Source organism: Podarcis raffonei, chromosome 13 (genome assembly GCF_027172205.1).
Source record: "Podarcis raffonei isolate rPodRaf1 chromosome 13, rPodRaf1.pri, whole genome shotgun sequence".
Taxonomy (NCBI): Eukaryota; Metazoa; Chordata; class Lepidosauria; order Squamata; family Lacertidae; genus Podarcis; species Podarcis raffonei.
This window is the reverse complement of record NC_070614.1, coordinates 47345480-47416123: the sequence shown is the minus strand read 5'-3', so window position 1 is coordinate 47416123 and position 70644 is coordinate 47345480. Positions and strand designations below refer to the sequence as shown.

At 45.3% G+C, this 70644-nt stretch overlaps 1 protein-coding gene and 9 gene segments (V, D, J or C); all 10 read right to left on the bottom strand.

Moving 5' to 3' along the window:
- Positions 1-10947: 10947 nt before the first annotated feature.
- LOC128399843 (igW heavy chain V region W26-like) lies at positions 10948-11853 on the bottom strand. The segment is given in 2 exon segments: positions 10948-11707; positions 11802-11853. Coding segments are annotated over 2 exon segments (411 nt in total).
- Positions 11854-14664: 2811 nt separating this feature from the next.
- LOC128399842 (immunoglobulin heavy variable 3-21-like) lies at positions 14665-16038 on the bottom strand. The segment is given in 2 exon segments: positions 14665-15860; positions 15944-16038. Coding segments are annotated over 2 exon segments (411 nt in total).
- A 2289-nt stretch (positions 16039-18327) lies between these two features.
- Positions 18328-23934, bottom strand: LOC128399161 (uncharacterized). Its single transcript, XM_053360410.1, has 5 exons — positions 23889-23934; positions 23497-23801; positions 22308-22352; positions 18776-18830; positions 18328-18686 (listed from the first exon to the last, which is right to left on the bottom strand). The coding sequence occupies exons 1-5, from the start codon at positions 23932-23934 to the stop codon at positions 18328-18330; spliced, it is 810 nt and encodes a 269-aa protein (XP_053216385.1).
- A 3239-nt stretch (positions 23935-27173) lies between these two features.
- Positions 27174-27700, bottom strand: LOC128399160 (immunoglobulin heavy variable 4-61-like). The segment is given in 2 exon segments: positions 27174-27556; positions 27655-27700. Coding segments are annotated over 2 exon segments (429 nt in total).
- Positions 27701-41479: 13779 nt separating this feature from the next.
- LOC128399159 (Ig heavy chain V region 3-like) lies at positions 41480-41975 on the bottom strand. The segment is given in 2 exon segments: positions 41480-41847; positions 41930-41975. Coding segments are annotated over 2 exon segments (414 nt in total).
- Positions 41976-52917: 10942 nt separating this feature from the next.
- On the bottom strand, positions 52918-53474 carry LOC128399158 (Ig heavy chain V region 914-like). The segment is given in 2 exon segments: positions 52918-53300; positions 53386-53474. Coding segments are annotated over 2 exon segments (444 nt in total).
- Positions 53475-54932: 1458 nt separating this feature from the next.
- On the bottom strand, positions 54933-55949 carry LOC128399157 (immunoglobulin heavy variable 4-61-like). The segment is given in 3 exon segments: positions 54933-54993; positions 55418-55766; positions 55880-55949. Coding segments are annotated over 3 exon segments (456 nt in total).
- A 4949-nt stretch (positions 55950-60898) lies between these two features.
- LOC128399156 (immunoglobulin heavy variable 3-21-like) lies at positions 60899-61398 on the bottom strand. The segment is given in 2 exon segments: positions 60899-61263; positions 61353-61398. Coding segments are annotated over 2 exon segments (411 nt in total).
- A 2087-nt stretch (positions 61399-63485) lies between these two features.
- On the bottom strand, positions 63486-64126 carry LOC128399959 (igW heavy chain V region W26-like). The segment is given in 2 exon segments: positions 63486-63887; positions 63982-64126. Coding segments are annotated over 2 exon segments (411 nt in total).
- Positions 64127-66866: 2740 nt separating this feature from the next.
- LOC128399960 (immunoglobulin heavy variable 3-21-like) lies at positions 66867-68240 on the bottom strand. The segment is given in 2 exon segments: positions 66867-68062; positions 68146-68240. Coding segments are annotated over 2 exon segments (411 nt in total).
- Between the last annotated feature and the right edge of the window lie 2404 nt (positions 68241-70644).

The following is a 70644-nucleotide window of genomic DNA, read 5'->3' as shown; positions in this document are numbered from 1 at the left end:
TTTAATGTGGTGAGTTTCCTTTTGAAGAGGAATTCTGCCCGCCCCCATATCTGCATGAGCCCCTCCTCCAATGACAGATGGCATATAAAGTGGCTCTTACAAGCAGAATGGTGCGGGCTTTTCCAGGTCTTCCTTATTTGTCATTGAGAATGCCTGGACAGAAAGATGGTTTCCCCTCCCCAGCACTTGCTCTTTGGTACATCACTGCTCTGGCATGTCTGCAAAGGTTCTGTCCTACAAACTTGACTCAGCAGACAGAGGGGTGGCTCTAAATCCCTCCTCTTTATCCTGCCTGCTGGGACTGCATAAATAGAGAGAGAGGGTGAAGCTCCTGAAAGATATGATTGCATAACCTCCAAGATTCCTCAGATGAAAATAAGGACATTCATCACTCCCCACCCCCCACAACTGACCCTCCTTGACCCACTTTTTATTCTCTCCTATGCCATGCATTTCCTATCAGAAGAACAGCCAGGGCCACCACACAGAAGACCCATCCTCCACTTTCCTGAGAACGCCCCTTAATCCCATTTTTTTTTATTGTTTTCTTTGATAGATTTACAAAAAGAAAAACACAACCAATAAATAAATTTTAAAAAGTGGCAAGATTAGATGTGGACACACAAAATATTTTTTTAAAATTAAAAAAGATCAAGCCTTTTTTTATTATTTAAAAAGATCAACTCTTCCCCTCCCCAGTGCAGTTCAAATTGAAAGCTAGGAAAAGGTGTCAATTGACTATTCAGATTTTTGTTTGAACTATCCAGTTCATTCCGTACAAACATTAAGAAATGCTAATAAGATTTCAGATGGAAGTTTTTTCTGAGCCTACATTCAATTCCTTTCACTATGTCTCTCTTGCACAGTACAGTGGTACCTTTGGATGCAAACGGGATCAGTGGTACCTTTGGATGCAAACGGGATCCATGCATCTGCGCATGTGCGGGTTGCGATTCACCACTTCTGCGCATGCGCGTGACATCATTTTGACCATCTGCGCATGCACCAGCTGTGAAACCCGGAAATAACACGCTCCATTACTTCTGGGTCGCCGCACCACACAACCCAAAAATACTTATCCCGAAGCTACTTCAACCTGAGGTATGGCTGTAATACACAGCTGTGTCCTCAGGTTTAAGGTTGAGCATAGCATTTCCAGATTACTTTATTCCCAGTCCAGGAGGACCACAACATGCTGGTGGCAGAAGCTGCTCCTGAATATCTTCCACTGTAAATAGAATTTTTGAAAGAACAGAAATCTTGAGGGAATAATGAAGCCCTATGAGAGAAAGAAAGGAATGGGCAGGATGAATTTGCTTTGAATGGGTTTACTGGGTTGGAACAAGATAATAGAATCATAGAGTTGGAAGAGATCACAAGGGCCATCGAGTCCAACCCCCTGCCAAGCAGGAAACACCATCAGAGCACTCCTGACATATGGTTGTCAAGCCTCTGCTTAAAGACCTCCAAAGAAGGAGACTCCACCACACTCCTTGGCAGCAAATTCCACTGTCAAACAGCTCTTACTGTCAGGAAGTTCTTCCTAATGTTTAGGTGGAATCTTCTTTCTTGTAGTTTGGAACCATTGCTCCGTGTCCGCTTCTCTGGAGCAGCAGAAAACAACCTTTCTCCCTCCTCTATGTGACATCCTTTTATATATTTGAACATGGCTATCATATCACCCTTTAGCCTCCTCTTCTCCAGGCTAAACATGCCCAGCTCCCTTAGCCGTTCCTCATAAGGCATCGTTTCCAGGCCTTTGACCATTTTGGTTGCCCTCCTCTGGACACGTTCCAGTTTGTCAGTGTCCTTCTTGAACTGTGGTGCCCAGAACTGGACACAGTACTCCAGGTGAAGATGATCATGGGACAACTCTCAACAGGCTAGAGATGGGCCAAAGAAGAACAGATGTTCCCTGTACTAGCAGCTATTGTTATTCGCTTGTTTTTTTCTGCTCTGCTCTGAAAGATTCTGGTTTGTGGTGCTTTGGTGCCCCCTCTGGAAACTTCACTAATGGAATGCAATGAAGAGTTTTTGTCTAAGGTCTAATGGGAAGTCTCTCACTGTGTCTCTTGCACAGTAATACACGCCTGTGTCCTCAGGTTTAAGGTTGTTCATTTGCAAATACAGCTGGCTGTTTGAATCATCTCGGGAAATGGTAAATCTTCCTTTGACGGAATCCAAGTAGTGAATGGGAGTTGAAGCTGTACTTATATAGGCCACCCATTCCAGGCCCTTTCCTGGAGCTTGTCTCACCCAGTTCATGCGATAGCTGCTAAAGGTGAACCCGGAGGCTCGACAGGTAAGGCGAAGGGACTCTCCAGGTTTTTTTATGTCTCCTTCAGACTCTACCAGTTGGACCTCCGATTGGATGCCTAGAAAAAAAGAGATATCAATTAGCTCTTCTGTATATTATTAGCAGTCAGGCTGTCCAATTCTTGTTTATTTGAAAGGAGGGATTTACCTCTAAAAACTGCTGAAAAGAAAACAAGCTGAAGGAAAGCTTTCATTTTTGCCATCTAATGACTGGAGAGGGTTGAGCAAATTGTGGCCCCATGTATTCAGGGTCCTGTGGCTGAGGAAGGGAGGGTGTCTGGTGGATTTAAAGAGGAAGCAATCTTTAATAATTTGCATATGTAGTAAGGTAAAAGTACCACTACAGCTGTTGGGCAAACTATGGTTCTGAAGGCAAGCCTAGTCTATATAGCAAGCTATTATTTTCCAATGTACAGTTTAGTAGTTCTTACCACATTACGTTTGCATATCACTCTCAGGGAAAAAAAGAGCAAAATGGGGCTGGGTGAAGTAGGCAGCCGTCTTCCATTCTTTTTTCTGTCTTTCTAAATGATGGGGAGATAAATTTGTCTGTAATGTGTGAAATGGCAAATATCAATGCCATTTTTACACAAACCAGTCTCTCTCTTAACTTATATGTATGCAGAAGAATGCTATTCTGTGCAGAGATGCAGGAGAAATTTGTGTTGTCCACTTTTCAGAATAATTCAACCAAACAGAATCTCTGGGACTTGCTTGTGGATCAGAAGCCAACTCCCTATGGCTTGTTCACACTTCCGCCCTGTCCTGTGCCTTGAATTCATGGGTCAGAATGGTTTGCCTTGCTTTCTAGCCATGAGTCTCAGCGGTTTTGCCTTTGTCCCACCACTTTCCCTGGAAAACCTGCTTTTAACATTAAATTAGATGAAACAGCAATTTGCTTACAATACGATTGTCGTTTCTTTCAATTCAGCACTAATCCATGGGTTTTCCTGGGGGGAAACAATGGGGAAAATGGATGTTTGAATGAGCTCCCAGTCAGATAACAAACATCTCCAGGTCTTGTCCTGCAGTCTAAAATTCAAAACTGTCTCAAAAATGCACTAAAAGTAATTGTCAGTGCTGCCCTAGGTCCCAGCTCACAAAGGACCAACGCTGCTTCGTTGTTAAGTATAAAAGTCTTTATTGAAGTTCAGTTTCACTTCCAGAGCCGCAGCGCGCAGCCCCACGTCTAAAGTGTCAGACCACTGATGCTCCGTCTGAGTCTCCTCCCCCCTGACACCAATTTAAGATCCTAGCCTTGCTCCACCTTCTCCGCTGCTCCTTCCTCCTCTGGGTCCGCCTGCCCGCCGGGGTTCCGCCCTTTCTAGCCTCTTCTCCCGCTGATTCCCCTGAGCCTTCTCCCTCCCTCCGGCGGGCTTTAGGAGCTGGTTCCCCATCCGGGTCTCCTGCTGTTCCGCGCGCCTGCACATTTGAACTTGGCGCGCGCGCCCAGCCAGCAGCTTTCCTCCTGACCGTTTCACTGCTGCTGCCACTGCTTCCCCCTTCGGGGGGGCTAGCTGCAACTGACCTCCCTTCCGTTCCCCCACTCTCCGATGGAGGCGTGGTCAGCCCTGACTCCCTCTCTGGAGGAGACGCTGGCCCTGACACATGTGACTCCTCCCCCCCACTATGCTCTGGTGGGGAAACTGGTCCCGATCCTCCACTGCTGCTTTGGGGTTCCCCTCTGGCTCCTTGTTTCTGGTGCGTCCCCCCTGGGACCCCCCTTGCCCTGACCATCGGCGCCCCCTTCTGGGAATCTTCTGATTCGCTGGAGAAGCTCATGGAATCTCTCGGGCCACTGTCATACTCCCCTACGCTGCCCTCAGATTCTTCCCCTTCGCTCTCCCAATCCTCTCTCCCCAGTGCTCCTGCTCCTGATTCCCTGACATCCATCCCCCCCTCGAAGCCCCCCTTCCCCCCTCCCCCTCTTCGGGTGTGGGTTCCGGGTGCTACAGTCCTGTGGGTGTGAGTGCGGGATACCATTCTTCCCCCCTGGTGTGTAGCCGGTCCACTGGATCCGGCCCAACCGCAACGGGCTCGTCGACGTCGATTTCCTCTGCTTCCATCTCTCTGCTGATGTGCCCGAATCCAGGATCCTCCCCCAACACGTTCATGTCCTCCCCTCCCCCGGGTACCTCTGGTGAGACTGCTTGCAAAGGTCCCCGCAGCAGCTCCCTGTGCCACCCCACCTCCGGTTGAGTGTCCCACCAATAGGAGCGGTCTGTGGCAAACCCCGAGAGAGACCCCTCCGAGGAGCTAGTGTCCGGCGTCATCTCTTCAGCTGATGAAAAACCCTGGAACGTACTGGCTGACAGTGTGGGTGTGAAGAGCCAGTCGTCGAAAAACTCTGCCGGCATAGGTCTGTGTGGGAAGAGTGCATGGAACTCGTCTTTAAGATAGTGCTCCTCCACGGCATAGCACGGTACCCACCTGTTGGCACTGGCTGGGGTACCTTCCCTGGCGAGGAGGTATTCCACCCCCTCTTCCCCCCACCTCGAGTCCAAAATCTCCGTGACCTCGTTGAGTGGCGTCGCCCTCCGTGACCCCTCCCTCTTCGGAGATTCACTAAGTGTGTCTGGCGCGTTCCCTGTCGCCTGAAACCTGTGGGGTTCCCTGTAGGGTGTGAGCACTGACCTATGAAAGACTGGGTGCATTCTGGAGCCCTCCGGGAGTGTCAACCGGAAGGCCACTGGATTGATTTGTGCCGCGACCTGGTAAGGTCCCAGCTGCTTGTGCTTGAGCTTCCTCTTAGCTAGCGTCCTGGCCGGCACTGCCTGGGCTGCTAACCAGACCCAGTCCCCCACCTGGATGTCCTCCCCGACCCTCCTGTGCTTGTCTGCCTGCATTTTGTAGGCGTGTTTTGCCAGTTCCAATTGCCTTCGGAGTTGCTCGTGGACCTCCTGTAACTCTGCTGCTAAGTGCTCTGCTCCCCTTGGCTCCCCCTCCCCCTTCGTCTCTAACCCCGGGAAAGTTCTGGGATGCCGCCCATTATTGGCGAAGAACGGTGTCACTCCCGTAGACCCGTGCTTCGTGTTGTTGTAGGCAAACTCGGCCAGCGGTAGGTAGTCCACCCAGGTCGAGGGTTGTTGATTGGCGTAGCATCGCAGGTACTGCTGCATGACGGCGTTGACCCTCTCCGCTTGTCCGTTGGTCTGCGGGTGTCGTGCTGACGCTAAGTTGATCTTGACGTTCAGGATGCCCAGCAGCTTCTGCCAGAAGCTCGAGACGAATTGGCGACCCCGGTCGGACAGGATGGACCGCGGCAAGCCGTGAGCTTTGAACACGTGGTCTATGAACAGCTTGGCGGTCTGTTCCGCTGTGGCCACCTTCGCGCACGGAATAAAGTGCGCCATCTTGGTGAACATGTCTACGACCACGAGCACCGCTGTTTTGCCTCGCGAGCTGGGCAGATCTGTGACAAAGTCCAGGGCCACTCTCTCCCACGGTTCGAGCGGCGTCTGTAGGGGTTCTAGTAGACCCGCCGGCTTCCTGTGTACTGGCTTGGCCCTTTGGCAGGTGTCACACCTGGAGACGTAATCCGCGACTTCTCCCCTCACCTTGGGCCACCAAAAGTCTCTGGTTACTAATTCCGCCGTTTTGTCCTTGCCGAAGTGCCCAGCGCTGGGCGCGTCGTGTAGCTGCTGCAAGACTTTCGCGCGGAGGTCGTCTCCGGGCACGTAGAGAGCCCCTTTGCGGATGAGCAGTCCGTCTCGTATCTGGAACTCATCGTCCTTCGCTGTGCCTTTTCGCACCTCCTCCATCTTGGATTGTGCGAACGAATCCGTCTGCAGCGCTCGACGCACCGCGTCCAGGTCCACGGCAGCTGAAGCGCACGCCCACGCTTTCGGTGCGAAAATGTGCTTGGCCGCCACCGGCGCCGCTTCCTCGAGATACTGCGGCTTCCTGGATAGTGCATCCGCCATGACGTTGTTGTCTCCCGGGATGTATTCTATCCGGAAATCGAAATCCGCAAAGAACTCCGCCCAGCGGATGTGTCTATGGTTCAGGAACCGCGCCGTGCGCCAGTACTCCAGGTTCTTATGGTCCGTGCGGACTTGCACTGTGTGTCTGGCTCCAACGAGGAAGTGCCGCCACGCCTTGAAAGCTGCATGAATGGCCAGCAACTCCCTGTCCCAGATGGTGTAGTTCTGTTCCGCCTTGCTGAGTTTCCTGGAGTAGAATGCGCACGGCCTCCATTCCCCTTGCGGATCTTGCTGCAACAGGACGGCCCCCACCGCTCTGTCCGAGGCGTCCGTCTCAACCCTCATTGGTCTGCTGGGGTTTACATGTAGCAGCTGTTCTTCGGACGCGAAGAGACGCTTGAGTCTCCGAAAGGACTGCTCCGCCTGGTCCGTCCAGGTGAACTTCTTCTTCTTGGAGCTGAGGGTGTCCGTGATGGCCGCCGTCTCCTTCGCGAACCCTTTGATGAACTTGCGATAAAAGTTGGCGAAGCCGACGAACTTCTGGACCTCCTTCCGATTGCGCGGGCTCTTCCAGTCCAACACCGCGCGGACCTTGGCGCTGTCCATGGCGAGTCCCTTGTCGGACAGCTTGTAGCCCAGAAAATCCACCTCCGTCATGTCGAACTGGCACTTCTCTAATTTGGCGTAAAGTCTGTGCTCCCGTAGCCTCTGCAGGACCTCCTTGACGTCCCTCTCGTGAGCCTCCTGCGATTCCGAGAAGATCAGGATGTCGTCCAGGAAGCAGACGCACTTCTTGTAGAGGAGTCCCGCTAACACATGATGCATGAAAGCTTGGAAGGTATGGGAGCCATTTTGCAGACCAAAAGGCATTACGCGATATTCATAGGTGCCTAAAGGTGTAAACATGGCTGTCTTCCACTCATCGCCCTCCCGCAAGCGTATAAGGTTGTACGCCCCTCGTAGATCCAACTTGGTGAAGATCCGTCCCTTCCTCACCGTCGCGAGCAGGTCGTCGATCTTGGGCATGGGGAATGCTGCGGGCTTTGTTTTGGAATTTATGATCCTATAATCAACTATGAGTCTCCGTTGGGGCGTGTCCTTCTTCTTCACGAAAAACACGGGACTGCCCCCCACTGCTTTAGATTCTTGGATGAACCCCCGCTTCAAGTTGTGATCTATGAACTCCCTGAGTTCTTGCAGTTCATCTTCAGACATGGAATACAGTTTCCCAGTCGGCAGCGTCGCTCCCGGCAGGAGGTCAATCTTGCAGTCGTAAGGCCTGTGGGGAGGCAGCTTATCCGCTTCCCTCTCGCAGAAGACCTCCAAAAACTCCTTGTACTTGTTGGGTACCGCTTGCACCATGCCTAGGTGTAGCTGCGGTTCATCCTCTTGCCCCTCCTCCTCCTGGCGGGTCTGGATGCAGTGTTCTGCGCAGTAGGAGGAGCAGAAGGTCAACTGCCGCTGGTACCATGCTAATGCCGGGCTGTGCCTATCCAGCCAACTCATACCCAACACTATGGGCGTGTCCGACAGGTGGGTGACGTTGAAGCTGATGACTCCGCGGTGGTTTCCAATTTGCATCACCATCGGTGGTGTTTGCTGTACCACCTCTCCTCCCAGTAGCTTCCTGCCATCGACCGTGACGACGTTTAGGGGCATCGTGGCTGGCATGAGTGCTATGCGATGTTGCTTGATAAAGTCCACTCCAATAAAGTCTGTGTTGCTCCCAGAGTCAATGGTTATTGGTACTTGCATGGTGTGCCCATTGGGCAACTGGAGCGATGCGGTGAGTTGCACCACTGGTTTGGGTGGGAGGGGGTCTGTGGGCTGTAAAATCTCTGGGGACTGCTTCACTGACTTGCCTGGTTGGGCCCCAGTGGCTCTGTTTCCAACCAGGCTTCTTCTTCCCCCTGCAGCTGTTTCGGCTGCTCACCTGTTCCCTTTACTGTTGCCGAGGCTGCAGTGTGCTTCTGGAGCCTCTGGGGACACTCTTTGGCCATGTGCTGTGCACTGTCGCAGATGTAACACTTCCTGGTCCCTCTAGGAGCCTTCCCCTTGACTGCTCCCGGTGTTTGGGCTCTGCTGGCAGTCTGAGCCCTGGCACCACCAATCTCCATCGGCTCTTCTCCCCTTCCTAAAGGAGGCATGGACAGCGCCCGCCCCGCCTCTCTGGGAAAGAAAGGGGTTGTCCTGGCTGGGGTGCTTGCCTTACGTCCTTCCTCCCTGCTCCAAGGGCGTCCTTCCAGGCGCACACCAATTGCCAACGCTCTTTGGGCAACTTCTTGGGTACTTTGGGGTCGTTCCCCTCTTGCCAGCTCATCTTTCACCTCTCCACTTAGCCCCTCCCAGAACAGGTCTCTGACAGCAATAGAGTCCTTCTCCCAGCCCAGCACGTTCAGTAAGGCAAAAAAGCGCGAGTGATATTGCCTCACCGTCGCTTTCCCTTGCTGTAGTCCATGCATTTCCCTCCGAGCAATATCTACATCTACCGTAGATTTAAAGCAAGCGTCCATAGCTTTGATAAATGCATCGGAATCTTTGAGGGCGGGGTCTTTTTCGCGCCACAAATTCCGCAGCCACGCTTTTGCTTCCCCATGCAAATGAGTGATTATGAAGCCCACCTTCTCTTCCTCATCTCTAAAGTCTTTCCGAAGCAAATTGAGCGCGTAAACCACGTCAGCTCTGAAGTTAGGGTATTGCTGCAGGTTCCCATCAAAGTGGGCTACTAGGCTGCCCCCCCTCTTCCCGAGGCCAACTCCCTCCGGTTTGGGTCCTGGCAGCCCCTCTTTCCCCCAACGGTCCCACCTGGCCTGCAGATCCCGGCAGAGCGCTACTGCTTCTTCTTCTCTTTTCCTGGATGCTGCTACTTCTGCGTAAAGCGTTGTGACTGCTTCTTGCAGTTCTTTCACCTGGCTCTCTGTAGTCATCTTTGCCTCTCTTCGTGAGCTCGCAAAACACCAAGTCTTGCCCCTCGCTGCACCAACTCACGCTGCGAGGTTTTTATCTGAGACGGAGCATACTGTCAGGGCTGCCCTAGGTCCCAGCTCACAAAGGACCAACGCTGCTTCGTTGTTAAGTATAAAAGTCTTTATTGAAGTTCAGTTTCACTTCCAGAGCTGCAGCGCGCAGCCCCACGTCTAAAGTGTCAGACCACTGATGCTCCGTCTGAGTCTCCTCCCCCCTGACACCAATTTAAGATCCTAGCCTTGCTCCACCTTCTCCGCTGCTCCTTCCTCCTCTGGGTCCGCCTGCCCGCCGGGGTTCCGCCCTTTCTAGCCTCTTCTCCCGCTGATTCCCCTGAGCCTTCTCCCTCCCTCCGGCGGGCTTTAGGAGCTGGTTCCCCATCCGGGTCTCCTGCTGTTCCGCGCGCCTGCACATTTGAACTTGGCGCGCGCGCCCAGCCAGCAGCTTTCCTCCTGACCGTTTCACTGCTGCTGCCACTGCTTCCCCCTTCGGGGGGGCTAGCTGCAACTGACCTCCCTTCCGTTCCCCCACTCTCCGATGGAGGCGTGGTCAGCCCTGACTCCCTCTCTGGAGGAGACGCTGGCCCTGACACATGTGACTCCTCCCCCCCACTATGCTCTGGTGGGGAAACTGGTCCCGATCCTCCACTGCTGCTTTGGGGTTCCCCTCTGGCTCCTTGTTTCTGGTGCGTCCCCCCTGGGACCCCCCTTGCCCTGACCATCGGCGCCCCCTTCTGGGAATCTTCTGATTCGCTGGAGAAGCTCATGGAATCTCTCGGGCCACTGTCATACTCCCCTACGCTGCCCTCAGATTCTTCCCCTTCGCTCTCCCAATCCTCTCTCCCCAGTGCTCCTGCTCCTGATTCCCTGACAGTAATGCATATGAAACAGTTATGTTGTGAAGAAATATATTGAAAAACATTGAAATGCACTCGAGAACATGATGGTACATTGAATGCAACATCTGTATAGTTTAAATGTGTACTTTTTGTGCATTTATTCACAAAATATGGATTAAAAAAGAGAGCACAAATGAGCACCAGCAAAAACAGAAATAGGAAATAATTAGCCACTCCGTCCATTCCTGGTCAGAGATAATAACAAGGAATACTGCATGTGGCTTCTTCACACATGAAAGAGAAAGAAAAATCATGTGCTCCTGGTCCAATTTTAATATTCTAGATTTATGCCATTTTTATTTATTGCCATCAAACTATTAGCCACATTGGGTTTGTACTAGTTACATTTCCCCCAGCTATGAATTGTGATCAAGATATAAAGAGAACTGTGAGAAAATGCCTTTGGGAGTCAAAGTGCTTTAAATTTACATTTCTTCTTCTTCTTCTTCTTCTTCTTCTTCTTCTTCTTCTTCTACTTCTACTTCTACTTCTACTTCTACTTCTACTTCTTTCTCCTCTTCTTCTCCTTCTTCTTTGCCCTGGCGTTTCCGCCCAAAGCACAATAAACAGCAATTCAGACATGGACCTTTAAAGCACAGACCTGTGCCTGGAAAGTACAGAGAAAGCTTAAGTGTGGAGAAGTGCAAAGTCTCAAGGGGCCCATGCGATGATGGTCTGCAAGGAAACATCTGAAGAAATTGTCAGTTTTACAGATGAAGCCACTAACGGTACTTGCAACACCATTTCAGACATGGGCTGATGACACTGGGTGTTTTTTACACCCTGCTTGCCCTCTTGTGGGAAACAGGAGGGAGAAGAAGAAGGTTCTGCAGCCTGGTTTTATGAGAATATGCTAATCACATGAAATTAAATTTAGTAGAGGTTTATGAATTTCCCTTCCATTGAGTTTGGGGAGAGTGGGCAGCACCAGGCATCTAGCTATGCACCTGAAACAATTGTTGAGCACTAATCCTTGATTTGTTTATGATTTGATTCAACTTTGACCCTATTCCCTCTTTCAAATGCTTGTTGTCGAAGCACAGTGATACAGTTGAATGAAGCTGCTGACCTGTGGTGGAGAAGAGACAAGGTCTTTTCAGGACATTGCTTTGCTTGGGGGTAAGAACAAAGAACCAGGGGCCCTGCAGATGTTGTTGGACCCCTGTCTAACCTGGGCCATGGTCTTGTTTTTTCTGCTCTGAGAGTTTCTTGTTTGTGGTGCTTTAGTGCCCCCTCTGGAAACTCTACTGAAGGAATGCAATGAAGGGTTTTTGTCTAAGGTCTAATGGGAAGCCTCTCACTGTGTCTCTTGCACAGTAATACACAGCTGTATCCTCAGGTTTAAGGTTGTTCATTTGCAGATAGAAGTTTGATCCACTCTTCGAGGCTGTAAATCGCCCTTGGATTGCAGAGGAATAATGACTGTTCCCACTATTGTAATAGTGAACAAGCCATTCCAGCCCTTTGCCAGGTTTCTGTCTGATCCAGTCCATCCAGTAGCTGTTAATATCAAATCCAGCAGTGGTGCAGCTCAGTTTATGGGATTCCCCAGGTTTTTTCAAGACTGGATCTGATGTCTGGGTCAGAACCACCTGTGAGAACACACCTGGTAGGGAAGGAAAAAAGGAGAAACCATCAGCCAAATATTATCTTAGAAATCCAAAATTAAGTGATGAACTACAATGCAAGACTTAACACACTTGAAGAGGAGGCAGCCAGTGCCAGGAGCATCATCAAGAAAGAAGGCATAGTGGTGGGATGGTCTGAATGGAACTCTGAGTGCCGTGCCAGGAAGTCTGTGTGAAGTGAGAGACTTGCGGCTTTAAGTAGGAAGAGAAAACAAACTCGGCTTTGCATAAATCTGCCAGTGTAAGAGGGGGCAGTATTAATATGGGATGAAAAACCTTCAGACATGTGGAATCTTGGGTAGAAGGTTGGTTGGAAAGGGAATGAACTGCCAATTGCTCACTGATCCAAGTCTTCTGGGCCAATTTCTTCTGTAGGTTTTCTTTTTCTCTCAGGTGAGAGTGAGAGATGTGGGTAACATGTCTCATTTGAGTTTGTGTGTTATGAGGTGAACTAAAGGACTTTTCTACACAATACAGTGTCAGAGTGTCCCAAGGGAGCTTAAACTGAGTTGCCCATTCCTGCATCGCACTGTACCAAGTCTGCATTAGTCACTGAAACAGTTTTGGCATGTGTGGTTCTGTAATGACTGCAGCAGGATTGTTGCTCATGGGGATAGAACAGCTGGGCGGCAGCAAGAGCATGAAAAGCCCTGGTTGCAAAGAGGCTTCTAGGCTGACCCACCCATGAGGCAAGGTGAAGAAACTGCCTCAGGTGGCAGGATCCACAGAGCCAGAATTGTTCACATTGACATAGCCACAGGGGTGGTTGACTGTCATCTCCTGGGTGACACAGACACTGTTAGGTAGTTAATGTATAAGTGCACTCCATTTCCCTCCCTCCCACCCACCCCTCCACGTAGCCCCTGGAGCATAGCTGTCAACATTTCCCCCTTTTTTAAGGGAATTTCCCTTATTCCGAATAGGATTCCTTGCAAGAAAAGGAAAAAGTTGACAGCAACTGGAGCTGGGAACCCATGCTACACCACTGAATTTTTGCAAACCATCCTTATCCTGCAGAATTTAAGCCAAGTGAAAGAAGCTTCCAGTGCGTGTGTGAGCCCCATGCATCACTCCTGCATTGTGAGGATTGTGAAGATTGCTAAACAGGTCTTGGTTGGTTATTGAGTAAAGCTTAGTTTAAAATCACCCCACGGGACTGCGTCATACTCAGAGTAGACCCATTGAAAGTGTATACTCCATTCTGACCAAACTCATCCCCCTAGGTATATTTTTCTCTAGAAGGCTTAGTTTGGTCACTATACACTTCCAGAGATAATGCTAAATACATTATTTCTGGTAAATGAGCCACCATAGCCGCTGCAGGGCCACGAAAATTTATGTCCCAAGCTTTTTAGACTTGTCTGCCCATGTACTATATGAAACCAAAGGGACACCTTGGTTTCCAGCTGTGAAATATATTGGCATTATTTTCAGCTCTCGTACCCCACCAGAATACAAACAGAAGAGAAAATGACACCCTACTCCTAGAGAATGCCTCATAACTTTTAAAGTATTTAATTGAATTGTCCTTTCTCTTTGTGTTTGCAAGCTTAGTGATTGATTTATTGTAACTGAATGCAGCTAGATTTTTGCAGGGAGAATTGTTTCCCGCCCTTTTTTTAACAGCTTGTCTCATTGTGGTCGTCTCTGTGGTACAGAAATACTCAGAGGCATCTGCTGCTGCCAGGGAGTTCAGCTGGAGGGAGAACTCATTCCCAGAGGCATCTGAAGAAATGGTTGCACATCTCTTGAAAGAAGGTGCATACCAAGTCATCCCGTTACAAGGGTGTATCTTTGCAATCCATTCCAGGCCTTTCCGAGGTACCAGGTAGATCCAGTGCCAGGCATAAGTATTAATATAGAGTGGTACCTCGGGTTACATATGCTTCAGGTTACAGACTCCGCTGACCCAGAAATATTACCTTGGGTTAAGAACTTTGCTTCAGGATGAGAACAGAAATTGTGCAGCGGCAGCGCAGTGGCAGCAGGACACTAAAGTAGTGTTTCAGGTTAAGAACAGTTTCAGGTTAAGAACAGACCTCCAGAACAAATTAAGTTCTTAACCTGAGGTACCACTGTATATGGAGAAACCTGTCACTTTACAGAGCAGGCTGAGGTTTCCTCCTTGTTTCACTGCCTCTGGCCCAGATGATACAACCTGAATGTCTGAGAAGACCCCTTGGAAACACTGAAGATTTCAGTGAATGTTTGAAAATCATCAAATGACCACATGAAACAACTCATCACAAAAATTTACTTACATTTTGGAAAGGCCACCAAAGAAAGAAGGAGCAGCAATTTCATAATGTTAGTGAACAAATGTCCTAGACTCTAGAGAGATAGAGAAGAGGAGCCTTTCCAATAGGAAACATGTTAAAATTTTATATTGAGGAGATTTCATTCCAAACCACCCACAGCCTCCTGAAGGTATTTGCACGAGACCCTCCCCAGTAATATATAGCAGGCGAAGAGGCTGTTGCAAGCGGTTTTGGGGCTCTGGTTTGCTGCTGGCGCTGTCAGTCTCCAACCACCAGCATCCTCACTCACATAGAGAAAAGTTGCAATGGGTGGAATGTAACACTGACTCCAATTTGGCCATGTACTTCAGCCAGATTGGGTACGCACCATCCATTCAACGTGCATTGAAAGCAGATGGCATCTCTGATGGAATGCTGATAATTTTAAACTGCTAAAGATGCTGGGAAGTGTAATACTATGAGGGGTACATCACTGATCGTGGATTCTTCGGAAAAAGCCATGTGCTTTAAATGGCAGCTCTGGTGACCTTGGGCTAGTCCCTATCTCTCAGCTACCCTACATCGCAGGTGTGTGGTGAGGATAAGAGCATCCCACTTTCCTCCCAATCTGAACATTCTTCCAGTCCAGTAATGCTGCAAGATCATGTTGAAAAGAGCAGCTATTGAAGAACTTCTGCCTTCTTATAAACTCTGGAAAAAAGCAAAAGATATTGATGGAATCTTGAAAGAAACATATATGAGCTCCAGGAATGGTCATATGTGCTGGGCCAAATAATTGCACATGTTATTAATATCTCTTGTATAATTATTTTCCTTGTTGTATATGCTTGACTCATTGGTGATTCTCTTCTGACCCCTTTGAGAATTCAAGCCCCACCCATTATCACCAGCTTTTATTGCAGTTGAGGCAGGCTGGGAGGCTGTTAATTTGGGTGCTGGGTGGTGAGGCATGTGCAGCACCACACTTCAAAAGAAAGAACTTTGCACGGGGAAAGGATCTGGGATGGGAGGAGGTCTGCGTTCTAATTTATGTGGGTCAAGCTGGAAGTAACAATGTAGCAGTAAATGGCATTGTGCTGTGATGGGGAAAGACTGTAAATTACTGTTGTTTTACTTATCTAGGCCAGAACATCATTTTCTCTGAGTCTCAAGAAATGAGCATAGTATTTCCAGATTACTTTATTCTCAGTCCAGGAGGACCACAACATGGTGGTGGCACAAACTGCTCCTGAATATCTTCCACTGTAATCAGAAATTTTGAAAGAACAGAAATCTTGAGGGAAGTAGCCCTATGTGAGAAAGAAAGGACTGGGCAGGATGAATTTGTTTTGAATGGGCCCACTGCGTTGGAACAAGATGATCATGGGACAACTCCCAGTAGGTTAGAGACAGGACAAAGAAGAACTGATGTTCCCTATAATAACAGCTATTGTTGTTCCCTTGTTTTGTCTTCTCTGCTCTGTGAGTTTCTGGTTTGTGGTGCTTTAGTGCCCCCTCTGGAAACATCACTAAAGGAATGTAGTGAAGGGTTTTTGTCTAAGATCTAAATGGAAGTCAATCATTGTGTCTCTTGCACAGTAATACACGGCTGTGTCCTCAGGTTTAAGGTTGTTCATTTGCAAAAACAGCTGGCTGTTTGAATCATCCCTGGAAATGGTGAATCTTCCTTTGATGGAATCCAAGTAGTTAATGGGAGATGAAGCTGTACCTATTCTGGCCACCCATTCCAGGCCCTTTCCAGGAGCTTGTCTCCCCCATGACATGTAATAGCTGCTGAAGGTGAACCCGGAGGCTCTGCAGGAGAGGCGGAGAGACTCTCCTGGTCTTTTAATGTCTCCTCCTGATTCTGTGAGCTGGATTTCTGACTGGACACCTGAAAAGATAGATTTATGATTAGACTTCAAGCTCATTTACAACTACAATGTAACAGAGGTCTTTATCTGAAAGAAGGATTACCTTCAAGTATTACAAAAAGGAAAGCACATTGAAGTAAAGTTGTCATTTCCCCTTATTTTTAATTGGAAAGTGAGTAAGTAAAAAATAGCAACCAAGCAGTGTCACACTGAGGTTGTGTACATGGGTTTGAGTCAGGGCAGGGATAATATATGGATGCTGTTTAAGTATTTGCATATCTGTGAGGATAAAAGAGCAGTATGGCCCTTTGACTATCCAATCTCATTAGGCATACATGTGACTATGGACTGTCAAATTTTTTGGCAACACCCATGGTGTAAGGGACGCAGGTGGCGCTGTGGGTTAAACCACAGAGCCTAGGACTTGCTGATCAGAAGGTCAGAGGTTCGAATCCCTGTGACGGGGTGAGCTCCCATTGTTCGGTCCCAGCTCCTGCCAACCTAGCAGTTTGAAAGCACGTCAAAGTGCAAGTAGATAAATAGGTACTGCTCTGGTGGGAAGGTAAACAGCGTTTCCGTCTGCTGCTCTTGTTTGCCAGAAGTGGCTTACTCATGCTGGCCACATGACCCGGAAGCTGTACGCTGGCTCCCTCGGCCAATAAAGCAAGATGAGTGCCACAACCCCAGAGTCGGCCACAACTGGACCTAATGGTCAGGAGTCCCTTTACCTTTATTATGGTGAGGAACAGGGCAGTTGCCTCAAGATATTGAAGTTAAAACTGAACTGAAGGAAGCTAGGGATTAATGTGGTAGCAGAATATCCACTCATGGTGCTTTTAACCAAAGAATGGATAGAGATTGGATCCCTATTATGGATAATTTAAATATCAGCCTTGGGTATAATGTTACAAACTGTAGACCTAGATCAACATTCATCAACCTTTTCCCCACTGGTCTTTGGGAACGATAATGCTCATCATCCCCAGCCATCTCAGCTTCTGTTTCAACCTCCCTCAAAACTGAGGGAAGTTTTTCTCTTGTAAAATGTAAGTCAGCAAGTAGGAAAATCTTGTCTACTTGAGCAATGGACATATCAATATGAAGAAGTCATTGGCTCTGGCCAGGCCCGTATAAATGACCCTCAAGCTAAGAAGTTCTTGTTTCCACATGGGTTTCTCTTTTCATAACAAATAGACAACTTACATCCACAGACATTCCATTTAACTCCCTTTTGCAGAATTCTGGGCTTTCTCCATGTTCATTTCAATTTTTCAAGAGCTACAGCAACACCAAATGCTCCCAATTTATTACCTTCCACTGGAAGATGCACTGTGCTTTAGGCTGGGTGTGTTAGTTCCTTTCTATGACAAGCAATCCATAGATCAGAGACAGAAAGAAAGAGAAATGAATTGAGGCAGCTCAATAAAATAAATCAAAGCACCTCTAACAATTTCACACACTACATGTAATAAATGGAGAGAGAGAGAGAGAATTGGGGTAGGGAAGTCAAAAGCATCCTCAACTTTTAATAAAGAACTGTTGGAGTCTCCAGAGGAATGAAATTCTCAAAAGACATGTTAGCTGTTCCAAATAGCTGTACCAAACTGTTCCAACCATACTTAGCTGCCCATTTGTGTCGTCGTCCCGCCCCCCCTCCCCGCCGCCGCCCTTATACCTTTCAATGGTTCCAGCTTGTTGGAACCTGAAAGAGGAAAGTATTATGAAGAGACAAGTTGGTGCTAGCATTTTGGAGGTGTTGATGGTTCTTCACTTGTTGACAGGCCTTGCTATTCAAGCCCACAGTCTTCATCCCTAGGCCCCTGCCCTTGGGACTGTGCCTTTGTGGAAGCCCCACTCACTAAAACCAGCTTTTATTGCAGGTGAGGCAGGCAGGGAGGCTGCTGATTTGGGTACTCAGTTGTGCGGCACCACACTTGATAAGGAAGAACCTTGGCTGCATGGGGAAAGTAGCTGAGATGTGAAGAGGTTTACCTGCCTAAGCTATGTGGGTCAAGCTGGAAGGAACAATGTAGCAGTCCAGGGCATTGTGCTGTGATGGGGAAAGAATTGTAAATTACTGTTGTTTTGCTTATCTAGGCCAGAACGTCAGTTTCTCTGAGTCTCAAGAAATGAGCATAGTATTTCCAGATTACTTTATTCAGTGTCCAGGAGGACCACAACATGCTGGTGGCAGAAGCTGCTCCTGAATATCTTCCACTGTAATCAGAATTTGTGAAAGAGCAGAAATCTTGAGGGAATAATGAAGCTCTATGAGAGAAAGAAAGGACTGGGCAGGATGAATTTGCTTTGAATGGCTTTACTGGGTTGGAACAAGATGATCATGGGACAACTCCCAACAGGCTAGAGGTGGGCCAAAGAAGAACAGATGTTCCCTGTAATAAAAGCTATTGTTATTCCCTTGGTTTTTGTGCTCTGCTCTGAGAGTTTCTGGTTTGTGGTGCTTTGGTGCCCCCTCTGGAAACTTCACTAAAGGAATGCAATGAAGAGTTTTTGTCTAAGGTCTAATGGGAAGTCTCTCACTGTGTCTCTTGCACAGTAATACAAAGCTGTGTCCTCAGGTTTAAGGCTGTTCATTTGCAGATAGAGCAGGCTGTTTGAATTGTCCCTGGAAATGGTGAATCTTCCTTTGACGGAATCCAAGTAGTAAATGTAAGATGAACCAGTAGATATATAGGCCACCCATTCCAGTCCCTTTCCAGGAGCCTGCCGCACCCAGTTCATGCTGCTAAAGGTGATCCCGGAGGCTCGACAGGTAAGGCGGAGGGACTCCCCAGGCTTTTTTGCATCCCCTCCAGATTCTACCAGATGGACCTCTGATTGGATGCCTAGAAAGAAAGAGGTATTAATGAGCTCTTCTGCGTATTATTAGCAGTCAGGTTGCCCAATTCTTCTTTATTTGAAAGGATGGATTTACCTCTAAAAACAGCTGAAAAGAAAACAAGATGAAGCAATGCTATCATTTTTGCCATCTAATGCCAGGAGAGGGTTGAGCAAATTGTGGTCCCGGGTATTCAGGGTCCTGTGGCTGAGGAAGGGAGGTTGTCTGACGGATTTAAAGATGAAGCAGTCTCTAATAATTTGCATATGTAGTAAGGTAAAAGCACCACTACAGCTGTTGGGCGAGCTATGGCTCTGAATGCAAGCCTCATCTATACTACAAGCTATTATTTTCCAATGTACAGTTTAGTAGTTGTTACCACAGTATGTTTGTATATCGCTCTCACGAAAAAAAGAGCAAAATGGGGCTGGGCGAAGTAGGTAGCCATCTTCCTTTCTTTTTTCTGTCTTTCTAAAAGATGGAGAGATAAATTTGTCTGTAATAATAATAATAATAATAATAATAATAATAATAATAATAATAAAATTTATTTATATCCTGCCCTCCCCAGCCGAAGCCGGGCTCAGGGCGGCTAACAACAATAAAACAATACAAAAGTACAACACAAACAACACTCTAAAATCATTCATTATAAAATTAATTAAATTCAAGCCACTGGCCACCATTGGGCCAGAGCTCCGCGAAGATTGCCGAGGGAGGGAGTCAGGCTGTGCCCTGGCCAAAGGCCTGGCGGAACAGCTCTGTCTTGCAGGCCCTGCGGAAAGATGTCAAGTCCCGCAGGGCCCGAGTCTCTTGTGACAGAGTGTTCCACCAGGTCAGAGCCACAGCCGAAAAAGCCCTGGCTCTAGTTGAGGCCAGCCTAACTTCTCTGTGGCCTGGGACCTTCAAGATGTTTTTATCTGAAGACCGTAAGTTTCTCTGTGGGGCATACCAGGAGAGGCGGTCCCGTAGGTACGAGGGTCCTAGGCCGTATAGGGCTTTAAAGGTTAAAACCAGCACCTTAAACCTGATCCTGTACTCCACCGGGAGCCAGTGCAGTTGATATAGCACCGGATGAATGTGATCTCGCAGCGAAGACCCCGTAAGGAGTCTCGCCGCAGCATTCTGCACCCGTTGGAGTTTCTGGGTCAGTCTTAAGGGCAGCCCCACGTAGAGCGAGTTACAATAATCCAGTCTGGAGGTGACCGTCGTGTGGATCACAGTGGCTAGGTCAGGGCGAGAGAGGTAAGGAGCCAACTGCTTAGCTTGGCGGAGATGGAAAAATGCCGCCTTTGTTATAGCTGCAATCTGCGCCTCCATGGAAAGGGAGGTGTCGAAGATTACACCCAAACTCTTAACGGACGGTGCTGGCACTAACTGTGCCCCCGCAAGAGATGGGAGTTGCCCCCCCAATCCCATATCGCCCCGTCCCAGCCACAGGACCTCTGTCTTCGAAGGATTTAGCTTCAACCGGCTCCCACGTAACCATCCAGCCACAGCTTCCAGACATCTGGTCAGTGTGTCTGGGGCCGAGTCAGGATGGCCATCCATCAACAGATAGAGTTGGGTGTCATCGGCATATTGATGGCAACCCAGCCCAAAACTCCGGACAAGCTGGGCGAGGGGGCGCATAAAGATGTTGAAAAGCATTGGGGAGAGTATCGCACCCTGAGGTACTCCACACACCAAGGAGTGGCGCGATGACAATTCCCCCCCAAGCGCCACTCTCTGTCCCCGACCAGAGAGAAACGAGTGCAGCCATTGAAGGACTGCGCCCTGGATCCCCACGTCGGCAAGGCGGTGGTCCAGAAGTTCGTGATCGACCATGTCGAAAGCTGCTGACAGATCTAGAAGAATCAGCAGCCCCGACCCGCCTCGATCCAGCTGTCTACGAAGATCATCTGTTAGGGCAACCAGAGCTGTCTCAGTCCCATGACCAGCGCGGAAGCCAGACTGGAATGGATCCAGAGCCGATGTTTCATCCAGAAACCCACCAAGCTGTTCAGCAACCGCTCTCTCAATCACCTTACCCAGGAACGGAAGATTCGAAACCGGGCGGTAATTGGATAGATCTAAAGGATCTAATGATGTTTTCTTTAAGAGCGGGCGCACCACTGCCTCCTTCAGTTCCCCTGGGAATGTCCCCATGCCAAGGGACAAATTGATGATATCCCCCAGGAGGGCCCGCACCTCGTCTGGACACGCTCTAATCAGCCAAGACGGGCACGGGTCGAGAGGACAGGTGGTGGGCTTTCCAGCTCGGAGAAGTCTGTCCACATCGGCTGGGGATATCCGGTCAAAGTGGTCCAATACTGGACCCGAGGACAGTCAAGGGGCCTCCAGTTCCTTTATTGTATCCAAATTGGCAGGGAGGTCATGGCGGAGCAACAAGACCTTCTCCGCAAAAAAGCTCGCAAATGCCTCACAGCCGTGTGTCAAATTGTTATTTAAATTTGGCTGTCCTTCAAGGGACGTTAAAGACCTGATTATACTAAATAATTGCGCCGGGCGAGAGCTAGCGGATGCAATGGAGGCCGAGAAGTAAGACTTCTTAGCAGCCTTCACCGCCATCTCATAGGTTTTCATAAAAGCCCTATAAGATGTTCTTGAGGCTTCGTCACGGGCACCCCGCCAAACTTGCTCTAGCCGTCTGAGGTCCCGCTTCATTTTCGGAGCTCCTCGGTAAACCAGGGAGCCCGGTTTCTGCGGGGTCACAGAGGGCGCTTCGGTGCAATCTCATCGATGGCTGCCAGGAGCTGGATATTCCAGCCCTCAACAAGCTCAGTCAATGAGTCGCCAGGGGGAGCAAGGTCCCGCAAGGCTTGGCGGAATCTATCAGGGTCCATCAGCCTCTGCGGGCGAGCCCAAATTGGCTCGGCACCTAAGCAGGGTGGGGGTGGAAAGTCAATCCTGGCTTTCAGAGCGTAGTGATCAGACCATGGCACCTTCATCGAAGGAGACATGATCACATCTATACCTACACCAAAGATCAAATCCAGCGTGTGGCCTGCTTGATGTGTGGGGCCCGAAACAAACTGGGAGAGCCCTAGTGTCGCCATGGAAGACACCAGGTCCAGAGCCTGTGAGGAGGGAGTGGCATCAGCATGGATGTTGAAGTCCCCCAATACCAATAGGTTAGGGAACTCCAAGGCCCAGCCGGCCACCGCCTCCAATAGGCCTGACAGGGTGGCTGCTGGTGCGCTAGGTGACCGGTACACCAGCCAGACAGCCAAGCTCTCCTCGGAGCCCCACACTAGGCCAACACATTCAATGCCGGGGATCGATGGTGATGGTAGAGCCCTGAAAGGACAATCTTCCCGGATTAATAATGCCACCCCTCCCCCCCGGCCCACAGTCCGTGACTGGTGGAGGACGGAGAAACCCGGGGGCGCCATCTCTCGTAAGGTAACTGTTGCCCCTACGCGCACCCAGGTCTCCGTCACACAAGCCAGGTCGACCCCCTGCGAGATAAAGAAATCTCGCAGGGTGGCGGTTTTGTTGCCTATAGACCTGGCATTGCACAGCACCAGTGACGGAGGTGAGTAATCCTTGCTCACCCTACCCTCGTCCCTCGGGATGAGGCGCAGATTGGAAGGGGTACGAGCATATCCATATCTCGAACCCCTTCGCCTATAACATCTGCCCCCACCGCCATACCTCCCGTAATGTGTGAAATAGCAAATATCAATGCCATTTTTACACAAACCAGTCTCTCTGTTAACTTATGTGTATGCAGAAGAATCCTATTCTGTGCAGAGATGCAGGAGAAATTTGTGTTGTCCACTTTTCAGAATAATTCAACCAAACAGAATCTCTGGGACTTGCTTGTGGATTAGAAGGCAACTCCCTATGGCTTGTCCACACTTCCACTTGTCCTGTTCCTTGAAATCATGGGTCAGAATGGTTTGCCTTGCTTTCTAGCCATGAGTCTGAGCGGTTTTGCCTTTGTCCCACCACTTTCCCTGGAAAACCTGTTCTTAACATTAAATTAGAACAAACAGCTATCTGCTTACAAAACAATTGTTATAATATCTATCAGTCTGGGAAAGTATCTCCCAGAAAAATGGGGAGTTTGAGAATGAACATGCCTTTGAAGTCTGGCTTCAGATCCACATCATCTCATTCTTTGTCCTGAACATTAATGCGGGAGTCAGATTCTTCATTTGCAGAGGCAGCAAGCTGTTTGGTTTATCCCCGGAGAAGGCACAGTGTCCGTCACTCTATCTGAGTATTAAATGTAAGATGCATATATATTGTCATAAGTTGGGATAGACTTCCCTGAAATACCTGAATGCAGTAAAGTGTTAGGAATTTCAGTAAAGTGTTAAATTCTGGGTCTAGAGAGGCAAGCCTGGGCAGTGTGCATGGAGGTCCTAGGCTGCTTGAAAAGGGTCAGAGAGGGTCAGACATGATATTTGGGGTCTCTTGGCAAAATTACAGCAAGCACAAAAATCAAGGACAATGGAATTGAAATTGGTTGTTTTACATTATCATGGAAATGAGTGCTAAAATTCCACAGGATTACACTAGATTTACAGAAGTAGCTGTTGTGTCATGTGAAAGATCTCATCAGAGACAGAAATCATGAGGTCAGGAAACATTGGGAGAATGGAATGAAACACTGTCTGAATGCAGCCTTAGAGAAGAACAGCGATGTATTGTGTATTTCACATTGGAGTTGCCTCACAGGGTTTTCTGCTTTCTTTCTTTCCTGTCTTGTTGACAATGCATCCTGCTCTAGCACCTGCATTCCAGCTGCAAAGGCTGCAAAGCAGGGCTTTTTGTACAAGCAGGAAGGCAGAAGTTGTCACTGTGAATCTTGAACAGTAATACAAGGCAGAGTCCTCAGGCTTCAAGCTGTTCATTTGTAGAAAGGCTGAAGTTTGAGAATTGTCTCTGGAGATGGTGAAGCGTCCCTGAACTTTGGAATTATACCATTGGCTACTTCCTGAACCACTTACTCCAGCCACCCAGTCCAGTCCTTTCCCGGGAGCCTGACGAATCCAGTGGATTTCATAACTAGTAAAGGTGAATCCTGAAGCCTTGCAGGAGAGGCGGAGGGAGCCACCAGGAGCTACAGCACCTCCTCCAGTCTCCACCAACTGAACCTCTGAGTGACAGCCTAAAAAAAATGGAGGAAAGAACATCAGCGGAAACCTGTGTAGAAAAGTGTGCAAGTCTTCAGAGTTTCCAGTGAGAGAAATATTACCTGGGAGAGCTGTCAAGAAGAGAAGGAAGTTTAACCAAAGAATCATGTCTCTTCTGTGTTGCAGATTGTTTAGATCACCTTCTTGACTGGCTCAGTCTTAGCTGGCTGGAGGTGGCAAGACTGAATTGGAAAGGGCAGCTTTTAAGGCCATGATGTAGTTCAACTGATTTGCATGTGCTTCGTATAATAACCTCCTTTCCTCTGAACTCTTAATTCACAATTCTTTCCCAGCTAAAGGGCCACAGAGAAGAAGAGGAGCAATTTGCATGCAGAGGTGCTGTGTCCCCATAGCCCTGCAGGTCACAGCTGACCAAAAGACCACTCAAGACTACAGTGTATGGTTCAAATTAGGTGACAACCTTACTGAATGCAACTGTAAGAGGGCTGACTGCTAGTTGATCAATGCAGGGGTTGGTGGTTCTTGAGTTGGTGGATCTTCACAAGAACCACCAACTCAAGAAGTGCTATGGTCCTACCCCCCCCCATATATCCAGAAATTGCATCATAATGGTAAAAAAGACATATAGAAAGACATTATTTTAAGAGGGAACACTTTGTATATTGGTGAAATTGCTTACATAAAAGTATATAGGGGAGAAAAATTGCACCAAGATGCTGACAAGCTTTCATGAGGACAAATAAAATATTGCAAAACCAGTAGAGAAGCAGCACCAGCACTGGTGACTCCTTCTGATGAGATCTCACAAGATCTCGCCGGAACTGGCCACTAAACATAGGTAAGCATCTTCAGCCGAGGGCAGGCAGAAGATGGCACAGCAGTAACCCTTCCCATTTCTCCAAAGGAGGTGAAATGGGATGCTCTGCCCCTGTTGCAGCTGACCTAGCTGTGTTTATTATGGCTTGGCCAGAGCTCCTCATATGTATAGCTGGATCTGCGGGTGATTTGCGCTCTTTCCCTCCTTCCTCCACCAACTCTTTCGGAACACTGAAAATGAAGACCATCATTATCCAATGTTGAAAAACATTATCTTACAGCAGGCTCAACCCAGAAAGATTTGAGCAAAAGAGGGCCTTGCCGCTCTTTAGATTCACTTCCTCTCACTGTGGCTCTCTTGGACAGTAACACACAGCTGTGTCCTCAGGTTTCAAGTTGTTCATTTGTGAAGAGAGCTGACTGTTTGAACCATCCCTGGAGATGGTGAATCTTCCTTTAATAGAAGTAAACATGAGGTGAAGATGTGCTTAATTTGGCCACCCATTTGTGGCCTTGTCCAGGAGCCTTTCACACCCAGTCCAGTGGATGAGAGACTCCATGGGGCTTTTAATGTCCCCTCCAGATTCCTTGTGCTGGATTTCTGAATTGGCATCGGGGAGGGAACCTGGGTGGTGTCAGTAGGGGGCATCCTAGATGTGGGTTGGGAAATGTTGGATGGTATGGTATTGATGAAGGTGGAGTGAACTTTGCTGTGTTCTGGCTTAGTGGGTAGGAACAGGATGATCCAATGGCAACTCACAACGAGGCTGGATCTGGACCAAAGAATAAAAGTTTTTCAGTATTATTAATAGCTATTGTGAAACTATTAACAGTAATAATATTAATAGTATTAATAATATTGCATGACCAGGCGGCAACTTCCCCAGCCCCCAGGAACCACCAAAAAGGAATAATGACTTGTGGCAACGTGTTATGGAATTAAAATTTGGACACAACTTTATTAAACTTTCAAGTGTAGGAAGACCTTGGCTTAGGCATTGGGCGTGTGTCTCTCCCAGCCCCCCAGCTGGGAGAACTGCGGCTCCTCAAGGTTATTGGGATATGGGGGTGCTCTGCAAGATGCATGTGTATGCAGGCAGCCCACCCCATATCCCTGCACGTAGGGTAGTTCACTGACAACCTTTCAGTGTATGGCCAGTTACACCCATATGACAACCCCTTTAAAAGGGGACCTAAGAATCGCCACTGTGGGGGGGGGGGTGAGTCACCACTCCCCCCCCCAAGAAAAGACTAAAGGATTCCGCCCAAGGCCTTAAACTGCCAAAGTTGTGACAAATTGCTATGGGGAAGACCAAACCTGCCATTGCAGGAAAATTTCTTCCTGGTTCTTCAACAGCAACCAGTCAAAAGACCGTAGCAGCGTCCACTAAACAGGAAGAAAAAGGCTAACCTGCAAACAAGAAACATTAAACAAAGGGAGGGTTGGGTGGGTGAAGCTCCTGAGTGGACTACCTGGCCACTGCTGGCTCCATCCCCTATTTATATGACTGGCCCCACCTCCCAGCAGTTTAAATTGACTAACTGAGGCTGGCTGTGAACCTCCAAAGAATAACACTGAGAGGCAGGCCAGCCCACACAATCTGTAAGTTCCCTGGGGTCTGAAGTGCCGCACGTGATCCCGCAAAGGGCACCCACAGTGTAAAGTGTGAGTGCTCATTAATAGTATTATTAAAAGCTATTGTTAAACATATTCCCTTCTGATATCAGCCCTGGTCTGTAAATTTCTGTTTTGTGGTTCTGTGGTGCCCCCTCTGGGAACTCTTTACTAAAGTGAATGGAACAAACGGTTTTTGTCTGAGGTCTAGTGGGATTTGTGTGTCTTGCACAGCAATACAATGTCTTCTGCTTTCCGGCTTCTCATGTGCAGATAGATGGAAAATGGAGCTACCATCCAAAACCAAGAGTCACATTTCTATTGCAGAAGAATAGCAATTGACCTCAGAGCTATTATACCAAAAGGGCCATTCCAATCCTTTGCCAAGTTTCTGCCTGATCCAGGAATTACAGTACCTGTTAATATCAAGCCCAACAGTGGCACAGATCAGCTCATGGCTTTGCAGAAGTTTGACAACACAAGAGGGGACAATATTAATACAGGCTCATAATAGGGAGATACATTGGGCCACCAAAGTATGGCAAATAGCACTTGTGGAAAATTAAATTTAAAAACCTGGCACGAAGACTGTTTTGTAACAGTTCACTTTCACTGTATTATGTAAAAATGAAAACAGATGACTTCCCTCACATTATAAAAGGTTTTTGTTTAACATAAATCATTTATCAACTTCTATACGAATGGTAATCTGAGATAAGAAATTATGTTATTTGGATATTATGTTCATGTATTGCCTAAACACCAACCTCTGGGTTAGGGTAGGATATTTCATGTATATGATGTTGCTATATCTTACATGCACAGAACAGAAAACAGAGATTCTGTTTCTGAAAGACTTTCCCCTTTTGTATATAGCCCCAAGAGACCTTGTCTCACTTTGTGTTGATTTTCATTTCACATTGTTTTGACATGCTCATTTATTGATCGTCATTTATTAGAACCACATTTCTGCATTCAAAATCAGTTTTTGTACACAGCACCAATTGCTGTGTCTCACTGTGTATTGTCTGGCACAAAAATACACTGCAGAGTCGGCAGCTGCCAGAGTGTTCAGCTGGAGAGAAAACTCGTTCTTGGAAGAATCTGAAGAAATGGTTATTCGGCTCTTCAGAGAAGGGGCGTACCACTTAGTCCCATCATAGGGGTGTACTGCTATAATCCATTCTAGACCTTTTCCAGCAGCTTGACGGAACCAGTGCCAGACAGAAGACTGAGTGGAGATGGAGAAACCTGTGACTTTACAGAGCAGGCTGAGGTCCTCTCCTGGTCTCACCATTCCTGGCCCAGATGATACAAGTTGAACATCGGAGAAGACCCCTTGGAAACAGAGAAGATTTCAATGAGTGTTTGAATGTCACATAATCACCACTTGAAATACACTAATATTTTGAACTTCCCACAGAATTTGCACTTACCTTTTGTACTGGCCACCAAAGACAACAAGAACCACAATAACTTCATGGTATTAAGAAAGTAATGTGCTAGAGAGGTAGGAAAGAGGAGGCTTTGGGTCAGGGAGAAAAGGAACAATTTATATATTGAAGGAGATAACATCTGCCCCAATAATCCCACAGTCTCCATGAGGAATTTGCATGAGACCTTCCTCCAACAATGAGCCATATATAAAAGAGCTGGTAAAATCTAGTTTAGTGTCAGGGTAAGTTCCTGCCTGCCTTCCATTGGTATCATCTCCTAGTAGCCAAGCTCCCTTCAGGCCCCCCATACAATATCTGAGGAGGCTGCCCCCCAAGTGGATGAATACCCTGCAAGTCAAGTGCCTCTCTGTCAAGTGCACTGCCTTGCTACCAGGATTGAGGGTGCCAGCATGTGAGATGTGTGCAAGTGATGTCAGCATGCTGCACAGTGTGCTGATGTCATGCACACACATTGTATGCTATGCCCATGCTGTGCTCAAACATGGTGCATCATACTTACCTCAGTCGCGCATGCCGAATGCTGTGCGCCATGCCGATGTGTTGTGCGCACTCTGCATGGGCTGCAGGATTAAAGTGAGCATGCTGTACAGCATGCATGCACGGCTGATGCATGTGGGGGGGACTGGTCCCCTACTTGAAAACTCGGGGGCCCTCAGCCCCTCGCTTTCCTCCTCTTTTAGATGGCACATGCTTTCCATGCTCTCTGCTTGGAGCAGCCAATAGTTTCCTGCTGTTTGGCTCCCAAAGGGTTAATAGCAGCAGCAGAGTGGAAGGGGGGACTGAAGAGAGAGGAACTTCTGTTTTCTCTGCTTCCTAGCTCTGCCTCTCTTGCTGGCAAACCTGTGGCACCCAAGAACCACATTCCATTAATCTGCCAGCTTTTGTGTTGCACATGCCCCTGGTGTATTCAGGCACAGGCAGAAATAGTAGAGCATCAAATATAAAGTTTCCCTTTATTTGGTAGACCAGTTTCTACCCACACCTCTCTCTCTTTGTGGTCTTTCCCCAACTGTATTTCACAATACAATTTTCATAATTTGTGTTATAGAAGGAACCACTTTGTAATGTTCATAGAATCCATATAAGGTGAAGGGCTGTGAGGGAAGGACAGTTTTTGCTTCACTTCCACTCACAGTGTATCTTCTTGCACAGTAATACAAAGCTGTGTCATCTGTTGTCAGGCTGTTCATTTGCAGATAGAGAAGGCTGTTTGAATTGTCCCTGGAGGTGGTGAAGCGCCCCTTCACTTTATCCAAGTAGTAAATGTAAACTGAATCTGCAGATATATGTGCCACCCTTTCCAAGCCTTTTCCTGGAGCTTGTTTCACCCATACCATAGCATAGCTGCTGAAGGTGAACCCAGAGGCTTGACAGGAGAGGCGGAGGGACTCTCCTGGCCTTTTTATGTCCCCTCCAGATTCTTCTAGTTGGACCTCTGATTGGACACCTAGAAAGGAAGAGATCCTAATGAGACATTTTGCACACCATCAATTGCCAGAATATCTAATCCTTCTTCATTTGAAATAATGGATTTACCTCCAACAATTGCTGAAAAGAAAACAAGAAGAAGTAAAAGTATCATTTTTCCTGTCTAGTGCTTGAAGAGGGTCGAGCAAAACCTGGCCCCAGCAATTCAGGGACTTGTAGTTGAGGAAGATCGGATGTCTGCCTGATTTAAAGAGGAAATGGTCAGTGAAAATTTGCATACCTATCAATATATAAAAGCATTACTACAACCCTTTGGCTCTGAAGGTAAGCCTGGGTTTTGAAACGAGCATGTTATTTCCTAATGTGCAAGTTTAGCAGGTGGGAGCACAACAGATTTACATATCCTTCTCAGAATAAAAGAGCAAAAAGTATCTCTGGAGCATGAATTTGTTTTGTCTACTACTCAGAGTCAACCATCCCAACAGACCCGCTTGGACTTGCTTGCAGATGCAAAGGCGATTCCCAGTCATATCACACACTATTCCAGATTTTGCTCTACAGGTCCTGGATGACTGGCAGCTCTATGAATGCTTCCACATGTTTCTGGAGGCATCATGAGGCAAATGAAATGGACAGTATTGGACCCAAATATACCATGAAATGAGAACTTGTTCATGATACAATAAGGTAAAAGGAACAAGTGGGGAGAAAAAAATACAAAGGAAGAAGGAGAAAGAATGTTCTTATTCCAACTAGCCAGTGCTGCTGCTGCCAAGTTCAGGGAGGACCGTGAGCCAGCGCTTCTCTTGAGTGACGGTGGCTGTGGCTGTGGCAGCTGCGATGGAGCATCCTGTTGCCTCTCCATGGCATCCCCATGGCTGCCGCCTCTAGCCTCCTCTCTTGGGGATCTCATAGCAGCTGCTGGAGAGAAGGAGGAGATATAGTGGCCACTGAGGCTCAGCTCTGTGTGACACAGTGACTCTGAGGGACAGGCAGAGAGCAGGGCTCCCCTGGAAAGGAAGAAAGAGGGAGCGAAGTGGAGCACAGAGTCTTTATTTTCTTTTTTAAAAAACATGCCTTTTGTTTTTGCCTCTAATCTTGACCCTTTCTTAAATTTATTTATTGGTGTGTGCTTTGCTTTTTGCAAATCTACCAAGGAATTAAATCAGGATTAAGGGTGTTTCCCGGAGTGGTGGAGGGTGTGTGTGCTGTTTACTGTTGGGGTATAGGAAATGCTCAGGGTGGGGGGACCCAAAAAATGGAGAGTCAAGTTGACAGGGAGTGAGAAATGTCCCCGCTTTCATTTGAGGAATGTTGGAGGGTATGGCTCTAGCAATGGGGTTGCTTTTTGGGGACATGACATATTCCTGGGGATGCACTGATACAAGGTCCTTGTTGCTGGCCTCTCTTCCAGATCCACATGTGCAAGGAATTCAGCCCCACTAAAGCATTCAAAGCAATTGGGGGTGGGGGTTAAAGTATGTAGAGGGAGTACGGATGTCTGTGCAGCCCATGCCCATGCCCTTGGTCTCCACCACCTCGTGCTTCGGAAAGGGGAATTTAAGCAGGTTTGGCTGAACATGTTTATAGCCCTTCCCGTGTTCAGGAATGCTACAATATCAGCCAAATGCAGTTACACGCCTACTTCAGACCTTCCCACTCCATATGGAAAGATAGCAGAACAGGGGGAAGGGATGGAGCATCTTCCATTCTCATTGGTTGGCTAGTGTTTCAGAACACCTGAAGAGGGTCACTGTGTCTCTCACAACTGGTCCACGATACTCCAAGAGCACAGTTCAAATCCAAAGATAAACAATGGGGCCAGCTTCCAATTAAGGTTTTTGCTTGAACTAACCACTTCATTCGCTGCAACCAGGAACATTTTTTTCTAATAAGTTTGCGAAGGAAAGTTTTTGTCTGAGGTTAGATTTACTTCCTCTCATTGTGTGCCTCGCACAGTAATAAACAGCAGTGTCCTCTGGTTTCAAGTTGTTCATTTGCAAAGACAGCTGGCTGCTTGAATCATCCCGGGAAATGGTGAATCTTCCTTTGACAGAATCTGAGTAGTAAATGGGAGTTGAAGATGTATGTATAAGGGCCACCCATTCCAGGCCCTTTCCAGGAGCTTGTCTCACCCAGTTCATTGCATAGCCTCGGAAGTTGAACCCAGAGGCTTGGCAGGAGAGGCGGAGGGAATCTCCAGGCCTTTTGACACTCCCTCCTGATTCTTTGAGCTGGATTTGTGACTGGACACCTAAAAGAAAGACCTACAATTAAACTGTGCGTTCATTATGCACTATAATATAACAGTTGTATATGAAAGAAGAACAAATACCTTCAAATATTACTAAAAGGAAAACACCTGGAAACCAAGGTGTCATTTTTCCTTCTTTTCCTAGGAGAGGGGTTAAGAAGAAAGTGGCAACCCAGGCAGGACACACAGTGGTTTTTTGAGTGGGTATCACAGGGGCAGGGAACGTATATGGCAGGTTCGAACAGGAAGCTGCCTATGAATTTGCATACCTGTCGGAATAAAAGAGCAGCACAGGCCTTCAGCAACCCAATCTCAATAGTCATATGTGTGACTTCAGGCTATCAAAGAATTGCTGCTGATTTGCTTGGCGAGGAAGAGAGTGGGGAAGTTGGCTCAAGGTATTTAACTAAAACTGAATGTAATCTAGCTACAAATGAAACTGCTTGCAGAATCTCTACTCCTGGTGCTTTCAACCAGGACACTCATTAAAGATAGTTTAATATCCAGCCTTGGGAAATAATATTCGAAGAGACTGAGATCAACATCCGTCAACCTGGTCCCCACTGATCATTGTGGACTATAATTCCCATCAGCTCCGGCCAACTCAACCTCCCCCCCCTCAAAACAGAGGGAAGTTTGGCTCATGTTACACTGAATAAGCTTCTGCTGGAGAACATCTGGGAGATGACAAGGAAGTGCCTTGGCGAAATTTTTATCTGTTGTTTTTCATTTTGGTGATTGAATTATCATTTCAAATTGTTTTTACAAACTTATTCATTTATTGCCATTAAAACCACCTTACATTAGAACTATTGTTCAGTATTGTCAGTGCTTTTTTCTTCTCCTAAAAATAATGTTTAGGGGTACTCTCATTTTCCTACTGATATTGAAATACTGCCCCTCAATGAGGCCAAACTAAGATTCACAAAATGTTTAGGGGTATGCGTTCCCCCCCCCCAGAAAAAAGCACTGTGTATTGTTAATATCATAATAATACCTTTCTTGTCAATGTACAACCTGTGTCCAATGAAATTAACCAAGCCTAACCAAGCCTCCCTCTCCCCCCCACCCAAACACTCAATCTCATTGCACTCTGTGTGCTTATCGCACAACAGAACACCTCGCAAGTCAGTTGAACTACGTTATTTTCCGTTCAACAGCCTAACAGCCCACGGATAGAAGCTATTTTTTAGCCTGCTGGTACAACTGATTATACTTCTTTATCTCCTGCCCGAGGGTAGAAGATTAAAGAGGTGGTGGCCGGGGTGTGAGTCATTCCTGATAATTTTTCTCATTCTCCTAAGGCAATGAACCCTTGCAATGTCATCTAGCGGACTCAAGGGACAGCCCTTGATACCATGTGCTGTATTCACCACCTCTGTAGAGACTTTCTGTCCATGGCTGTCAGGCCAGCATACCACACTGTGATACAATATGAAAGGACACTTTCTATTGTGGACCGGTAAAAGGAGTTCATCGTTTCACATTATTCTTTCGCAAGACCCTGAGGTAATGGAGGAAATGGACCTTTCTGACCACCTGAGTTATGTTGATTTTCCAAGTGAGGTCCTCTCTAAGGTAAACTCCCAGGAATTTAAAGGAGAAGACTCTCTCTACACAGCCCCCCCCCCCGATATACAACGGGGCAGGTTCCCCTCTCTTCCTCCAGAAGTCCAACACCATCTCCTTTGTCTTACTAATATTTAGGTGCAAGTTATTGTCTAAGCACCATGTAGATATTTTTTGAACATCCCCCCTGTACGCTGTTTCTTCTCCGCCTGCAATTAGGCCCATTATGGTAGCAATCATCTGCAAACTTAATAATTACTGTAGATGGATCAGATGATATGCAGACATATGTGTACAATGTGTATAGGTAGGGACTTAGCACACATCCCTGTGGGGTGCTGGTGCTAAGCTTCAACGAGGTAGATGTAACAGATGAAAGTTAATATAATAGTTATATAATAAAAGGTAAAGGTAAAGGTACCCTTGCCCGTACGGGCCAGTCTTGACAGACTCTAGGGTTGTGCGCCCATCTCACTCAAGAGGCCGGGGGCCAGCGCTGTCCGGAGACACTTCCGGGTCACGTGGCCAGCGTGACATCGCTGCTCTGGCGAGCCAGAGCCGCACACGGAAACGCCGTTTACCTTCCCGCCAGTAAGCGGTCCCTATTTATTTACTTGGACCCGGGAGTGCTTTCGAACTGCTAGGTTGGCAGGCGCTGGGACCGAGCAACGGGAGCGCACCCCGCCATAGGGATTCGAACCGCCGACCTTTCGATCGGCAAGCCCTAGGCGCTGAGGCTTTTACCCACAGCGCCACCCGCATCCCTAATAGTTATATAATAGTTATTGCATAATATCTTACTTGGTTATGTCTGCTTGTGGGTTTCTGATTCATGGTTCTCTGCTGCCCCCTCTGGGATCTCTTTACTGAATGCAGGGAACAGGTTTTTCCCCCTTAGGTCTGCTGGGATCCCTCATACTGTTGTCTCTTCCACACTTCCACTTGTTTCACCACTTTCCCCCAGGAAAACCTGCTGTTTACTGTTGAATAGGAGCAAACGTCAATGGGGTTTTCTTCTGTGGAATGACATTTGTGGTAAAGAATGGACTTTCTTTGGGAAAGTAGTGCGGCAAACCAGACACCCCTTAATCCTATGCCTAGAAAGCATGGGACATGCAGAAAACCTCTTAGACCCATCCTTTCTAAGTGCTGTACAAACAGAAGTGTGGACAAGCCCCATGTCTCTCACACAGTAGTATAAGGCCGTGTCTTCTGCTCTCAGACTGTTCATCTGCAGATGGAAGTTGGAGTCACCTTTAGAGGCTGATAATTGCCCTTGCATTGCAGAAGAATAAAAACTGTACCCAGGAGGTGGGATCATAATACCAAATAAGCCATTCCAATCCTTTGCCAAGTTATTGCCAGCATGTGTTCTGAAGGAGCTTCTGGGGTTTTTGTACAAGCAGGAAAGCAGAAGTTGTCACTGTGTCTCTTGCACAGTAATACAAGGCAGAGTCCTCAGGCTTCAAGCTGTTCATTTGCAAATAGGCTGAGGTTTGAGAATTGTCTCTGGAGATTGTGAATCGTCCTTGAACTTTGGAATTATAGAATTGTTTGCTTCCTGAAGGTTGGCTAACTAAAGCCACCCACTCCAGTCCTTTCCCGGGAGCCTGACGAATCCAGTTGATTGCATAATCAGTAAAGGTGAATCCTGAAGCCTTGCAGGAGAGGCGGAGGGAGCCTCCAGGAGCTACAGCACCTCCTCCAGTCTCCACCAACTGAACCTCCGTATGACAGCCTAAAAAATGGAAGAAAGAGAGTCAGGGGAAAAGTGTGTAGAAAAGTGTGCAAGTCTCCAGAGTTTCCAGTGAGAGAAAGATTACCTGGGAGAACTGTCAAGAAGAGAAGGAGGTTTAACCAAAGAATCATATTAGTTTGGATCATCTTCTTGACTGGCTCAGTCTTAGCTGGCTGGAGGTTGCAGGACTGAATTGGAAAGGACAGCTTTTAAGGCAGTGATGTGGTTCAACTGATTTGCATGTGCTTCATATAATAACCTCCTTTCCTCTGAACTCTTAATTCATGATTCTTTCCCAGCTAAATGGCCACAGAGAAGAAGGGGAGAAATTTGCCTTTGTTGGCAATGATTTTGGGGGTGAGCCTGCCTTATTGGGTGCATCTCACCTGGCAGCAAGTGGAGGTGTGTTGTTTTCTGTTGAGAAAGAGTAACCTTTCATCGATGTTCAATATGGACAGTTTGTTCCAGAGCAGCTCCCTCAGGATTGAGTCAAAGGCTTCTTTTAGGTCCAGAAACGCTGTACAAAGTTTTTGCTTAAGAACACTAGTTTACTTATTCACTAGGTGGGAAACTATGACACAATGACTCAAGGTGGTTTTGCCCTGGTAAAAGCCCACCTGCTCAGGGCCTGGTAACGCAAATTGGGACATCCCCTGGGTAAGCTTTCCCAGAAGTTGTTTAGCATATATCTTCCCCACTATGGAGAGGAGGCTTATTGGTCTGCAGTTGGATGGTAATGTGCACTCTCCCTTTTTGTATATTGGAATGATGATTGCACTTGTCCATGCCTCTGGCATTAGTCCAGACATATATACCTTTGTGAATAGGTTGGGCAGCAAGAGAGCACAGCAATCAGGGTCCAGTTTAAGAACATTGGGACTTGTACCATCTGGGCCAATGGCTTTCACTTAGTTAAACTGGCCTATTAACATTTTTATTTCATCTCATGAAACTGGAGGGCACTCGGAGGCATCGATTTGCATAGAATGATGAAAAGCTGTCCCACTGGAAAGATCTTCATGCAAGGCACATGAATAGCAGGGGAACCAACCACTAGGAAAAATAGGTGGAGAGGAGAGGTCATTGGTGTTAAATGCCCCAGAAACTAAGGACCAGAATTTTCTTTGAGGTTATGGCATAGTGGAGTTGTTCCCATTGTTTGTTGGTAGGTTTGGATCTCTCTCTTTTTTATAGGATGCTGCAGTAAATTTTTAGACCTGAAATATTCCAGGGGTAGGGTGGTAGCCTCTTTTTTACAGTGTTGTCAGGATATATTCCAGATGTGTGCTTTGAGATCTCTGCATTCCTTATCAAACCACCAGCAAAGGGCTCCCTGAATTGTTTTCGCACTTTGAATTGTTGTTTTGTAAAGTCATTCAGAGATGTTATTAGAATTTCAACTGATGCCGCAAAGCATCTGACGCTTCTCTGCTCAATTTGCATTTTCAAAAGTGGTTTCCAGAATTGTGGGGAAATCTCTTGAGGAGTCAAACTCTCAGGGGACCGGTACAAATGAAGCAGAGGAAAAAAACAATTGTCTTTGTGGAAGAAAACACACACCAACATTCAGTTACACAGCACCCCAATCTCTGAGCGGTGCAAGATTCCGAGGGTTCCAGGCACTCACCGAGGGTCTGTATTTCCTTTTTGAAAATGAGGCACTATAGAGACTATGTTGTCTTTATGATATATGGCTTATTTAAACATATATACAACCTGAGCCTGTGATGGAGGGGCTCACAACATTGACACCTGAAGAGGATATTACTTCTCTCATAACTGTACAGAATCTAATCCATCATCCCAGTTGATGTTTAGCTTCATACATGCATAGGGAAACATGAGAACCTTTCCCCCAGGGAATGCTTTTGCTCAATTTTTGCAGTACCTCTTTATTATTCTCATTGAATTCTTAATTACCATTGGTTTTGCAAGCTTATTTATTTATTGTGATTGAATAGAACGAACTATCTTTTCACAGAAATGATAGGTTCCAGCATGGAAGCGTCTCATATATCTTCATCTTTGCTAAGGAAGCAAAACCATGATATTTGGCTGGATGCACAGAAACATACAGCTGGAATAGACTGACACGGGAATCCAGTCCACCATCATGATTACCTGCCTAAATACAGAAAAGAACATGAGAACCTTTACCTAAAAAATGACTCAGTACTTCTTTAATTTTCTACTTGACTTATTTTGCATTGCGTTTGCAAAGTAATTTATGCATTCTGATTGAATAGAACCAACTTTCTGCATTCAGAGTCAGTTTCTTCTTTTTGTTCAGTGTCCCAATTGCCATGTGTCACTGTGCTGTCTCGAGCACAGAAATACACGGCTGAGTCTGCAGCTGTCAGGGAGTTCAGTTGGAGGGAGAACTGGTTCTTGGAGTTGTCTGAAGAAATTGTTACACGGCTCTGAAGAGAAGCAGCAAACCATTTTCTCCCATCATGGGGGTATATTCTTGCAACCCACTCTAGACCTTTGCCAGCAGGCTGACGGATCCAGTTCCAAACAGAACTTGAATCAGTGATAGAGACACCAGTAACTTTACAGAGCAAATGGAGGTTCTCTCCAGGTCTCACTGTTCTTGGCCCAGAAGAAACAAGCTGAACATCGGAAAGGACCCCTTGAAAAAAGAGAAATATAATGAATTGAATTGAGCATCATTTAATGAACATCATCTAATCACTGCATGAAATCAACCTGTATTTTTGAACTTCCCCTAGAATATACAATTACATTTTTGAAAGGCCACCAAAGAAAACAAGAACAGCGGGAACTTCATGGTTTTAACAAAGAAGTGTCCTAGTGAGGCGGGAAAAAGGAGGATTTGGACATGGGAGAAAGTCAGTAATTTATACTGAGGGGACCTCTTTTGCTGAGAGTTCCTCAAGACCACCTCCAGCCTGCTTGAGTGATTTGCATGTGCCCTTCCTTAGCAAGATATGCTATATAAAGAGACTGTGAGAAACTGGGCTGAGGTCAGGGCTGGCCTGCTTTTCCCTCAGGTGTGTTTCCAATATGTTAACAAACATGTTTACTGTAAAATCAGTATTATAGATTTTGAAGTACATAATTTTCAAGAAATCATGCTTTGGATATCTGCCTTGCTTTCTGAACCATTTTCTTAGCTACAGTTCTTTTAATGTCAACTGTCCAGCTAATTCAGTATCAAGGTTTGACCAAAGAAGGAGCGTTATGAGATCACTTAGAAGGATCTCAGTCAAAGGTCCACTCTGAATGAATTGAAGGATAAGGCTCTTCTATCCAGCCTGTGTTTCAGCTGGTAAAGATGAACACACTCATAACTTTCACAGGAACATGAGATCCCTCTCAGACTGCCTAAACCCTTCTCTGCAGAAGTTTTCTGGTCCAAAGAGCCAGCCCACCAATGACTTGGGGTGAGTCATCTGCCTTATGTGGCACCTAATGGAAGTGGCAGGAAAGCTGCCTCAGTGCTGCTTAAACCCCAATGACCTTCATGGCTGATTGGAACTCTGGTCTCCTAGACCTAGTCCATCATTCAAACCACTACACCACACATTCTCTGCAGTGTCATGTCATGCTTGATCATTGGCCATGCAGAGAAAAGAAACCAATTATTCACCAGGGGAAGGAGGACAGGGATGGGGACAGAGGAATCTTCTTCTCCATCTCCTCTTGGAATCTGCATGCCGGCTTGGGGGGTGGAGGCTTCATCCACGCTTGCATAGCTCAGCTCAGCCCTTTCTTCAATGCAAGACATGAAGTTGGAGCCACCCCAGGAAGTTCAGACAGGGATCTCAATCCTCTTGCTTGTGCTTGAGCCATCATGGTCTGATCTGCATGTATGACCTTCAAACGTCTCAGCAGTGCTTCTGCCCATATGCCAAGGGCAGTGGATTTATCAAGTTGGATTTATTCCTTGTCTACAAAGATGGTTTGAAGAGCATGTAAACCATGAGGCATTGGCCATATGAACCTTTCTCATCATACGTGTTTTTCATTGTTGTTCATTTCTCTGCCATTATTATTATATACATTGCTGTCAACTTTTCCCTTTCCTTGCAAGGAATCCTATTCGGAATAAGGGAATTTCCCTTAAAAAAAAGGGGAAAGTTGACAGCTATGATTATATATGGAACATACTTAACATACATACATACATACATACATACATTGTTATGTATGGGACCCTCACAGAATCAAGAAAAATGCTTCCCCCTCCCCTAAGTAGTTTCTACTTAGAACTACTTACCCTGTGAGCTGCACAAGAAGGGAATGGTCAGTGATGAAGGCTTGTATTTAGTTCTGTGGAAGAAATAACAAATTTTCAATATTTCACAAAATACATATTTGCGACCAAGCACACTGCTTTGCCCCATGACTGAGAGGGCCGGGGCCACCCAGTTTAAGTATTACTTCCCTTGACTTCACCCCTGGGTCAATGAGTGATGGCAGCATGCCCCAGAGCATGTGTGCATTGACCCAGGGGTAAAGTGGAGGAAAATAGACAGCAGCTTCGCCACCCCTCTCCTTGGCTGTGCTGCAACGTGAGAGGGAGCAGTTTCCTCACACCTGGCTGCAGCCTCCACTCCAGGATCAGTCCAGACCTGGGGGCAGAGACAAGGAGTGTCGGCGGAAGTGATAGGCCATTGTTTCCCCTTACATAAAGATGTAAGTATGCAATAAACTTATGGCATTGCATATAATGTTAGAAATACTAAGAGTAGACCCACTGGATTGTGACAGACAATGGTTCTCCTGAGTCTCAGCTGGAGCTTTTTTACACCTGCTCTTAAATGAACCTTTCACTGGACATGGAGAATGAGGGCGGAAAGCTCTGCTTGATCAGTAGTGAGGCATCACCTTGGTACTGTGAGATTTTGACCAGCTTCGGCCCCATATTTGCATGAGCCCCTCCTCCAATGACAGATGGAAAATAAAGTGGCTCTTACAAGCAGAATGGTGCAGGCTTTTCCAGGTCTTCCTTATTTGTCATTGAGAATGCCTGGACAGAGAGATGGTTTCCCCTCCCCAGCACTTGCTCTTTGGTACATCACTGCTCTGGGCATTTGTTCAGGCATTTCTGTCCCACAAACTTGACTCATCAGAAAGAGGGGGTGGCTCCAAATCCCTCCTCTTTATCCTCCCTGCTGGGACTGCATAAATAGAGAGAGAGGGTGAAGCTCCTGAAAGCCCAGAGAATGTGATTGCATAACCTCCAAAATTCCCTCAGATGAAAATAAGGACATTCATCACTCCCCAACCCTACAACTGACCCTCCTTGACCGACTTTTTCTTCTCCCCTATGCAGTGCATTTCCTGACAGAAGAACAGAGAGTGCCACCACACAGAAGACCCACCCTCCACTGTCCTGAGAAAGCCTCTTAATCATTTTTTATTTTATTTTATTTTATTCTTTGATAGATTTACAAAAAGAAAAACACAACCAATCAATAAATTTTAGAAAGTGGCAATATTAGAAGCGGACACATGTGTCAGGGAACTGCCATCGGAGCCTAGAGTGGAGGTAAGGCTCCCTAACGATGCAGGAGAAGGGACCAGCAGGGAGAGAGAGCAAACTTCCTTTGAGGAAGGAAATAGGAGGGACACCAGGAAGCAAGGGGAGACTGCAGAGAGAGGGCTCCAAGACTCTTCCACAGAGAGCAGCGGGGAGAGCCCAGGACCTCCGTTGGGCACGCCCACTCTGCGCAGGAGACTTCCGCGCAGAGAGGCTAGGAGGTGACTTGGGGTCAAAGAGTTTTTATGTTGGAAGAAGTTCAGAAAACGGATTCTGCCAGCGACTGACACAGCCATGGAGAAAGGGCTGTCCAGCCAGGGAAAGGTTTAGCCAGGCAACGTTGCCTAGAGCTGCAGCACCCTTTACGCACAAGCAACCCCCAATTCCCTTTACAACATGTTATCATTTTGGTCACCTTCCTGTGCACACATTCTCTCTTAGCAACATCCCCCTTAAACTGTTTTACCCAGAACTGGTGGAGGAGATAAAGATCTGCACTGGGAACAAGTGAGGAATAAAGATCTGCATCAGGAATAAGTGGAGAGGGAGTCTAGTTAACCTTATCCTATGGTTGACAAATATATTGTGTTTGTGTGTGCTGAGTTTCTTTTTTTTGTTCACAGTCCCAATTGCCGTTTCTCACTGTGCTATCACTGTGGCAAGATTGGATGTGGACATACAAAATTAATTTTAAAAGATCAAGTCTTTAAATTTTTTTAAATTAAAAAATATCAAGTCTTCCCCTCCCCAGCGCAATTCAAATTGAAAGTTAGGAAAAGGTGGCAATTGCCTATTCAGATTTTTGCTTGAACTATCCAGTTTATTCCTCACAAACAGGAAAGAAATGCTTATAAGACTTCAGATGAAAGTTTTTGTCTGAGCCTACATTCAGTTCCTTTCACTATGTCTCTCTTGCCCAGTAATGCACGGCTGTGTCCTCAGGTTTAAGACTGAGGATAGCATTTCCAGATTACTTTATTCCCAGTCCAGGAGGACCACAACATGCTGGTGGCAGAAGCTGCTCCTGAATATCTCCCACTGTAATCAGAATTCGTGAAAGAACAGAAATCTTGAAGGGAAGTATAAAGGCCTGGGAGAGAAAGAAAGGAATGTGCAGGATGAATTTGCTTTGAACGGGCTTACTGGGTTGGAACAAGATGATCATGGGACAACTCCCAACAGGCTAGAGGTGGGCCAAAGAAGAACAGATGTTCCCTGTAGTAACAGCTAATGTTGTTCCCTTGTTTTGTCTGCTCTGTCCTGATAGATTCTGGTTTGTGGGGCTTTGATGCCCCCTCTGGAATCCTCACTTAAGAAATGCAATGAAGGGTTTTTGTCTAAGGTCTAATAGGAAGCCTCTCACTGTGTCTCTTGCACAGTAATACACCGCTGTGTCTTCTGCTGCCAGGTTGTTCATTTGCAGATAGAGCAGGCTGTTTGAATTGTCCCTGGAAATGGTGAAGCGCCCCTTCACTTTATCCAAGTAGCGAATGTCAGCTGAAGCACCAGATATTTGTGCCACCCATTCCAAGCCTTTTCCTGGTGCTTGTCTCACCCAGTGCATGTAATAGCTGCTGAAGGTGAACCCAGAGGCTCTGCAGGAGAGGCGGAGAGACCCTCCAGGCGTTTTAATATCTCCTCCTGATTCTGTGAGCTGGATTTCTGACTGTACACCTGAAAGATAGACTTATGGTTAGACTGCAGGTTCATTTACAATTCCAATGTAACAGCCGTCTTTATCTGAAAGAAGGATTACCTTCAAATAACACTAAAAGTAAAACACAGTGAAGCCAAGATGTCATTTCCACTTATTTTTAATGGGACAGTGAGCAAGTAGAAAATAGCAACCCAGGCAGTGACACACAGAGGTTGTGTACTTGGGTTTTTGTTTGCTCAGGAATAATATATGCCAGATTTTAACAGGAAGCTGTTTAAGTATTTGCATATCTGTGAGGATAACAGAGCAGCCCGACAACCCCATCTCATAGGCATACATGTGACCATGGACAGTCAAAACTTTCTGGCAACACCCATGGTGAGGAACAGGGCAGTTGTCTCAAGATACTGAAGTTAAAATTGAACTGAATCAAGCTCAGAAGGAAATTGGTAGCAGAATATCCACTCTTGGTGCTTTGAACCAAAGAATGGATTGAAAGTCAATGCCCATGATGGATAATTAAAATACCTGCCTTGGGCATAATGTTGCAAAATGTAGACTTAGATCAGCATTCATCAACCTGGTCCCCACTGGTCATTGGTGTGGGATGTAAAACTGCAGCCAAGTTCAAAATTCATAAAGTGGGCATGTTGGGGAATGTTTTGCACCACTCAGTAGAAGACTTCCTATTTCCTCCTGAGCTGGGACTGACTTCCACTACATGTGACTTGAAGAGGGTGTGGTCTGTTGTACTAGCATGGAGGAGCACACAGCCTCCATGTTCTGATCAATGTGTGTTCTCCATTTTTTATGTTGCTGTGTTTGGAGAAGTAACTGCTTAGTCGCAGTCACTTGGGACTAACCTCTTTATGGCATAGTTCTAGTTGTTATGTAACCTAAGTCTGCCTTCAGGGATATGTCTGTGAACCTGAATGAATCTGTGTGTAAACTACTTTTATATTAATGTTAATCACATTCTTGTGTTTATTCTTTTGAAGAGGGATTAGAAGGGATTTATCCGGAAGGAATCTATAAAAGTAGGACTCAGATGATTCAGCAACATCGCTGCATAATTTAAAAAGGGGAATGTTTGGAACTCTACTAGGATATGGAACGTGCTAGCCCAAGTTAGGAAGGATATCATTAAATAATATATCCTCTCCTGCCTGCGTAATCATCCCCACAATTGGGAATGATAATGCTCATCAACCCCAGCCTTTCAATGGTGCCAGCTAAGAAGCAGAAAGAAGAAAGTTTTAAGAAGAGACAAATTGGTGCTAGCATTTTGGAGGTGTTGATGGTTCTTCACTTGTTGACTGGCCTTGCTAGTCAAGCCCAAAGTCTTCATCCCAAGGCTCCTGCCCTTGGGACTCTGCCTTTGTGGAAGCCCCACTCACTAACACCAGCTTTTATTGCAGGTGAGGCAGGCAGGGAGGCTGCTGTTGTTTTAATTATCTAGGCCAGAACATCAGATTCTCTGAGTCTCAAGAAATGAGCTTGGTATTTCCTGATTACTTTATTCCCAGTCCAGGAGGACCACAACATGGTGGTGGCAGAAGCTGCTCCTGAATATCTTCCACTGTAATCAGAATTTTGGAAAGAACAGAAATCTTGAGGGAATAATGAAGCCCTATGTGAGAAAGAAAGGAATGGACAGGATGAATGTGTTTTGAATGGGCCTACTGGGTTGGAACAAGATGATCATGGGACAACTCCCAACAGGCTAGAGATAGAACAAAGAAGAACAGATGTTCCCTTTAGTAATAGCTATTGTTGTTTCCTTTTTTTGTCTGCTCTGCGAGTTTCTGGTTTTTGGTGCTTTGTCCCCCCCCCCCCCGTATCCTCACTAAAGAAATGCAATAAAGGGTTTTTGTCTAAGGTCTAATGGGAAGCCTCTCATTGTGCGCCTTGCACAGTAATAAACAGCAGTGTCCTCTGGTTTCAAGTCGTTCATTTGCAAAGACAGCTGGCTGCTTGAATCATCCCGGGAAATGGTGAATCTTCCTTTGACAGAATCTGAGTAGTAAATGGGAGTTGAAGATGTATGTATAAAGGCCACCCATTCCAGGCCCTTTCCAGGAGCTTGTCTCACCCAGTTCATTGCATAGCTGCTGAAGGTGAACCCAGAGGCTTGGCAGGAGAGGCGGAGGGTGTCTCCAGGCCTTTTGATGCCCCCTCCTGATTCTCTGAGCTGGATTTGTGACTGGACACCTAAAAGAAAAACCTAGAATTAAACTCTGGGTTCATTATCCACGATAATATAACAGTTGTCCTATATGAAAGAAGAATAAATACCTTTGAATATTACTAAAAGGAAAACACATGGAAACCAAGGTGTCATTTTTCCTTCCTTTACAATGAGGGAGGTTAAGAAGAAAGTGACAACCAAGGCAGGGACACACAGTGGTTTTTTGAGTGCGTATCACAGGGGCAGGGAATGTATATGGCAGGTTCAAACAGGAAGCTGCTTATGAATTTGCATATCTGTCGGAATAAAAGAGCAGCACAGGCCTTCAGCGACCCAATCTCAATAGTCATATGTATGACTTCAGGCTGTCAAAGAATTGCTGCTGATTTGCTTGGCGAGGAACAGAGTGGGGAAGTTGGCTCAAGGTATTTAAGTAAAACTGAATGGACTCTAGCTACGAATGAAACTGCTTGCAGAATCTCTACTCCTGGTGCTTTCAACCAGGACACTCATTAAGGATAGTTTAATATCCAGCCTTGGGACATAATATTCCAAGAGCCTAAGATCAACATCTGTCAACCTGGTCCCCACTGATCATTGTGGACTATAATTCCCATCAGCCCCAGCCAACTCAACCTCCCCCCCCTCAAAACAGAGAGAAGTTTGGCTCATGTTACACTGAATAAGCTTCTGCTGGAGAACATCTGGGAGATGACAAGGAAGTGCCTTTGCGGAATTTTTATCTGCTGTTTCTCATTTTGGTGATTGAATTATCATTTCAAATTGTATTTACAAACTTATTCATTTATTGCCATTAAAACCACCTTACATTAGAACTATTGTTCAGTATTGTCAGTGCTTTTTTTCTTCTTCTAAAAATAATGTTTAGGGGTACTCACATTTTCCTACTGATATTGAAATACTGCCTCTCAATGAGGCCAAACTTAGATTCAAAAAATGTTTAGGGGTATACGTCCCCCCCCCAAGAAAAAAAGCACTGTGTATTGTTAATATAATAATAATACCTTTATTGTCAATGTACAACCTGTATACAGCCTAACCAAGCCTCCCCCCACAACACTCAATCTCATTGCACTCTGTTTGCTTATCACACAACACACCACTGTGCAAGTCAGTTGTGCTATGTTATTTTCCGTTCAACACCCTGACAGCCCATGGATAGAAGCTATTTTTTAGCCTGTTGGTACGACTGATTATACTTCTATATCTCCTGCCCGAGTGTAGAAGATTAAAGGGGTGCTGGCAGGGGTGTGAGTCATCCCTGAGAATTTTTTTTGTTCTCCTAAGGCAACGATCCCTTGTGATGTCATCTAGCAGGCTCAAGGGACAGCCTTTGATACCATGTGCTGTATTCACCACCCTCTGTAGAGACTTTCTGTCCATGGCTGTCAGGCCAGCATACCACACTGTGATACAATATGAAAGTTAAGATAATAGTTATATCATAGTTATTCCATAATATCTTACTTGGTTATGTCTGCTTTGTGGGTTTCTAATTCATGGTTCTCTACTGCCCCCTCTGGGATCTCTTTACTAAAGTGAATGCAGGAAACAGGTTTTTCCCCCCTTAGGTCTGCTGGGATCTCTCTCTCTTTTTTAAAAAAATATATTTATTGAAATTTTCAAAAAAAAAATATAAAAGAAAAACAGAAAAGAAAAAAGAGAGAAGAAAAAAAAAGAAAAAGAAAAAGCAACAGTTGAGAAAGTTTACATTACTTACTTTCCATACCCAATTTCCTTGACTTCCCCACACCTGCCCTTCTTGTATTCCAATTCCAATTTTTAGCTCAGCAAATTTTTGTCCCCACACTTTACCTTGTTTCCTTTAATTCATTTTACTTAATCAATTTTAACTTATAAACCTCAGTCTTTATATTTCAAAACTTATTCTTAAAATACTTTTCCAAAATTCACCCCATCAATTTAATTAACCCATTTTAACTTAAAAACCTCAATCTCAATACATCAACACTTATTCTTAACAATCTTTTACTAAGGTCGGCCCCAAATCCCTTCCCCAAAATCCCCATTTTTATGTTAGTGGCAAAACCAACTTAATTAAACCAAAATATATTTGTACACCCTTTGGATTCCCAAAGCCCTACCACCCCCTTTCCCGGTTTCGATCCCCAACCAAAGTCCATCAGTCCGTCTGAAATCAGCCTGGCGACCTCACATCCGAGGCACTTAACTGTCTCTCAATTTCTCTCTGCCGGTTTTTTTGATAGTCCTTTATTTTAAATTCCGAATCTCGAAGAAGCTCTGTTCCAATAAGGTCCATATTTCTTCCAGCCAGACCTCCATATTTAACAATGGAGCCAAGATCTTGTTTCTTACTTCTCATAAGTCCAAATGTCCCAAAGGCTCCAAATTCCACATTAGCCAAATTTGTATTCCATATGTCTTCAGATCCCCATATGAGGAGATCTCTCCAATTTCCATTCTTCCCTTCCAACCAAATTTTCATCATCCTGTTCTTATTTTCCTTTATGTCCAACTTAACAGGCCTCTGGCTCTCCTTAATCGTCTGCAGCATCACAGCACCTCCTTCTTTTCCCTTCAGATCCTCATATTCCTCTTTAAACACCTCCTCAATTAACTCAAATTCCTTCTCCTGTTTGGCTGTAGGGATTTTTGGATCAACAACAACACTTCCCTGTTCATCTGCAGGAACTTGAATCATATCCTTTCCAGGCTCAGCAACTTTATTTACTGTTCCCTTCATTATTGTGACATTCACAGTCAAAACATTTGTCTGCGCCTGCAGTTTTCCCAGGAGCGTGAAGGTCTTTTCCAGTTCAGCCAGTATTTTTCCACTTACAGCCATTTTTGTAATGTCCTGAACCCCCTCTAGAGGGATTCTAGTTACTTAATGTCTTCCAATTTCCACCCAAAAGACAAGTTAACCTTTTCTTCTTTATTTTTAACAATTTGTTACCAAATTGTATCAAATGAAACCAGCAAAGACAGCAGAAACAAAGTTCTCCTTTTCCCCCCCAACTTTGACAGCTAATTTGACAGCTGTCAAAATTTTTATACCTCTTCCGCAGGCTCTCTCACCGATCGCTCCCGGGTCTTGGGGGAGGGGTGAATTCCGTTCTCAATGTTAGCTCTTATCCTCCAGCACAGTCACTTAAATTGGCCCAATATAAAGTTAATTGCTTTTTTCCACAAAAAGAAAGGTATTCTCACAACCTTAGTAATAAAATCCTTGCTTTACGATGTTTACAAGGCGGGTAGGCAGACTTCCTTTTAACACCTTGCCCGATCGTGCCGAATTCCCAAAAATAAAATTTCCCTTTTAAGTCCAATTACCGTGTTACTCACGGGTCGTTACTTTTGATCCAAATGTTCAAAGGAAGAAAGAGAGTCAGGGGAAAAGTGTGTAGAAAAGTGTGCAAATCCCCAGGATTTCCAGTGAGAGAAATGTTACCTGGGAGAGCTGTCAAGAAGAGAAGGACGTTTAACCAAAGAATCATGTTTGTTTGGATCACCTTCTTGACTGGCTCAGTCTTATCTGGCTGGAGGTGTCAAGACTGAATTGGAAAAGGCAGCTTTTAAGGCAGTGAAGTGGTTCAACTGATTTGCATGTGCTTCATATAATAACCTCCTTTCCTCTGAGCTCTTAATTCACAATTCTTTCCCAGCTAAAGGGCCACAGAGGAGAAGAGGAGAAATTTGCATTTTTCATGAGGACAAATAAAATATTGCAAACAAACCTTTAGTGCAGCTGGGAGAAACAGCTCTGTGAAAAGGTTACAATTGTAACAGCTCCATGCAAAAGTTTACAATTACAAGGTTACAATTTTATTTCCAGGAAGTGTTATACTGAAGGCGGATGCCTAGGTATTTAAAAATTTTAACCTATTCCAACTGGTTTCCACTGATCTCCCATTTATGAGGCTTCCAAGATCTTGAGAAAACAATATTGGCTATACAATATTCCTGGCAGCAGCACAGGAGCCACTTCAAGCCAACCCTTTTGCAAGAAAAGATGACTGTGTCGTCGGCATATAGTAAGAGAAAATGTGGATGGAGCTGAGCTTCAGGCAATGGTCATCCACCCTGGGTAAACAGGGTGCAAGGTCATTTTAGAAAAGGTTGAATAAATTCAGGGCTAAGACGCAATCCTGTTTTGCCCCTTTGTTGGCAATGATTTTGGGGGTGAGCCTGCCTTATTGGGTGCATCTCACCTGACAGCAAGTGGAGGTGTGTAATTTTCGGATGAGAAAGAGTAACCTTTCATTGATGTTCAATATGGACAGTTTGTTCCAGAGCAGCTCCCTCAGGATTGAGTCAAAGGCTCCATTTAGGTCCAGGAACACTGTACAAAGTTTTTGATTAAGAACACTAGAGTATTTATTCACTAGGTGGGAAAGTATGACACAATGACTCAAGGTGGTTTTGCCCTGGCAAAAGCCCACCTGCTCAGGGCCTGGTAACGCAAATTGGGACATCCACTGGGTAAGCTTTCCCAGAAGTTGTTTAGCATATAGCTTCCCCAATATGGAGAGAAGGCTTATTGGTCTATAGTTGGATGGTAATGTGCACTCTCCCTTTTTGTATATTGGAATGATGATTGCACTTGTCCATGCTTGTGGCATAAGTCCAGACATATCTACCTTTGTAAATAGGTTGGGCAGCAAGAGAGCCCAGCAATCAGGGTCTAGTTTAAGAACATTGGGACTTGTGCCATCTGGGCCAGTGGCTTTCACTTACTTTAACTGGCCTATTAACATTTTTATTTCATCTCATGAAACTGGAGGCCACTTGGGGGCATTGATTTATGTAGAATGATGACAAGCTGTCCCACTGGAAAGATCTTCCTGCAAGGCACTTGAAAAGTAGAGGCACCAACCAGTAGGCAAAATAGGTGGAGAGGAGAGGTCATTGGTGTTAAATTCCCCAGAATCTACATGTATGACCTTAAAACATCTCAGCAGTGCTGAGGTCAAGGACAGTGGATTTATCAAGTTGGATATATTGCATGTCTACAAAGATGGTTTGAAAAGCATGTCAAACATGGAAGCATTGGCCATATGAACCTTTCTCACCATTTATGTTTTTTGTTGTTGTTCATTTCTCTACCATTATTATTATATACATAGCTGTCAACTTTCCCCTTTCCTTGCAAGGAATCCTATTCGGAATAAGGGAATGTCCCTTAAAAAAAGGGGAAAGTTGACAACTATGATTATATATGAAACATACTTAACATACATACATACATACATACATACATACATTGTTATGTATGGAAGCCTCACAGAATCAAGAATAATGCTTCCCCCTCTCCTAAGTAGTTTCTTTTAGGGATAAAGAGACCCCAAATGGAAAGGGAATTTCCCTGTGAGCTGCACAAGAAGGGAATGGTCAGTGATGATGGCTTGTATTTAGTTCTGTGGAACAAATAACAAATATTCAATATTGCACAAAATTTACGACCAAGCACACTGCTTTGCCCCCACGACTGAGAGGGTCGGGACCACCCAGTTTAAGCACGCTATGCATGCATGCTCTGCGGGATGCTGACATCACTCACTGACCCAGGGGGAAAGTGGAGAAAAATAGAAAGCAGCTTTGCCACCCCTCTCCTTGGGTGTGCTGCAACACAAGAGGGAGCTGCCGAGGCAGTTTCCTCACGCCTGGCTGCAGCCTCCACTCCAGGATCAGTCCTCACCTGGGGGCAGAGACAAGGAGTGTCGGCTGCAGTGATAGGCAATTGTTTTCCCTTATATAAAGATGTAAGTATGTAATAAACTTATGGCATGCCGTATGATGTTAGAAATACTCAGAGTAGACCCACTGGATTGTGACAGACAATGGTTCTCCTGAGTCTCAGCAGGAGCTTCCTTTACATCTCCTCTTTAACGAACCTTTCACTGGACATGGAGAATGAGGACGGAAAGCTCTGCTGGATCAGTTGTGAGGCATCACCTTGGTACCATATAACAAATCGAAACAAACATTAATGGGGGCATTCACTAGGTAAAGGGACAAACAAAAAGAAAACAGGGAACAAAATTTAATCAGGACAGTAGACTGTCAAGCATGTTGTTGGAAAAAAGCTGCAGTTACAGGAAAATTCTTCCCCCTTTCACTGGAGATCCTGCAGAATGTTGAGGGTACATTCTGCAAGCAAAACATATGTTCTATGATTAATCCTCATCATCAACATCATAAGCCCAAATGAATGTCCAAACATATATAATGGCTGAGAATACCTGTGATATGTCTATCTTCATATATATCACCCAGGTTGTCATGAAGATTGATTAATCCGCAGGTTAGGCTGAATGGAACTCAATGTTCAAGAGATCAGCTTCCTCACTTTGCAATAATATCATATTTATGTTTATGGAGTAAAGACAGAAATGTGTGTTCAAAATCAGTTTCCTCTTTTTGTACACATCCCCAATTGGCCTTCTCTCACTGTGGTTCTCGGGTACAGAAATACACAGCGGAATCGGCAGCTGTCAGGGAGTTCAGCTGGAGAGAGAACTCGTTCTTGGAGTCATCTGAAGAAACGGTTGCTCGGCTTTTCAGAGAAGGGGCATACCATTTGCCCCCTGAGTTGTGATTTATTGCTGCAATCCATTCTAGACCTTTCCCACGAGGCTGACGGATCCATTGCCAAGCGTAAGAAGAAGAAGTGGAAATAGAGAAACCTGTCACTTTACAGACTAAGCTCAGATTCTCTCCAGGTCTCACTGTTCCTGGTCCAGAAGGTGCAAGCTGAATGTCTGAAAAGGCCCCTTGGGAAAGAGAGAAGATTGCAATGAGCATCAGACACCATCTAATTCATACATTAAGTAAACAGAGATTTCTTAATCCTCCCCAGAAGGCATGCTTACATCTTGGAACAGCCGCAAAAGAAAACAAGAACAGAATGAACTTCATAATTTGTACAGGTTGCCTATTGAGGAAAGACGATCTTTTGAAGGGGAGAAAAGGTCAGGGTCTTTAATGTGGTGAGTTTCCTTTTGAAGAGGAATTCTGTCCGCCCCCATATTTGCATGAGCCTCTCCTCCAATGACAGATGGAATATAAAGTGGCTCTTACAAGCAGAATGGTGTATGCTTTTAAAGATAGTTTAATTCCCACCCTTGGGACATCATATTCCAAGAGACTAAGATCAGCATCTGTCAACCTGGTCTCCTCTATCATTGTGGACTATAATTCCCATCAGCCCCAGCCAACTCAAACTCCTCCCTCCGCCTCAAAACAGAGGGAAGTTTGCCACATGTTACATTGAATAAGCTTCTGCTGGAGAACATCTGGGAAATGACAAGGAAGTGCCTTGGCTGAATTTTTATCAGTTGTTTTTCATTTTCATGACTGAATTATCATTTCAAATTGTTTTTACAAACTTAGTCATTTAATGCCATTAAAACCTCTTTACATTAGAACTATTGTTCAGTATTGTCAGTACTTTTTTTCTTCTTCTAAAAATAATGTTTAGGGGTACTCACATTTTCCTACTGATATTGAAATACTGCCCCTCAATGAGGCCAAACTAAGATTCACAAAATGTTTAGGGGTAGAAGAAGAAGAAGAAGAGTTTGGATTTGATATCCCGCCTTTTACTCCCCTTCAGGAGTCTCAAAGCGGCCAACATTCTCCTTTCCCTTCCTCCCCCAAAACAAACATTCTGTGAGGTGAGTGGGGCTGAGAGACTTCAAAGAAGTGTGACTAGCCCAAGGTCACCCAGCAGCTGCATGTGGAGGAGCAGAGACGCGAACCCGGTTCCCCAGATTACGAGACTAGCGCTCTTAACCACTACACCCCCCCCCGAAAAAAGCACTGTGTATTGTTGATATAATAATAATACCTTTATTGTCAATGTACAACCTGTATACAATGAAATTAACCAAGCCTAACTGAGCCTCCCTCTCCCCCCCACCCACCCAAACACTCAATCTCATTGCACTCTGTGTGCTTATCGCACAACACACCACCTCACAAGTCAGTTGCACTATATTATATTCCGTTCAACAGCCTAGCAGTCCATGGATAGAAGCTATTTTTTAGCCTGTTGGTACAACTGATTATACTTCTTTATCTCCTGCCCGAGAGTAGAAGATTAAAGAGGTGCTAGCCGGGATGTGAGTCATTCCTGAGAATTTTTCTCGTTCTCCTAAGGCAACAAACCCTTACAATGTCATCTAGCGGACTCAAGGGACAGCCCTTGATATCATGTGCTGTATTCACCATGCTCTGTAGAGACTTTCTGTCCATGGCTGTCAGGCCAGCATACCACACTGTGATACAATATGAAAGTTAATATAATAGTTATATAATAGTTATTGCATAATGACTTCCTTGGTTATGTCTGCTTTGTGGGTTTCTGATTCATGGTTCTCTGCTGCCCCCTCTGGGATCTCTTTACTAACGTGAATGCAGGTTTCCCCCCCCCCCTAGGTCTGCTGGGATCCCTCATACTGTTGCCTCTTCCACACTTCCACTTGTTTCACCACTTTCCCCCAGGAAAACCTGCTGTTTACTGTTGAATAGGAGCAAACGTCAATGGGGTTTTCTTCTGTGGAATGACATTTGTGGTAAAGAATGGACTTTCTTTGGGAAAGTGGTGCGGCTAACCAGACACCCCTTAATCCTATGCCTAGAAAGCATGGGACATGCAGAAAACCTCTTAGAGCCATTCTTTCTAAGTGCTGGACAAACAGAAGTGTGGACAAGCCCCATGTCTCTCACACAGTAGTACAAGGCCATGTCTTCTGCTCTCAGGCTGTTCATCTGCAGATGGAAGTTGGAGTCACCTTTAGAGGCCCATAATTGCCCTTGCATTGCAGAAGAATAAAAACTGTACCCAGGAGGTGGGATCATAATACGAAATAAGCCATTCCAATCCTTTGCCAAGTTATTGCCAGCATCTGTTCTGAAGGAGCTTCTGGGGTTTTTCTACAAGCAGGAAAGCAGAAGTTGTCACTGTGTCTCTTGCACAGTAATACAAGGCAGAGTCTTCAGGCTTCAAGCTGCTCATTTGCAAATAGGCTGAAGTTTGAGAATTGTCTCTGGAGATGGTGAATCGTCCCTGAACCTTGGAATTATACCATTGGTTACTTCCTGAAGGTTTGCTAATTCTAGCCACCCACTCCAGTCCTTTCCCTGGAGACTGACGAATCCAGTTGATTGCATAATCAGTAAAGGTGAATCCTGAAGCCTTGCAGGAGAGGCGGAGGGAGCCTCCAGGAGCTACAGCACCTCCTCCAGTCTCCACCAACTGAACCTCTGAGTGACAGCCTAAAAAATGGAAGAAAGGGAGTCAGGGGGAAAGTGTGTAGAAAAGTGTGCAAATCCCCAGGATTTCCAGTGAGAGAAATATTACCTGGGAGAGCTGTCAAGAAGAGAAGGAGGTTTAACCAAAGAATCATATTAGTTTGGATCATCTTCTTGACTGGCTAAGTCTTAGCTGGCTGGAGGCTGCAGGACTGAATTGGAAAGGACAGCTTTTAAGGCAGTGATGTGGTTCAACTGATTTGCATGTGCTTCATATAATAACCTCCTTTCCTCTGAACTCTTAATTCATGATTCTTTCCCAGCTAAATGGCCACAGAGAAGAAGGGGAGAAATTTGCCTTTGTTGGCATTGATTTTGGGGGTGAGCCTGCCTTATTGGGTGCATCTCACCTGGCAGCAGGTGAATGTGTGTTGTTTTCTGTTGAGAAAGAGTAACCTTTCATCGATGTTCAATATGGACAGTTTGTTCCAGAGCAGCTCCCTCAGGATTGAGTCAAAGGCTTCTTTTAGGTCCAGAAACGCTGTACAAAGTTTTTGATTTAGAACACTAGAGTACTTATTCACTAGGTGGGAAAGTATGACACAATGATGCAAGGTGGTTTTGCCCTGGGAAAAGTCCACCTGCTCAGGGCCTGGTAACGCAAATTGGGACATCCCCTGGGTAAGCTTTCCCAGAAGTTGTTTAGCATATATCTTCCCCAATATGGAGAGGAGGCTTATTGGTCTGTAGTTGGATGGCAATGTGCACTCTCCCTTTTTGTATATTGGAACGATGATTGCACTTATCCATGCCTCTGGCATTAGTCCAGACATATATACCTTTGTGAATAGGTTGGGCAGCAAGAGAGCCCAGCAATCAGGGTCCAGTTTAAGAACATTAGGACTTGTACCATCTGGGCCAATGGGTTTCACTTAGTTAAACTGGCCTATTAACATTTTTATTTCATCTCATGAAACTGGAGGGCACTCGGAGGCATCGATTTGCATAGAATGATGACAAGCTGCTCCACCGGAAAGATCTTCATGCAAGGCACATGAATAGCAGGGGCACAGGTGGAGAGGAGAGGTCATTGGTGTTAAATGCCCCAGAAACTAAGGACCAGAATTTTCTTTGAGGTTATGGCATAGTGGAGTTGTTTCCATTGTTTGTTGGTAGGTTTGGATCTCTCTCTTTTTTATAGGATGCTGCAGTAAATTTTTAGACCTGAAATATTCCAGGGGTAGGGTGGTAGCCTCTTTTTTACAGTGTTGTCAGGAGATATTCCGGATGTGTGCTTTGAGATCTCTGCATTCCTTATCAGAATTGTGGGGAAATCTCTTAAGGAGTCAAACTCTCAGGGGACCAGTACAAATGAAGCAGAGGAAAAAACAATTGTCTTTGTGGAAGAAAACACACACCAACATACAGTTACACAGCCCCCCAATCTCTGAGCGGTGCAAGATTCTGAGGGTTCCAGGCACTCACCGAGGGTCTGTATTTCCTTTTTGAAAATGAGGCACTATAGAGACTATGTTGTCTTTATGATATATGGTTTATTTAAACATATATACAACCTGAGCCTGTGATGGAGGGGCTCACAACATTGACACCCGAAGAGGATATTACTTCTCTCAGAACTGTACAGAATCTAATCCATCATCCCAGTTGATGTTTAGCTTCATACATGCATAGGGAAACATGAGAACCTTTCCCCCAGGGAATGCTTTTGCTCAATTTTTGCAGTACCTCTTTATTATTCTCATTGAATTCTTAATTACCATTGGTTTTGGAAGCTTATTTATTTATTGTGATTGAATAGAACGAACTATCTTTTCACAGAAATGATAGGTTCCAGCATGGAAGCATCTCATATATTTTCATCTTTGCTAAGGAAGCAAAACCATGACATTTGGCTGGATGCACAGAAACATACAGCTGGAATAGACTGACACGGGAATCCAGTCCACCATCATGATTACCTGCCTAAATACAGAAAAGAACATGAGAACCTTTACCTAAAATATGCCTCAGTACTTCTTTAATTTTCTACTTGAATTATTTTGCATTGCGTTTCCAAAGTAATTTATGCATTCCGATTGAATAGAACCAACTTTCTGCATTCAGAGTCAGTTTCTTCTTTTTGTTCAGAGTCCCAATTGCCGTGTGTCACTGTGTCTTCTCGAGCACAGAAATACACGGCTGAGTCAGCAACTGTCAGGGAGTTCAGCTGGAGAGAGAACTCATTCTTGGAGTTGTCTGAAGAAATGGTGACACGGCTCTGAAGAGAAGCAGCAAACCATTTCCCCCCATTATAGGGGTATATTCTTGCAACCCACTCTAGACCTTTGCCAGCAGGCTGACGGACCCAGTTCCAAACATAGCTTGAATCAGTGATGGAGACACCAGTAACTTTACAGAGCAGACGGAGGTTCTCTCCAGGTCTCACTGTTCTTGGCCCAGAAGAAACAAGCTGAACATCGGAAAGGACCCCTTGAAAAAAGAGAAATATAATGAATTGAATTGAGCATCATTTAATGAACATCATCTAATCACTGCATGAAATCAACCTGTATTTTTGAACTTCCCCTAGAATATACAATTACATTTTTGAAAGGCCACCAAAGAAAACAAGAACAGCGGGAACTTCATGGTTTTAACAAAGAAGTGTCCTAGTGAGGCGGGAAAAAGGAGGATTTGGACATGGGAGAAAGTCAGTAATTTATACTGAGGGGACCTCTTTTGCTGAGAGCTCCGCAAGACCACCTCCAGCCTGCTTGAGTGATTTGCATGTGCACCTCCTTAGCAAGATATGCTATATAAAGAGACTGTGAGAAACTGGGCTGAGGTCAGGGCTGGCCTGCTTTCCCCTCAGGTGTGTTTCCAATATGTTAACAAACATGTTTACTGTAAAATCAGTATTAAAGATTTTGAAGTACATAATTTTCAAGAAATCATGCTTTGGATATCTGCCTTGCTTTCTGAACCATTTTCTTAGCTACAGTTCTTTTAATGTCAACTGTCCAGCTAATTCAGTATCAAGGTTTGACCAAAGAAGGAGTGTTATGAGATCACTTAGAAGCATCTCAGTCAAAGGTCCACTCTGAATGAATTGAAGGATAAGGCTCTTCTATCCAGCCTGTGTTTCAGCTGGTAAAGATGAACACACTCATAACTTTCACAGGAACATGAGATCCCTCTCAGACTGCCTAAACCCTTCTCTGCAGAAGTTTTCTGGTCCAAAGAGCCAGCCCACCAATGACTTGGGGTGAGTCATCTGCCTTATGTGGCACCTAATGGAAGTGGCAGGAAAGCTGCCTCAGTGCTGCTTAAATCCCAATGACCTTCATGGCTGATTGGAACTCTGGTCTCCTAGACCCTAGTCCATCATTCAAACCACTACACCACACATTCTCTGCAGTGTCATGTCATCCCTGATCATTGGCCATGCAGAGAAAAGAAACCAATTATTCCCCAGGGGAGGGAGGAGAGGGATAGGGACAGAGGATCCTTCTTCTGCATCTCCTCTTGGAATCTGCATGCTGGCTTGGGGGGTGGGGGCTTCATCCATGCTTGCATAGCTCAGCTCAGCCCTTCCTTCAATGCAAGACATGAAGTTGGAGCCACCCCAGGAAGTTCAGACAGGGATCTCAATCCTGTTGCTTGTGCTTGAGCCATCATGGTCTGATCTGCATGTATGACCTTCAAACCTCTCAGCAGTGCTTCTGTCCGTATGCCAAGGACAGTGGATTTATCAAGTTGGATTTATTGCCTGTCTACAAAGGTGGTTTGAAGAGCATGTCAAACATGGATGCATTGATCATCTGAACCTTTCTAACCATAAATGCTTTTTGTTGTTGTTCATTTATTCACCATCATTGTTATGTAAGGAAGCTTCACAGAATCAAGAAAAATGCTTTCCCCTCCCCTAAGTAGCTTCTGTTAGGAATAAAGAGACCCCAAATGGAAAGGGAATTTCCCTGTGAGCTGCACAAGAAGGGAATGGTGAGTGATGAAGGCTTGTATTTTGTTCTGTGGAACAAATAACAAATATTCAAGATTGCACAAAATACATATTTGCGACCAAGCACACTGCTTTGCCCCCACGACTGAGAGGGCCGGGGCCACCCAGTTTAAGTACACCATGCACGCATGCTCTGGGGCATGCTGCCATCACTCATTGACCCAGGGGCAAAGTGGAGGAAAATAGAAAGCAGCTTTGCCACCCCTCTCCTTGGCTGTGCTGCAATGCAAGAGGGAGCTGCCGAGGCAGTTTCCTCATGCCTGGCTGCAGCCTCCACTCCAGGATCAGTCCTCACCTGGGGGCAGAGACAAGGAGTGTCGGCTGCAGTGATAGGCAATTGTTTCCCCTTATATAAAGATGTAAGTATGCAATTGATTTATGGTCATTGTGTATGATGTTAGAAATACTCAGAGTAGACCCACTGGATTGTGGCAGGCAATGGTTCTCCTGAGTCTCAGCTGGAGCTTTTTTACATCTCTTCTTAAATGAATCTTTCACTGGACATGGAGAATGAGAATGGAAAGCTCCGCTAGATCAGTAGTGAGGCATCACCTTGGTACCATATATCAAATTGAAACAAACATTAAAATGGGGGCATTCACTAGATAGAGGGACAAACAAAAAGAAAATGGGGGTGTCAGGATAGTAGTCTGTCAAGCACGTTCATGGAAAGAAAGCTACAGTAACAGGAAATTGGTTCCCCCTTTCACTGGAGATCCTGCAGAATGAGGAGGGTACATTCTGCTTGCAAAACATGTGTTCTATGGTTAATCCTCCTCATCAATGTCATAAGCCCAATAGAATGTCCAAACATATATAATGTTTGAGAATTCCTGAGATACATCTATCTTCATATATATCACCCAGGTTGCCATGAAGACTGATTAATCAGGAGGTTAGGCTGAATAGAACTCAATGTTCAAGAGATCAGCTTCCTCTCTTTGCAATATAACATTTATGGAGTAGAGACAGAAATGAGTGTTCAAAATCAGTTTCCTCTTTTTGTACACATCCCTCATTGGCCTTCTCTCACTGTGTGTTGATCGGGCACAGAAATACACAGCGGAGTCAGCAGCTGTCAAGGAGTTCAGCTGGAGAGAGAACTCGTTCTTGGAGGCATCTGAAGAAATGGTTGCTCGGCTTTGCAGTGAAGGGGCATACCATTTCCCCCCTGAGTTGTGATTTATTGCTGCAATCCATTCTAGAACTTTCCCAGGAGGCTGACGGATCCAGTCCCAAGCGTAACCAGAAGTAGAAATAGAGAAACTTGTCACTTTACAGACTAAGCTCAGATTCTCTTCCGGTCTCACTGTTCCTGGTCCAGAAGGTGCAAGCTGAATGTCTGAAAAGGCCCCTTGGGAAAGAGAGAAGATTGCAATGAGCATCAGACACCATCTAATTCATACATTAAGTAAACAGAGCTGTCTTAATTTTCCCCAGAAGGTATGCTTACATCCTGGAACAGCAGCAAAAGAAAACAAGAACAGAATGAACCTCATAATTTGTATAGGTAGCCTATTGAGGAAAGATGATCTTTTGAATGGGAGAAAAGGTCAGGGTCTTTAATGTGGTGAGTTTCCTTTTGAAGAGGAATTCTGCCCGCCCCCATATCTGCATGAGCCCCTCCTCCAATGACAGATGGAATATAAAGTGGCTCTTACAAGCAGAATGGTGCAGGTTTTTCTAGGTCTTCCTTATTTGTCATTGAGAATGCCTGGACAGAGAGATGGTTTTCCCTCCCCAGCACTTGCTCTTTGGTACATCACTGCTCTGGGCATTTGTTCAGGCATGTCTGCAAAGGTTCTGTCCTACAAACTTGACTCAGCAGACAGAGGGGTGGCTCTAAATCCCTCCTCTTTATCCTGCCTGCTGGGACTGCATAAATAGAGAGAGAGGGTGAAGCTCCTGAAAGATATGATTGCATAACCTCCAAGATTCCTCAGATGAAAATAAGGACATTCATCACTCCCCACCCCCCACAACTGACCCTCCTTGACCCGCTTTTTATTCTCTCCTATGCCATGCATTTCCTATCAGAAGAACAGCCAGGGCCACCACACAGAAGATCTACCCTCCACTTTCCTGAGAACGCCCCTTAATCCCATTTTTTAAATTGTTTTCTTTGATAGATTTACAAAAAGAAAAACACAACCAATCAATAAATTTTAAAAAGTGGCAAGATTAGATGTGGACACACAAAATATTTTTTTAAAATTAAAAAAGATCAAGCCTTTTTTTATTATTTAAAAAGATCAACTCTTCCCCTCCCCAGTGCAGTTCAAATTGAAAGCTAGGAAAAGGTGTCAATTGACTATTCAGATTTTTGTTTGAACTATCCAGTTCATTCCCTACAAACATTAAGAAATGCTAATAAGATTTCAGATGGAAGTTTTTTCTGAGCCTACATTCAATTCCTTTCACTATGTCTCTCTTGCACAGTACAGTGGTACCTTTGGATGCAAACGGGATCTGTTCCGGAGCGCCATTCGCATCCAGAAGTGAACGCAACCTGCGTCCATGTGTCTGCGCATGTGCGGGTTGCGATTCACCGCTTCTGCGCATGCGTGTGACATCATTTTGACCATCTGCGCATGCACCAGCTGTGAAACCCGGAAGTAACACGCTCCATTACTTCTGGGTCGCCGCACCGCACAACCCAAAAATACTTATCCCGAAGCTACTTCAACCTGAGGTATGGCTGTAATACACAGCTGTGTCCTCAGGTTTAAGGTTGAGCATAGCATTTCCAGATTACTTTATTCCCAGTCCAGGAGGACTACAACATGCTGGTGGCAGAAGCTGCTCCTGAGTATCTTCCACTGTAAATAGAATTTTTGAAAGAACAGAAATCTTGAGGGAAGCCTGAAGCCCTATGAGAGAAAGAAAGGGATGGGCAGGATGAATTTGCTTTGAATGGGTTTACTGGGTTGGAACAAGATAATAGAATCATAGAGTTGGAAGAGATCACAAGGGCCATCGAGTCCAACCCCCTGCCAAGCAGGAAACACCATCAGAGCACTCCTGACATATGGTTGTCAAGCCTCTGCTTAAAGACCTCCAAAGAAGGAGACTCCACCACACTCCTTGGCAGCAAATTCCACTGTCAAACAGCTCTTACTGTCAGGAAGTTCTTCCTAATGTTTAGGTGGAATCTTCTTTCTTGTAGTTTGGAACCATTGCTCCGTGTCCGCTTCTCTGGAGCAGCAGAAAACAACCTTTCTCCCTCCTCTATGTGACATCCTTTTATATATTTGAACATGGCTATCATATCACCCCTTAGCCTCCTCTTCTCCAGGCTAAACATGCCCAGCTCCCTTAGCCGTTCCTCATAAGGCATCGTTTCCAGGCCTTTGACCATTTTGGTTGCCCTCCTCTGGACACGTTCCAGTTTGTCAGTGTCCTTCTTCAACTGTGGTGCCCAGAACTGGACACAGTACTCCAGGTGAAGATGATCATGGGACAACTCTCAACAGGCTAGAGATGGGCCAAAGAAGAACAGATGTTCCCTGTACTAGCAGCTATTGTTATTCGCTTGTTTTTTTCTGCTCTGCTCTGAAAGATTCTGGTTTGTGGTGCTTTGGTGCCCCCTCTGGAAACTTCACTAATGGAATGCAATGAAGAGTTTTTGTCTAAGGTCTAATGGGAAGTCTCTCACTGTGTCTCTTGCACAGTAATACACGCCTGTGTCCTCAGGTTTAAGGTTGTTCATTTGCAAATACAGCTGGCTGTTTGAATCATCTCGGGAAATGGTAAATCTTCCTTTGACGGAATCCAAGTAGTGAATGGGAGTTGAAGCTGTACTTATATAGGCCACCCATTCCAGGCCCTTTCCTGGAGCTTGTCTCACCCAGTTCATGCGATAGCTGCTAAAGGTGAACCCGGAGGCTCGACAGGTAAGGCGAAGGGACTCTCCAGGTTTTTTTATGTCTCCTTCAGACTCTACCAGTTGGACCTCTGATTGGATGCCTAGAAAAAAAGAGATATCAATTAGCTCTTCTGTATATTATTAGCAGTCAGGCTGTCCAATTCTTGTTTATTTGAAAGGATGGATTTACCTCTAAAAACTGCTGAAAAGAAAACAAGCTGAAGGAAAGCTTTCATTTTTGCCATCTAATGACTGGAGAGGGTTGAGCAAATTGTGGCCCCACGTATTCAGGGTCCTGTGGTGAGGAAGGGAGGGTGTCTGGTGGATTTAAAGAGGAAGCAATCTTTAATAATTTGCATATGTAGTAAGGTAAAAGTACCACTACAGCTGTTGGGCAAACTATGGTTCTGAAGGCAAGCCTAGTCTATATAACAAGCTATTATTTTCCAATGTACAGTTTAGTAGTTCTTACCACATTACATTTGCATATCACTCTCAGGAAAAAAAAGAGCAAAATGGGGCTGGGTGAAGTAGGCAGCCGTCTTCCATTCTTTTTTCTGTCTTTCTAAATGATGGGGAGATAAATTTGTCTGTAATGTGTGAAATGGCAAATATCAACACCATTTTTACACAAACCAGTCTCTCTGTTAACTTATGTGTATGCAGAAGAATCTTATTCTGTGCAGAGATGAAGGAGGAATTTGTGTTGTCCACTTTTCAGAATAATTCAACGAAACAGAATCTCTGGGACTTGCTTGTGGATCAGAAGGCAACTCCCTATGGCTTGTCCACACTTCCACTTGTCCTGTTCCTTGAAATCATGGGTCAGAATGGTTTGCCTTGCTTTCTAGCCATGAGTCTCAGCAATTTTGCCTTTGTCCCACCACTTTCTCATGGGAAAGCTGTTCTTTAGCACTAAATTAGAACAAACAGCAATCTGCTGAAAAAACGATCGTCGTTTCTTTCAATTCAGCACTAATCCATGAATTTTCCTGGGGGAAAACAATGGGGAAAATGGATGTTTGGATGAGCTCCCAGTCAGATAACAAACTTCTCCAGATCTTGTTCTGCAGTCCACCATTCAATACAGTCTCAAAAATGCACTAAAAGAAATGCAAATGAAACAGGTATGTTGTGAAGAAATCTATCGAAAAACATTGAAATGCACTGGAGAAGATGGTGATACATTGAATACAACATCAATACAGTTTAAATGTGTACTTTTTGTGCATTTATTCACAAATTATGGATTAAAAAAGAGAGCACAACTGAGCAAATCAAAAACAGAAATATGAAAGAATTAACCACTCTGTTCATCCCTGGGCAGAGATAAGAACAAGAAATACTGCATGTGGCTTCTTCACACATGGAAGATAAATAAAAAATAAATAAAAAATCATGTGCTCCAGATCCAATTTTTAGATCCTGAATTTATGCCATTTTTATTTATTGCCATCAAACTATTAGCCACATCAGGTTTGTACTAGTTACATTTCCCCCAGCAATGAATTGTGATTTTTGGGTTGAAGATATAAAGAGAACTGTGAGAAAGTGCCTTCGGGAGTCAAAGGGCTTTAAAGTTACATGTCTTCCTCCTCCTCCTCCTCCTCCTCCTCCTCCTCCTCCTCCTCCTCCTCCTCTTCTTCTCCTTCTTCTTTGTCCTGGTGTTTCCGCCCAAAGCACAATAAACAGCAGTTCAGACATGGACCTTTAAAGCACAGATCTGTGCCTGGAAAGTACAGAGAAAGCTTAAGTGTGGAGAAGTGCAAAGTCTCAAGGGGCCCATGCGATGATGGTCTGCAAGGAAACATCTGAAGAAATTGTCAGTTTTACAGATGAAGCCACTAACGGTACTTGCAACACCATTTCAGACATGGGCTGATGACACTGGATGTTTTTTACTCCCCGCTTGCCCTCTTGTGGGAAACAGGAGGGAGAAGAAGGTTCTGCAGCCTGGTTTTATGAGAATATGCTTATCACATGAAATTAAATTTAGTAGAGGTTTATAATTTCCCTTCCATTGAGTTTGGGGAGAGTGGGCAGCACCAGGCATGTAGCTATGCACCTGAAACAATTGTTGAGCACTAATCCTTGATTTGCTTGTGATTTGATTCAACTTTGACCCTATTCCCTATTTCACATGCTTGTTGTCGAAGCACAGTGATACAGTTGAATGAAGCTGCTGACCTGTGGTGGAGAAGAGACAAGGTTTTTTCAGGACATTGCTTTGCTTGGGGGTAAGAACAAAGAACCAGGGGCCCTGCAGATGTTCTTGGACCCCTGTCCAACCTGGGCCATGGTCTTGTTTTTTTCTGTTCTGAGAGTTTCTTGTTTGTGGTGCTTTAGTGCCCCCTCTGGAAACTCTACTGAAGGAATGCAATGAAGGGTTTTTGTCTAAGGTCTAATGGGAAGCCTCTCACTGTGTCTCTTGCACAGTAATACACAGCTGTATCCTCAGGTTTAAGGTTGTTCATTTGCAGATAGAAGTTTGATCCACTCTTCGAGGCTGTAAATCGCCCTTGGATTGCAGAGGAATAATGACTGTTCCCACTATTGTAATAGTGAACAAGCCATTCCAGCCCTTTGCCAGGTTTCTGTCTGATCCAGTCCATCCAGTAGCTGTTAATATCAAATCCAGCAGTGGCACAGCTCAGTTTATGGGATTCCCCAGGTTTTTTCAAGACTGGATCTGATGTCTGGGTCAGAACCACCTGTGAGACCACACCTGGTAGTTGAGGAAAAAAGGAGAAACCATCAGCCAAATATTATCTTAGAAATCCAAAATTAAGTGATGAACTACAATGCAAGACTTAACACACTTGAAGAGGAGGCAGCCAATGCCAGGAGCATCATCAAGAAAGAAGGCATAGTGGTGGGATGGGTCTGAATGGAACTCTGAGTGCCGTGCCAGGAAGTCTGTGTGAAGTGAGAGACTTGCGGCTTTAAGTAGGAAGAGAAAACAAACTCGGCTTTGCATAAATCTGCCAGTGTAAGAGGGCACAGTATTAATATGGGATGAAAAACCTTCAGACATGTGGAATCTTGCGTAGAAGGTTGGTTGGAAAGGGAATGAACTACCAATTGCCTGTGGCTTGGCTCACTGATCCAAGTCTTCTGGGCCAATTTCTTCCGTAGGTTTTCTTTTTCTCTCAGGGAAAGTGAGAGATGTGGGTAACATGTCTCATTTGAGTTTGTGTGTTATGAGGTGAACTAAAGGACTTTTCTACACAATACAGTGTCAGAGTGTCCCAAGGGAGCTTAAACTGAGTTGCCCATTCCTGCATCGCACTGTGCCAAGTCTGCGTTAGTCACTGAAACAGTTTTGGCATGTGTGGTTCTCTAATGACTGCAGCAGGATTGTTGCTCATGGGGATAGAACAGCTGGGTGGCAGCAAGGGCATGAAAAGCCCAGGTTGCAAAGAGGCTTCTAGGCTGACCCACCCATGAGGCAAGGTGAAGAAACTGCCTCAGGTGGCAGGATCCACAGAGCCAGAATTGTTCACAGTGACATAGCCACAGGGGTGGTTGACTGTCATCTCCTGGGTGACACAGACACTGTTAGGTAGTTAATGTATAAGTGCACTCCATTTCCCTCCCTCCCACACCCCTCCACGTAGCCCCTGGAGCATAGCTGTCAACATTTTCCTTTTTTAAAGGGAATTTCCCTTATTCCAAATAGGATTCCTTGCAAGAAAAGGGAAAAGTTGACAGCTATGCCCTGGAGCTGGGAACCCATGCTACACCACTGAATTTTTGCAAACCATCCTTATCCTGCAGAATTTAAGCCAAGTGACAGAAGCTTCCAGTGCGTGTGTGAGCCCCATGTGTTACCCCTGCATTGTGAGGATTGTGAAGATTGCTTAACAGGTCTTGGTTGGTTAATGAGTAAAGCTTAGTTTAAAATCACCCCACAGGACTGCGTCATACTCAGAGTAGACCCATTGAAAGTGTATACTCCATTCTGACCAAACTCATCCCCCTAGGTATATTTTTCTCTAGAAGGCTTAGTTTGGTCACTATACACTTCCAGAGATAATGCTAAATACATTATTTCTGGTAAATGAGTCACCATAGCCGCTGCAGGGCCACGAAAATTTATGTCCCAAGCTTTTTAGACTTGTCTGCCCATGTACTGTATGAAACCAAAGGGACACCTTGGTTTCCAGCTGTGAAATATATTGGCATTATTTTCAGCTCTCGTACCCCACCAGAATACAAACAGAAGAGAAAATGACACCCTACTCCTAGAGAATGCCTCATAACTTTTAAAGTATTTAATTGAATTGTCCTTTCTCTTTGTGTTTGCAAGCTTAGTGATTGATTTATTGTAATTGAACGCAGCTAGATTTCTGCAGGGGGAATTGTTTCCTGCCCTTTTTTTAACAGCTTGTCTCATTGTGGTAGTCTCTGTGGTACAGAAATACTCAGAGGCATCTGCAGCTGTCAGGGAGTTCAGCTGGAGGGAGAACTCATTCCCAGAGGCATCTGAAGAAATGGTTGCACTTCTCTTGAAAGAAGGTGCATACCAAGTCATCCCGTTATAAGGGTGTATCTTTGCAATCCATTCCAGGCCTTTCCGAGGTACCAGGTAGATCCAGTGCCAGGCATAAGTATTAATATAGAGTGGTACCTCGGGTTACATATGCTTCAGGTTACAGACTCCGCTAACCCAGAAATATTACCTCGGGTTAAGAACTTTGCTTCAGGATGAGAACAGAAATCGTGCAGCGGCAGCGCAGTGGCAGCAGGAGGCCCAGTTAGCTAAAGTAGTGCTTCAGGTTAAGAACAGTTTCAGGTTAAGAACAGACCTCCAGGACGAATTAAGTTCTTAACCTGAGGTACCACTGTATATGGAGAAACCTGTCACTTTACAGAGCAGGCTGAGGTTCCCTCCTTGTTTCACTGCCTCTGGCCCAGATGATACAACCTGAATGTCTGAGAAGACCCCTTGGAAACACTGAAGATTTCAGTGAATGTTTGAAAATCATCAAATGACCACATGAAACAACTCATCACAAAAATTTACTTACATTTTGGAAAGGCCACCAAAGAAAGAAGGAGCAGCAATTTCATAATGTTAGTGAACAAATGTCCTAGACTCTAGAGAGATAGAGAAGAGGAGCCTTTCCAATAGGAAACATGTTAAAATTTTATATTGAGGAGATTTCATTCCAAACCACCCACAGCCTCCTGAAGGTATTTGCACGAGACCCTCCCCAGTAATATATAGCAGGCGAAGAGGCTGTTGCAAGCGGTTTTGGGGCTCTGGTTTGCTGCTGGCGCTGTCAGTCTCCAACCACCAGCATCCTCACTCACATAGAGAAAAGTTGCAATGGGTGGAATGTAACACTGACTCCAATTTGGCCATGTACTTCAGCCAGATTGGGTACGCACCATCCATTCAACGTGCATTGAAAGCAGATGGCATCTCTGATGGAATGCTGATAATTTTAAACTGCTAAAGATGCTGGGAAGTGTAATACTATGAGGGGTACATCACTGATCGTGGATTCTTCGGAAAAAGCCATGTGCTTTAAATGGCAGCTCTGGTGACCTTGGGCTAGTCCCTATCTCTCAGCTACCCTACATCGCAGGTGTGTGGTGAGGATAAGAGCATCCCACTTTCCTCCCAATCTGAACATTCTTCCAGTCCAGTAATGCTGCAAGATCATGTTGAAAAGAGCAGCTATTGAAGAACTTCTGCCTTCTTATAAACTCTGGAAAAAAGCAAAAGATATTGATGGAATCTTGAAAGAAACATATATGAGCTCCAGGAATGGTCATATGTGCTGGGCCAAATAATTGCACATGTTATTAATATCTCTTGTATAATTATTTTCCTTGTTGTATATGCTTGACTCATTGGTGATTCTCTTCTGACCCCTTTGAGAATTCAAGCCCCACCCATTATCACCAGCTTTTATTGCAGTTGAGGCAGGCTGGGAGGCTGTTAATTTGGGTGCTGGGTGGTGAGGCATGTGCAGCACCACACTTCAAAAGAAAGAACTTTGCACGGGGAAAGGATCTGGGATGGGAGGAGGTCTGCGTTCTAATTTATGTGGGTCAAGCTGGAAGTAACAATGTAGCAGTAAATGGCATTGTGCTGTGATGGGGAAAGACTGTAAATTACTGTTGTTTTACTTATCTAGGCCAGAACATCATTTTCTCTGAGTCTCAAGAAATGAGCATAGTATTTCCAGATTACTTTATTCTCAGTCCAGGAGGACCACAACATGGTGGTGGCACAAACTGCTCCTGAATATCTTCCACTGTAATCAGAAATTTTGAAAGAACAGAAATCTTGAGGGAAGTAGCCCTATGTGAGAAAGAAAGGACTGGGCAGGATGAATTTGTTTTGAATGGGCCCACTGCGTTGGAACAAGATGATCATGGGACAACTCCCAGTAGGTTAGAGACAGGACAAAGAAGAACTGATGTTCCCTATAATAACAGCTATTGTTGTTCCCTTGTTTTGTCTTCTCTGCTCTGTGAGTTTCTGGTTTGTGGTGCTTTAGTGCTCCCTCTGGAAACTTCACTAAAGGAATGTAGTGAAGGGTTTTTGTCTAAGATCTAAATGGAAGTCAATCATTGTGTCTCTTGCACAGTAATACACGGCTGTGTCCTCAGGTTTAAGGTTGTTCATTTGCAAAAACAGCTGGCTGTTTGAATCATCCCTGGAAATGGTGAATCTTCCTTTGATGGAATCCAAGTAGTTAATGGGAGATGAAGCTGTACCTATTCTGGCCACCCATTCCAGGCCCTTTCCAGGAGCTTGTCTCCCCCATGACATGTAATAGCTGCTGAAGGTGAACCCGGAGGCTCTGCAGGAGAGGCGGAGAGACTCTCCTGGTCTTTTAATGTCTCCTCCTGATTCTGTGAGCTGGATTTCTGACTGGACACCTGAAAAGATAGATTTATGATTAGACTTCAAGCTCATTTACAACTACAATGTAACAGAGGTCTTTATCTGAAAGAAGGATTACCTTCAAGTATTACAAAAAGGAAAGCACATTGAAGTAAAGTTGTCATTTCCCCTTATTTTTAATTGGAAAGTGAGTAAGTAAAAAATAGCAACCAAGCAGTGTCACACTGAGGTTGTGTACATGGGTTTGAGTCAGGGCAGGGATAATATATGGATGCTGTTTAAGTATTTGCATATCTGTGAGGATAAAAGAGCAGTATGGCCCTTTGACTATCCAATCTCATTAGGCATACATGTGACTATGGACTGTCAATTTTTTTGGCAACACCCATGGTGTAAGGGACGCGGGTGGCGCTGTGGGTTAAACCACAGAGCCTAGGACTTGCTGATCAGAAGGTCAGAGGTTCGAATCCCTGTGACGGGGTGAGCTCCCATTGTTCGGTCCCAGCTCCTGCCAACCTAGCAGTTTGAAAGCACGTCAAAGTGCAAGTAGATAAATAGGTACTGCTCTGGTGGGAAGGTAAACAGCGTTTCCGTCTGCTGCTCTTGTTCGCCAGAAGTGGCTTAGTCATGCTGGCCACATGACCCGGAAGCTGTACGCTGGCTCCCTCGGCCAATAAAGCAAGATGAGCGCCGCAACCCCAGAGTCGGCCACAACTGGACCTAATGGTCAGGAGTCCCTTTACCTTTATTATGGTGAGGAACAGGGCAGTTGCCTCAAGATATTGAAGTTAAAACTGAACTGAAGGAAGCTAGGGATTAATGTGGTAGCAGAATATCCACTCATGGTGCTTTTAACCAAAGAATGGATAGAGATTGGATCCCTATTATGGATAATTTAAATATCAGCCTTGGGTATAATGTTACAAACTGTAGACCTAGATCAACATTCATCAACCTTGTCCCCACTGGTCTTTGGGAACGATAATGCTCATCATCCCCAGCCATCTCAGCTTCTGTTTCAACCTCCCTCAAAACTGAGGGAAGTTTTTCTCTTGTAAAATGTAAGTCAGCAAGTAGGAAAATCTTGTCTACTTGAGCAATGGACATATCAATATGAAGAAGTCATTGGCTCTGGCCAGGCCCGTATAAATGACCCTCAAGCTAAGAAGTTCTTGTTTCCACATGGGTTTCTCTTTTCATAACAAATAGACAACTTACATCCACAGACATTCCATTTAACTCCCTTTTGCAGAATTCTGGGCTTTCTCCATGTTCATTTCAATTTTTCAAGAGCTACAGCAACACCAAATGCTCCCAATTTATTACCTTCCACTGAAAGATGCACTGTGCTTTAGGCTGGGTGTGTTAGTTCCTTTCTATGACAAGCAATCCATAGATCAGAGAAAGAGAAATGAATTGAGGCAGCTCAGTAAAATAAATCAAAGCACCTCTAACAATTTCACACACTACATGTAATAAATGGAGAGAGAGAGAGAGAGAATTGGGGTAGGGGAGTCAAAAGCATCCTCAACTTTTAATAAAGAACTGTTGGAGTCTCCAGAGGAATGAAATTCTCAAAAGACATGTTAGCTGTTCCAAATAGCTGTACCAAACTATTCCAACCATACTTAGCTGCCCATTTGTGTCATCGTCCCGTCCCCCCGTCCCCCACCGCCCTTATACCTTTCAATGGTTCCAGCTTGTTGGAACCTGAAAGAGGAAAGTTTTATGAAGAGACAAGTTGGTGCTAGCATTTTGGAGGTGTTGATGGTTCTTCACTTGTTGACTGGCCTTGCTATTCAAGCCCAGAGTCTTCATCCCTAGGCCCCTGCCCTTGGGACTGTGCCTTTGTGGAAGCCCCACTCACTAAAACCAGCTTTTATTGCAGGTGAGGCAGGCAGGGAGGCTGCTGATTTGGGTACTCAGTTGTGTGGCACCACACTTGAAAAGGAAGAAACTTGGCTGCATGGGGAAAGTAGCTGAGATGTGAAGAGGTTTACCTGCCTAAGCTATGTGGGTCAAGCTGGAAGGAACAATGTAGCAATCCAGGGCATTGTGCTGTGATGGGGAAAGAATTGTAAATTACTGTTGTTTTGCTTATCTAGGCCAGAACGTCAGTTTCTCTGAGTCTCAAGAAATGAGCATAGTATTTCCAGATTACTTTATTCAGTGTCCAGGAGGACCACAACATGCTGGTGGCAGAAGCTGCTCCTGAATATCTTCCACTGTAATCAGAATTTGTGAAAGAGCAGAAATCTTGAGGGAATAATGAAGCCCTGTGAGAGAAAGAAAGGATTAGGCAGGATGAATTTGCTTTGAATGGGTTTACTGGGTTGGAACAAGATGATCATGGGACAACTCCCAACAGGCTAGAGGTGGGCCAAAGAAGAACAGATGTTCCCTGTAGTAAAAGCTATTGTTATTCCCTTGGTTTTTGTGCTCTGCTCTGAGAGTTTCTGGTTTGTGGTGCTTTGGTGCCCCCTCTGGAAACTTCACTAATGGAATGCAATGAAGAGTTTTTGTCTAAGGTCTAATGGGAAATCTCTCACTGTGTCTCTTGCACAGTAATACACGCCTGTGTCCTCAGGTTTAAGGTTGTTCATTTGCAAATACAGCT

Excerpts from the sequence above, each read along its gene's own strand:
- LOC128399161 (XM_053360410.1), bottom strand. The coding sequence starts at position 23,934 with ATGATTCTTTGGTTAAACTTCCTTCTCTTCTTGACAGCTCTCCCAG. Across the intron at positions 18,831-22,307 it reads TGGGGGCAGATGTTATAGGC|ATGGCAAAAATGATAGCATT; the intron begins GAAGGGGTTCGA and ends TCCTGGCATTAG. Across the intron at positions 18,687-18,775 it reads CTTTTCAGCTGTTTTTAGAG|GCATCCAATCAGAGGTCCAT; the intron begins GTAAATCCATCC and ends CTTTCTTTCTAG.